Genomic DNA, 72,089 nt, shown 5'->3' on the forward strand with positions numbered 1-72,089 from the left:
TACCAAGGAAAGATTAACTCTTCTCCTGTACCAGAGAAAGTTATTATCATTAATGAAGAATTAAAAGAGAGTGATTAATAAAAGGGCCTTATCTGGTAACGAGGAGGAGTCTGGACAATGGGAGGAAGATGGAGAAAATGAAAAACAATAAATACGGAGTGTAAAAGGAGGCGAGTGCTGCTCCCGCTTGCTGCTCGTTAGATCCCAGCTGCATCTCCTGAGGGGGGAAGGCTCCAAATTGCTAATTACTGCCTCTGAAAAGACCTCGCTCTGATATGTTTGCTGCTGAAAGGCTCCTATTAATGAAGCAGCAATGATGCCGTTTCCCTTTGACTTGCCTTCAATTCCCTCTCGGAGCTTCCTCCCAAGCCGGGAACAATGAGGCCCGAGGAGCTGGTGGCTCCCACAGGCCTTGCAGAGAGCAGGCCGGGGGCAGCCGAGAGAGAGGAGCTGAGCTGGTTGTGAAATATGGAGGGGGGAGATAAGGCAAAGACAGAGGAAAGAGGCTCACTCCCAGGAGCCCAGGGAAAATTTGCAGTTATTATGAAGGAGATGAGACAGATTAAAAGCCCTTGTGTTCTGCACTGCCCTTTTATTTAGTAGCTTCATCTCTGAGATGAAAGAAGTTGGAAATGACTTTCTCTGCATTTTGCTGGGAGAAGCTTCACGGCACATTTTTTGACTTTATTCCTCTCTTTGTCTCTTGTCCCGTCTATCTTGTTCTTTAACCCCTGAAAGGGTTAGCGGAGAAGCAGTAGGCCTGTGATAGTTGAGGGAGAGCAAAACATCCCTAATAAAAGTTGGACCGTAGCTGAGAAAAACCAAGAAGATGGTATATTCTTGGAAATTATCCCCTTCATTTTATTTATATGGTAACTTGCATACACCAAATGAAAATAAAAATGGCTTCCAATTTAGCACAAGCACAAATTATTATTGCAGGGTCCAATCTGGGTCGGTCACTGGGACTGGAGAATTTGTTTTCTAAGCTTTTGGACTCATGCTGGATCCCATCCAAATTATTATTATTACTACAGTTCATCAGAGAGTTAGCCAGATGTTTAGACTGAATTTGGCATTTATATCCACTTATTGAATCCTTTCCAAAGACCTGGGATAGGCAGATATTGTTGTTTGAAGATGTTAAAAGGTATCCTTGGAGCATGTAAGCTGTTCAAAGTGAATGTTTGCAATTGATTGATGGTGATTTTGTCAATAGTGATGGTGTTCAAGTGGTGCTCCAGATATTTTGGGATTGCCCTCAAGATGCGCCTATTGCTATTAGTAGTACCCTTGCTTTCCTTTGCAACTGGCATTCTATTTCTATTTTTTGTGGGTCTTTGTATTTTATTACCTTATCCAGTTCTTTCTCTTATATTCTACTGTCTCCAAGGTCTGCCATGTCCACTCTCCAGACATTTTTTGGGTCTTTTTTATCAACAATTGTTAAGTGTGGGATGTTATGTGGCAGGTGTCTGTCAGGTTGAATTCTAAAGTCCCAGAATTATTTCTATTACTTTATCTGGTTTGTGGTCCTATCAGTTCACGTTTGCAGGCTAATGGTATTTTTGCAGTTGCTCCAATGCACTATTGTTACTACTTTGTCGTGCCATTATTTGTAGTCAGTCTGTGAGATCTTCTTGCAGCAGCTAACTAAGTGGCCACTGTTTCTTCAGCTTCTTTGCAGAGGTGGCATATGCAGTCTGTTACTGTCTTCTCAATTCTGGGTTTGTATGCTTTTATTCTTAAGGCTTGGTCTCCTGCAGCCATAATTAGTCAATCTGTCTCTTTTTTCAATTTTCTGGCTCTGAACCATTGCTAAGTCTCTATGCTATCTACTTTGCCTGATAGTTACGCATTGTAAGCTGCCCTGAGTCTCCGGAGAAGGGCGGCATATAAATCAAATTAAAAAAAAAAGTTTTATTAAAAAAGTTTTTTTTAATATGCTAGCCATGTAATATTTTGCTTTGCCATGTCTCTTTTCGTGGTGAAAAGGTTTACTGTCACTTTCCTTCTTCATTGTCCTTCAGATATTCTTCCAATGTCCTTTCTTCTTATTCTTCAACAATCTGGTGTACTTACAACATTCCAAGCCCACCTATGCTACTTGATAAATAAATATATTATTATTACTATAAGGGATGGCAGATCCCCATTTATGATGTCCAGAGCTGCTTTATGGGCCATAAAATACCCATTCTATGGTCCTCATAATTTTGGTCATAAAACAACTGGTTGTTAAGAAAGGACTACCTGTAGGCTGTTCCAAGTAAAACTGCCTTTTGTAATTGGCTGATGGTGCATCTTCAAGTGGTACTCCAGATATTTTGGAATTGCACCCAAGGCATATATTACTATTGTTACTTATCTTTGCTTTCTTTTGCTACAGTCATTCTATTTCTATTTGCTTCTACTTTATATTTTGTGATTTTCTCCAATTCTTGCTCTTTTATTCTGCTGTCTCCAGGTATTGCAATGTCCATTAGCCAGACTACTATTATTATTATTATTATTATTATTATTATTATTATTATTATTATTATTATTATTATTATTGAAATTTAACATTATCAGGTTTCACAATCATGTATAAAGATCAATCAATATAATAAGTATAGTTGAAAGAGAAGCTAAATATTTTTTCTACAGACAAAATCAGGGTCTAAGATTTGGTTTCTAGATATGAGTACAATTTATTTGTCCAGCTCACAAGAGGAAATCTTTCCAAATATGTGGATGTTCTTAAACAGGACACTTACACAATTTGGTAACTAAGGAAACATAGGATCTGCTCTTTTTTCTTTCTTTCTCCTATATATTTTCTCATCCCTCTCTCCTGCTCTTTTTTCTTCAACAGAAATGATTCATAATTGATACTTCTTCAAACTGTCATCCTGTAAGCTTCAATGATTATTGAGGAAAATCAGTTTAGATACAAAATATTCAAGATTCTAACAAGGGAAGCAAAAATATTGAAATAAATGATGGCCAGAGTGGAATAGTGGTTAGAGGTTGGACTAGGACTGAGGGTACCCAAATTGATGCCTGCCTTCAGTCACGAAACTTTCCTGGGTGATTTTGAGCCAATGACTCCCACAGCCCAGTCTAGCCTCACTTTGTTGCTGACAGGAGAAAAAACTGGAAGAAGGAGTTCTACGTACTCTACCTGAAGATTCTAGAGCAGTGGTCGGCAATCTTAAACACTAAAAGAGCCATTTGGACCCATTTCCCACAGAAAAGAAAACACAGGGAGCCACAAAACCCTTCCCGTGCCTGACTATTTCCTGAGCAGCCAGAAAACTAGCATATGTAGTTGAATTAAACATTCTGTTTTCTTCTGAAACTTTTCTTTTCTTGGATTTATCCATGATTGGTCTACTGGGGGTTGAAAAGCTCAATAAATTGCGTGTCAGCGGGTGTCACACGTTGGCAGTTGTGAAGCATATTTTGAGCGACAGGGAGCTGCAGCAGAGGAATGAAAGAGCCACATGCGACTCCAGAGCCGTGGGTTGCTGACCCCTGTCCTAGAGGAAAGCTGTGTCTAATAATAAGATAAAAGTGGTTGTGCAGCCTTAAAACATATCTACACTCTTCATTTATAGATACTTTCTTTAGAATTATGAAAAAGGTTATCAGAGATGAGGCTCAATTAACCTGTGAGAATCTTTATACCTTTTTAAATAAAAGGGGTTCAAGCTCTTTCCCACCCTTTTTACAGAACTAGTGCAAAGCAGAAATAGAGCAAGGAGGTCTCTGTGTAAAGTAGTAGTAGACAGTTATGAGGGTCTTCATCCCAAAGTGCATAGCTAAATGTTTATGGAGATTTTCAGTCATCCATTGTCCCAAAGATGCATTTTTTCCAAAAGGCAACTGCATTTTGTTTTTCCTTGAAGACATTCTGCTTCTCATCCAAGAAGCTTCTTCAGTTCTCAACTGAACTGAAACAGTCCAGTTGCCTTTTGAAAAAAGCACCTTTGGGATAGCACCTTTGTTATTTGTGACATAGTGATGGTGCATATCTAGTATGCCAGTGGGAAATGTAAAGCTAAATATCACTGAGGAGATATTTTGTCTAATTCACAACTGAGTTACAGGGAAAGAAAGAAATCTTACTCAACTGGCATTGTTGAAAATCATGCTGTTAAATATTTTAAAATGGCAAGGAATAATATTTAAGTATGAAAACTGAACATGAAAATTTTATTTAGAAAGCTTTGAGCGTATGGTAGAAAAATATAGAATTTCAAGCTGAATATCCACTTATGGGGAAAATTCAATAGATTAAAAAAATTAGAAGTTAGAGAGGATTGAATCATGGAATCATCAGGTTATAAGGACCTTAAAGGTCTTCTAGTCCAACATTCTGTCCAAGGCAGGAGTCCTCATACCATTCCAGGCAAATGACTGCCCAGCTTTTGTTTGAAAATATAGTGATGGAGCCTGCACAGGAGGCAGGCTATTCTACTGCTTAATGGCTATCATGATTAGGAAATTCCTCTTTTATTTTTGCTTTGGATATCCTTATTTAGAGTTTCTACCTGTAGGTTCTTGTCCTATATTGAGGAGCTATAGAGAATAAATCCCTAGTTCTACACTTCCCTGTGATAGCACTTCAGATATTACTGTCTTCCTGTAGCTTTCTGTTCTTTAGATTAATTCAAATCAATGGAGTAATAGTTATACTATTGTGTTTCTCTGAAAATAGGACATGTCCCGAAAATAAGGCCAAGCCTGATTTTTGGGGTGGGCCTAAATATATGCCCTCCCCCAAAATAAGCCCCCCTCTCTCTCACACACACAGGTCCCTCACCAGTGGTGGGTTGCCCCCAATTAGGACCACTTCGCAAGAACCGGTAGTAAAACCGGCAGGAGGCTCTGCCCACTGACCCTGATGTCATCAGGAAGCTTCTGTGCATGGCCCTGTTGCGAACCAGTAGTAAAAGTAGGTAGAGCCCACCCCTGTCCCTCACCCCCCCAACCTTCCTAAGGCAGCCACATCCCTGTAAACTCCTGCTCCCCCCGCCCTTTCCGCCACCCACAGCACCGCCCACAGTAGACCTCGAGTGCCTGCTCCTGCTCCTGCATGCAAGGAAAGCAGCAGAAGCTGCAGAAGTCTTTCTTTCTTTTCCCCAAACTCTGCCTCTGAGGCTTCCAAACCCCAGCCAGGGCAGCTGCTGCTCTGAGAGTGTGCTTCCCACTCTATGGTGATGGCTGGAGCTGGACCCTGCAGGGAGAACTGGCTCAGGCTGTGGCTTCCGTGGGGGTGCTGGTGGTGGATGCCGGTGGCATTGGCTACGAGCTCCTCAAGGACCTGGTGCTCACTGACTTTGCCCACATTGATGTGGTGAGGCCTGGGAGGTGCGTGAGTGGGGGATGGGGACAGGCACTTGCGCAGCTTGGTGCCTTCAGGCTGCTTGCGTTCTAAATACACACCCCGCGGGAGGAGAGGAGGTTGATGGCGGCATGCGAAGGGAGCCTCTCTTTGCCTGACTCCCAGCTGTGAGTGCGTAGGATGCTCGAGGCCTCCTGCGCCCCCAAAATAATAAGACCCCCAATAATAAGGCCAAGCCCTTATTTCGGGGTTCAAAAGAAGATAAGAACCTGTCTTATTTTTGGAGAAATATGTTATATTCTGCATTGGTCAGAGCATAACACAAGTTCTGTGGCACAGTAAATTTAAGTTAAATACATGAGGTACAGGAAATAAACAGGGTTCAGAAAGCACACATAAGAAAGATGTAAAAGAAAAAAGACAAGAACTAATGGAAAATTAGTAAAATAATTTATATCAAAAGATATTGGAGGAAATTACATATCTTATATCTACTTTTCTCATAGTATTTGAAGAACTATACTGTATTTAACAGCAGTGATAAATATGCAGTTCTAAAATTTAATCATTAATTGAAAACATGAGAAGTCAGCATATGTTGGGGTATTTTCTGATGTGACAAGTCTATGTAACATAATCTGTTTGTATTAAAACTAGAAATTCCCTGGCAATCTAAATGAATTGATTCGTTAATTTAAACATGTATCTTCCTAGATACTCAGTTTGGTATATTCTTCATGCTAAGTCATAATGTGGCTTATTTTCTAATTAGCAAGGTGAGTGAAACATGCCACTGTGGAATATTAAAAAAAAAGAATTATGAATTAATGTAAAATGTGAGTCCAGCCATGACTTCTAAATGTGTGTGACAGAGTATTATCTTTAGGTAACACTTACCTTTTATAATACTGAGGTAAACCAAGGTTGCTATTGGTACATTCCACCAGTTAATATAACAAATATTAAAAGTTGAGTAATGAACAACTAAATATATATTTAATGCTTTTTATTTCTTTAAGGAGTTTCTGTAATCCAGTCATTTTGATTTTGAATTAGTTAATGGTGATTTTAACGGTTCGATTTCTTTTTTTAAAAAAACTTGTAACTCATAAGTGCCCTTTTTGCAGAGAGATGGAAGCAACCATCACCACAATAATTGTGGGTGTGAGTACCGTAGCTATTTTGGATATATCCTTAATGAAAGTAAAACATTTTTTAAATGCAAAGAACAATGCTACTGTTTGGATTTATGCTGAATCAAGACTTCATTTTCAAATACATTACTTTGTGGAAAGTTTAATAATGCATCATTTCATTTTATCTGATGCACTGCTGAAGAATATAATGTGAAAGATTGAAACAACATCTCTGAAATGTTATGCAACCATTAATACAACCTCTAGGCATTTGCTGCTCTGCACTAAGCCAGTATTTATTCCTATGGATTTCTGTTCTTATGAACCTGTCTGAACCTGAACACTTTGTATATTAACAATTGTGAAGCCAAGCCAGAAGACCAATGGAATATATACAGTATATTAAGAAAGTAAGAAGCTAATACAAATACAGGCCTGAAACCCTAATGTGTATTTTTAAACAAAACTTGTTAAGCCAATCTGATTGTTTTCTTTGACTAATACTCCCAAATTAGTAGATGAATGAAAAGCTGTGTTTTAATATTTAACATATATATAAAAAAAGATTGATGCAATGCCTCATATATATTGTGAACCACTCTCCACTCTTAACATGAATTGATATTGCTTGCTACTCTTACATGGATTAAAAGTTAACAGAAGGGTCATAAAGAAGAATGCTAAAGCAGATATTTTAAAAATTTATTTCAATTTGTATGGCCACCCACCACACTGTCATGACTCTGACTAGAATGTTGAACTGTAGTGAATAAAGCAGAAGAGGCTGCATAAAATTCATTTTATTTGAGATTTCAGATAATCTGAATGGATTAGATCAAATAAGTTTATAGATAAAAGAGGAATTGAAAGAGGGAGTTGCAAGTATTGTTGCACAAGGAGAAAGCATAGCTAAACATAAGAGCAGAAAAAAATACAAGTATAATTATATTATGCAGGCATGGCGGCCAAACGGTTAAGATGCTGGGCTTGTTGAGCAGAAGGCTGGCAGTTCAAGATCTAAGTACTGCATGGCAGAGTGAGTTTCATTACTTGCTCCCGTTCCTGCCAACCTAGCAAACATGTAAATTCAAGTAGATAAATAGGTACCATTTTGGTAGGAAGTTAACAGCATTCCATGCACTTTCTGCTTATAGTCATGCCAACCACATGACCCCGAAAACATCTTCAGTCAACATTGGCTCTATGGCTGTGAATAAGTGCTCATCAAATGTGATAAGCACTGCCTTGTAGAGTCGGACATGACTGGCAGGGGAAACCTTTACTTTTATTTTTATAAGAGAAACAGAAGTTTGTGGAGAAGCTATCGTACTGAGTGAGATATTAATCATGAAATTGTAGCAGAGGGGTGGGAGTGCTATCACTGCATTCAATCAAATGTACTTAATATGCTGAAAAATGAGCTTTGAAAAAAACCCCTTCAAATTTCAATTATAAGTTAGTATTCCACAGCCCAAAGACATCACTAAGGATCTTTATTTAGGAGTAATTTTACACTTTTACAAATTCCCTATTTTACAATTAACTTGATTCATTAATGATATATGCATGATTTCATGTGACACTTCAAGCAATTAAAATTAGGCAAACAGCCTGAAGCAGGAGGAAAGACTGGTGGCTAAATGCTCATTTAGTTTCCTTGTATGCACATTGGATATAATTGGATTTTCTGAAAGCCACTGCCTTATTTATATTTACTTATTAGTGGAACTGTATGGCTGCTCAATGCACTACAAAAACTCTGAATGGCTAGCAGTATATAAAAATATTAAACAAATAAATAATAAAGAATAATATGTGCAATCCCAGATTCATAACACATACCTACCTGTAAATGGACATTTTCTGACCATGACTTTTTAAAAAATTTAACACTATTTCCTTCCTGGTAGACTCATACCCAATAGAGAAAATTAGCCTTATTTGATGTAAGAGAGATTTCTTTCTTGTGAGTGCAAGATAAACACAAACACATGCAGAGTAGCAACTCAAAACAAAAACACCACATATTGTGTAAGTCACATGAATCTTAGTCATGATAAAGAAGGCAACAACTTTCATGAGTAACCTGCCAAGAATGAAAGGTAAATTCCAATAGAAAGTATAAATTTTAAGTGAATCAATACACGCATGACATAATTTCAATATGGAGAAATGTTACTTAATTTATATAAAGGCTGGAGGTTAGTGAACTTCTCACTGGTAATTTTATAAATAAGAATTTCATATCCTGAAGCAAGTGAATGTACACAACAATAAATCAGGTAGGTGACATCAAGTTTAGGAACATAGTAATGTTTTGCCAAGAGTCAGGCAGTGGCCAGGTGCCAGACAATTGGTTCTTTGAGGATTCAGAGACAATGAAACCAGTGAATCAGGAGAATGTAAGCTTTATTAATAACTTTAGTAGGCAGATTCTAACAGGAATATAAAACATAACATACCAAGCAAGATGCTCTCCCTTCAGCTGTTGAGAGCCCCCTTTGACAACAGCAGAGATATTCCAAAGGCCCAGATGAGTGCTCAAGCTTAATTAGTGTAATGTAATTAGTACCAAAATGTGAATAGTCACTCTTCATGCCAATGATAGGGTTGCATTGTCCTTTACCATCACTACAAATCTACAAATGATTCTTGATGAACGTATCTCAATATCTACTCCAAAGAAGTGTAGCATCAGATTGATTTCCTATATGGAAATCTGATTGTTCTAGGAAATAATGGGCTGCTTTTATTTATTAAATTTATATACCGTCCATCTCATCAATAAGGTGAATCTAATTAAACCTTGTTAAAAAATTAAAAGTAGCTATCTTTACAGTGGCTGTATTTGTATGACAGAATGAATCATGATTATTAAACTGCACTTTATTTTAGAATGTTGTGTGGCCTTAGCCTGATTCATTGTTTTGTGCAAGCTCAGACCCAGACTGAGTAAATCATAGTAAAAATAATTGGATGAATATTTCATATGAACATGGCCAGTAGTTCAGGAAGTCTGAACACTTAATTATGAACACAAATGTTAATGCAACTTTGTAAGTAAGCCCATAGAAACTTAAATATGTGCTGACTAAAATGGCGAGGACAGAATATGGTAACTTTTTCAGATACCAGACAATAATAATTAATCATAATAGCTAAAACATTGTGAGACTACAACATTTTGTATTATTTTGGCAATCTTATCCTCAACATCTCAGGTTCTTACACAATATTAAGGTCATCCAAAAACCAAGATTCTGCAAGATGTCAGACATTTTCAACTGAAATCTGAGTGTTTATATGAATATTAAAAACTTGTGAGATCTTGTCTTTAACATTTGATAAAACAGGGTACTGGGAATATGTGTGAATAAATCCTTTTATTTTCCAAGACCATGTTTAGAGGGGTACTCCTAGTTGTATTCTGGATTAATTCAGAGACTCCTAGGATTTATGTGTGATAGAGACAGAGACAGAGTGGCAAAAAGACCGACAGCTAGTATGGTCACCCAGTGAATTTCATGAAGGGACTTGAATTGTCCCTAAAGTAGTCATTTCATTACAGTATCACACCAGCTTCATTTATGGTTTAAGAAGGCAGCAATTTATTTGAAAGGTCCTTTTTTCTGATTGGAGAAAATAATACAAATGAAATGTGTACATAATACATGAAATGTTACAGTTACTTAAAATAAACACCCCAGTATTGATAGGTAATACTTAGTTGTATACTCAAGTCCTACCTAAAAAAGAGCATCATGTATGGATATATTCCACTGGAGAATGCTCCATCTGTGATAGATAAAAAATACTTAAAGAATGATTGGATACCTGAAGGCTTCAAGGCCAAATACATCCAACAGGGTGCTTTTTTTGTTGTTTTTGGCAGTCGTAGGTAAGTGATTTACTATTGCCTACTCCTAGGATGTTTACAGTGGGACACAATAAAACAACTCAGGAGTAAATAGCCATCATCACTTAAAAGGGGGGGGGAGAGATATACAGCACCTACTGAAGCCAAGTTGGTCTGGTTATTTAGTGCCTAAACCAGATTGCTCTGTATCTAGAGAAGGACTGACAGAGATACAAACTCAAGGTAAACCGCTCCAAACTCGATTGCAGAAAATATGACTTCAGTAACAGAGCGGTCAATGCCTGGAATGCATTACCTGACTCTGTAGTTTCTTCCCCAAACCCCCAAAACTTTAACCTTAAACTGTCTACTGTTGACTTCACCCCATTCCTAAGAGGTCTGTAAGGGGCATGCATAAGTGCACCAGCGTGCCTACCGTCCCTGTCCTAATATTCCTTTTTACTCTTACTCTTTTCATGTTTTCAAATTATGTTTATACTTTTACCTGTTATCTTATATATGCTTGACAAATAAATAAATAAAATAAAATAAATGAGTCTGCAGCGGCAAAAACACGAGAAGGCGAGTGGCTTTTGTGCCTGCAACGCCCTTCAGGTTGAGGCACGGCCACTTCTCAGCACAAACACACGGGTCACTTCCATAACTGTGAAAGGGGCGCCCGTGTGTTTTAATACAACCGGACAGTATGGACTATTGTCAGGGGCAAAGGCGGGCTACGGGTGTCCTTCAGAAACGACTGTGGCGCGCCAATTCTTGGGAGATCACGAAGGCGTCTTTCCGGACGCGACTGCCAAGGCTTCCTCGGCTCGGCTTCCCCACGAAGCGCCCGAGTGTTGGTCTCACTTATTAAGAACCGCCGTTTTTCAAATGTAAATCCCGCTGGATTCAGCAGTTCCCCGAGGCGAGTTTAACCCAGAGAAGCGGAGTGGCTCAAGCGAGAGTCCTCCCCTAACAGGGAAAAAAGTCGCCGGGATTGCAGAGCAGCGTCGCTTCCCCGCCCGCACAGCCAAGCCTCGCCTCGCCTCGTTCCGAGCGCCGCCACGAGAGCCCGCGCGACCCTCCCGGCCGTTGGTACCGAGGCGAGGAGTGACGTCATTGTTTCAGGAAGTGGAGGACATGCCTCCCCCTCTCCCAGGACCGGAAGTGTGGTTTTTTTTTTTTTTTGGCGCTGCCTCCGCGCCGAGCCGGGAAGGCCTAGAGCGGCGGTTGTGGTGAAGGAGTTGGGGAGGTTGTTGCGGGAGCCGAGTGAGTTAGCCGATGCGCGAAGGGGGGAGCGTCCGATGCCGACCGTCGGTGGCCTAGCCGCGGAAACGAAAGGTGGGGGAACTGCCGGGGTGGCTTGAGGAGGCCTGTCGCCCTCCGGGGGAGCGGGAGTGGGGAGAGGGGGGGACACCCGTGTTTTGGGAGGATCGGTAGCTCAGGAAAACGGCGGTGGCGCCGGGAGGAGGGCGGAGATTTGTGTGAGAGTATCGGGGGCGGAGTAGAACAGGCTCCCCGCTGGATCGGACGAAAGATCCTTGTCGTCCGGTGGCAGAAGACCGCTCGATGCTTCCGGCTATTACCCTCCAGCAGCAGCAGCAGCAGCAGCAGGTGATGATCCGAGCCTCCCCCAGTGTGTTTGGGGAGGAGAGGGTGGCTGGGTGGCTGGATTAGATCGCCATTTGTTTACCCTCTCGGCGCTATCTAGAACCGGTTTCCCCCAGTTTCGGCCAAGGTTGCTTGTTTTCCAACAGCCTCTGGCGGCCTAAATAAATAGAATTGGGAGAATCGCTTTTATCACAGCGACGATCTGTTTAATAAGGTAGCTAATTCGGACACCAGTTGGCTAATCGTTTGATTACAGAAAGGAAATAACGTGCCATTTCCTTATAACCCTTCTCTCTCAATTTGGCAAGGCGAGGTGCCAGTTGACTAGAATGGCTATAGAACAGGAAGATGCTTGTTCTCAGAGAAAGTAGATGCTATTGTATTAAGTTATGCACTCCCCCTCCTCCCTTATAATATAACTCTTTTCCATTTATCTACATTGCCTGTTTTACACATGGTCCCTTCCATTATTGTTGTTTTCTTCCCATGATTACATCAAGGATTTTAGGCCAATGCCTAAATTTTAGGTCTCTTTCTTTTTTAATTCTGTAAAACAGTTTAGCCTGAGAGACACTTATAAACAGATAGGTATTACTGTTGTATATTACATCTATGTGACTTTCTGCAAAAATGGAACACACAGAGTTTGGGTTATTAGTCTGCAGGGGATTTTAGAGCCATTCTCACAGTTCTCCATCACCTCAAAAAGACTAAGCAGAAGACCACCTCCTATCTTCAGGATCAGCATTTGTTTTTCTTTAAGTTTCTTTTCTCTATAAAAGAAGTCATTGAAGTATATGATACAGAGGCCATGTTAACACCTGTATTAACTATTAAGATAATACTGTACATAGTAACACAATATAGATTAACTATATCTTCTTCATTTAGTAAAGCTAACCCAAAGTCATTTTTTGAAAAATGTAATATGTCACTTGGAAATAAATTCTATCATTGTGATGACATGCAAAATGGCTGATTTAATTGTGTCCTTTTTACTTTGGTAGACATTGCTGATGGATGAGCTAGTACATGATTTGGCCTCAGCTCTTGAGCAGACCTCTGAACAGAACAAGCTGGATGAATTATGGGAAGAAATGACTCTGAGCCCAAGGCAGCAGCGTCGGCAGCTTCGTAAGAGACGGGGACGCAAGCGGCGTTCAGACCTTACACACCAAGCGGAACATGCTTGCTGTTATAGTGGGGCCTCAGAATCCAGCCTAGAAGAAGTTGTGGAGGACTGCCGGGAAGTGCTAACTGCTTACTTTAGTGACTCTGATGACATGGCAATAGCCAAACATCCAACTCTCAGCACAGCTCTCAAGAATAAGCAACACTCATGGCATGAATCAGACTCCTTCACTGAGAATGCACCTTGTCGACCCTTAAGGCGCCGTCGAAAAGTTAAGCGTGTGACATCAGAAGTGGCAGCTAGCCTTCAGCAGAAACTCCGAGTATCGGAATGGACTTATGAGAAGGGCTGCAGATTCAAATCGGCTAAAAAGCAGCGCCTGTCCCGTTGGAAGGAGAATGCTCCCTGGACATCAACTGGCCGTGGACTCTGTGAGTCAGCAGAGACCAGGGCCTTCCTCAGCAAAGGGGGAAGGAATGAAAGGATGGAGTGTGAAGCAGATGAACAGAAACAAGGTTCTGATGAAAACATGTCAGAATGGTGAGATGTTTAGGACTTTCTTCTCTTAACTGTGGCTCTAATATTTTACTTTGTTTCTTCACAAGTAGTGTCTCTTTCTTTTAGGTAGTTCCCTTTTTAACTAGATTAACTCGATCCAGTCTTCTCATATAATTTATGGAAAGCTGTTTTGCAGGGTGTACTTGTATAGACCAGTATTTTGTATGAGACTAATTTCCAGTGTTTGTTAAGAAAAAAATAAAGTGTGATTGTTTAGTCTTTAGTCAGCATTATTTTAAATGTTATTTATTTTCTGAAAATAAATGGATGATATTGAAATGGAGATGTTCCAAAAGGAATGCTACTACTTTGATTTTTGTGAAACAAGTATCAGTTGAAGTGGTATAATTCATGCTATTGATTTGAATAGAACATTAAGCACCACGTTGTAATTAAAGGATGTTGAATGAGAATATATAATGCTCTCCATTGCTGGTCATTCTCTAGGCATATAACTTGCACCTTCATTTTAGATGAATTGCATCAGGTTCTGAATAATATGTTATAGATCAGGGGTGTCAAACTTGTGGCCCACAGGCCTGATGCATCACATGCTGGCTATGCCCACGCCCGGTTTAGTGAAGGGGGGAAAAAGTCGCGATACGTCATGTGATGACTCCGTGACAACGCATGTTTGGCTCCCATGTTCTAGATGGAGTTTAGCAACTTGTAATATTAAGTCAAGGTTCATGTAATTGTTGGCCTTGTAAATGAAATTTCTTCACTTGTAGGAAGATTGAGAGAAGAAATGGTCCTGCATGCGTTCCCTGAAACCACTTACCTCCAAAAACATGCTATTTTTAATTGATCAGTTTCTTGTCATCAGTTATAAAAGATGTAAGCAATTAATTGAGACTTAGAATGAAGCAAATTTGTTTAGAAGAAGAGGCCCAGTTGGTTCTTCCATTATGTCCTTAGTTCAGGGGTGAAATCCAGCAGGTTCTGACAGGTTCTGGAGAACCGGTAGTGGAAATTTTGAGTAGTTCGGAGAACCGGCAAATACCACCTCTGGCTGGTCCCAGAGTGGGTTGGGAATGGAGATTTTGCAATGTCCTTCCCCCGGGAATGGGGATTTTGCAGTATCCTTAACCTGCCACACCCACCAAGCCACACCACGCCCATCAAGCCACGCCCACAGAACTGGTAGTAAAAAAATTTTGAATTTCACCACTGCCTTAGTTCCTAAGGTCTTGGAAGATATTGTAGATTTTGGAGTAACCTTGGGAGTGTTGTCTGAGTGTAGTTAAGAAAATTTATTTGGCTATACTTTTATTCAGACTTCATTGAATACTGAACTATTTCAAAAATATTTTATTACATTTTGATTGAATATGTGAATGGTATGATATTGTAGTCAGATACGATGAGTAAAATACCTTTCTTAATCTATACATTTGATATTTAAATAATGGAAGAATTTTTGATAAAATTAAAAAGAGGATAGTCATTAGGATACTGAGGAGTAGAAGTGGTTTCCATGGCTTATAGAATGAATTTTGAATTATTTGATAAAACTCTATAAAAGGATTGTCACCTGGAGTTAATCTTTGAATTTATTTTAATGATTGGTTTTCAATATGTGTTAGAAATAGTAGTTCAGGAAAAACATACTAGTACCATATTTCAACAGCTTCTGGGTAAAGAGAATAATCTACTAGTCATTACATCCTGTCAAGGAACTTAAATTCACTGCTAATCCTTTATACAAATAAACAGTCCAAGAATTGCTTTCTATTTTCCTTCATCATCTTGAGTTTAATTAAAATCATATCATTTATCCATCTTCTCCTTTCTTATGTGCTTTTCTTTTTTCTTTTTCTTTTGCCATGTATGGATTATAGTGTGTTGTTTTTCTTTCCTGTTCAGGGAACTATTAGGAAAGCAGAAGCTTTCAATTCTTTTCTGACAGTAAGAGATCAAATAAGGTGGATAGCACTGGTTGGGCAGTATACGTAATGATTCAGTCCTGAATTACATGTTGGTCTTTTCTATATTCAGAAGAATGCTAGATTTAGTAACCCATAAGGAGTCAGGAAGAGATTAGTTGAAGTAAGACTTTTTTTGAATTCTCTTAAATGAGCAGAGATGTGCATCCTAATTCCTCTGCGCCCTTAATTAAAATCAGTTAAATCCACAGCATTCAAGAGGGGTCATCCTATAATACTTTAGTGAAGTAGGCATGGAGTCTAAAACCGTTCTACTTATTAAGTTTATAAAGTTGTCAGTTACACTTTGGAGGGACCAGTAGGAAAAGTATATCCAAGATTATGAATAGTATTTTGTTGAATAGAATAAAACGGGTGTCAAACTGGCGGTCCATGGGCCAGATGCATCATGCGAAGGCCACGCCCACCCGAGCTCCACATAGGGGAAAAATGTCACAAAACATCACAGGACAGTAATCTGACACCGCGAGTTTGACACCCATGGAATAGAATAATAACTTTATTGTCACTTTGAATGTATACTATACATTAAAATGAAATTTTGTTCCATATAGCTCTCAAAGGGTCACCACTTCCAATATACACTACATAACTATGACTACCTACCTACCTAACTAACTAAATACAAAATTATGCATATATCCTTATACATGACACAGAGAAACAACACAGTCTAGTTCGGATATATTCATGTACATTATTCCTGTGGGTTTATATGTTTTATAGCGTGTCAAATATGAGACTTAAACCATTAACTTGCATCTTGGGTTTTTTAGCTTATTTTCTTTTTCCTCAGATGTGAAGAGGCAGCTTTCGATACCATCCACCATGAGATTCTCCTAGGGTGGCTTCAGGGGATGGGAGCGGGAGGCCTTGTTCTATCCTGGTTCACTTCCTTCCTCTGTGGCCGCTTTCAGTCAGTGTTGATAGGCGGGGAGAGATCCAGCCCTCACCCATTGCTTTATGGGGTTCCGCAGGGCTCGGTACTCTCTCCGCTCCTGTTCAACATTTATATAAAGCAGCTGGATGAGATAATCCGTCACCAATACGGATTATTGGAGGTATCACCAATGTGCTGATGATAGTCAGCTGTATATCTCGGCCTGTGGTGTGTTAAGTGATGTTGTGTCCTTCCTCTCGCAGTGCCTAGAGGCTTTTAGGGACTGGATGGGGAGCAACGGGTTGAAACTAAACCCTTGCAAGACCGAATGGCTCTGGGTTTGGGGTTCATTGGCTCAGGGAGAATTGCCACCTTTGGTCTTGGATGGGGTGGCACTACCCCAAACAGATCCTCTGTGTAATCTAGGGATTTTCCTGGACTCATGACTTCTGCTTGAAGAGCAGGTGGCAGTCGTTGCCGGGGGGGGGGGGGGGGGCTTTGCGCAACTGCAGGTTGTGCCCCAGTTATGCCCTTTCCTGGACCAACAGTCCCTACTCACAGTCACTCATGCCCTAGTCACTTCCCGTCTTGACTATTGCAATGCGGTCTACATGGGGCTGCCCTTGAAGAGCATCTGGAAGCTCCAGTTGGTGCAAAATGCAGTGGCCCGCATGGTTTTGTGCAGACCCTGGGAGCTGCATTGTTGCTGATTTGCTTCAGGGTGCAATTCAAGGTGCTGGTTGTCACCTTTAAAGCCATTCATGGCTTGGGACCATCTGAGGGACTGTCTCTTGCCGGTCACATCTACCCGACCCATCAGAGCGGGGAGGCAGGGAATGTTGCAGGTCCCATCCCTGAGGGAGATACACCTGGTGGGACCCAGAAGAAGGCCCTTCTCTGTGGTGGCTCCCTTTCTCTGGAACATCATTCCCCCAGAGATTAAAATGGTCCCCACTCTAATACTCTTCTGGAAGATGCTGAAGACCTGGTTCTGCCAGCGGGCCTGGGGAACCCAGAGCGGGATGGAGCCTATTAAATGGCTCGTGTGATTTGCTGTTGCCGGGGCCGGGGGTGGGAGGTAGGGGGTGATTTTATTATATTGTACTATATTAATTTATTTGATTCTTTTTCTTAGTTTTTATTGTTTTAAATGTGTTTTTATATTCTGTAAGCCGCCTTGAGTTGCCATGGGCGAATAGGCAGCAATATAAATTCAATCGATCGATCAATCAATCAATCAATAAGCTGAAGTGGCTACTTTAGAACTTGGGTAAAGAGGTATGAATGCTTGCTTGTTTGGTGACAGAGCAAGTGACAGAGATGGAGTGTTTAGCCTCCCCCTCCTTCTTCAGCCCAGCCTGACCTTCTGCACCCCCTCTGTGCCTCTTGTTTTTTTATTTTTATAGAAAATCAATACTCTTCTTGACACAAACAATAGCTCAGAAGCATAACTGAATGGGGGAGAGCTGAGATCTGTCCATCACCTCTCACTTTAACTCTTCTGAACTATTTAATTACAGGCGTGCTTTGGTCCAGGTGTTGGCAATTGTGCAATTGCTAAATGAAGACCGTTTTAACCAAAGATTGGGTGATCAATAACTCTATATCAGTAGCTTGTTGGATCAATGGCATTCATTATTTTCTGGTTAAGGCAAGTAGCCTTCTTTGTAACTGGAGGTCATTAATCAGTGCTTACTGGACTGTATGGCCTGTACTAAGGGACTGTGAACTTTCCAGTAAGAATTCAATGTAAAAATAACCTAGTTTGTATGATCATTTGGGTGAGAAAAGTGAGAAATGAGGCTTAGTCACTTTGTTATTTTTGTTTCATTCCATTTGAGGATTTGGTAGTACTTCCAAAACAGATACATGTCAAAACCACAGACCCTCATACCCTAAATTTGGTTGCCAATTACCTAACACTGTCTTGTCCTGCTACCTCCTATCTACTTAAGACCTGTAAGTAGATGTATGATAGAATTTATTTATAAGAGAACAGGTTACCATTTTGTTTTGCTCATATCTTTTATTGAGAAATGAGAACAAGGATCACTCTGAGTTTACATTTAACAGTGAAATAATTGTATAAATTAAGATAAGATACATAAAATAAGATAACTTTACTGTCTTTTTTTTTTTTACTGTGAGCACACTGGCCCATGTTAAAAATGAAATTCTGTTGCCTGCTCTCAAGAGAAAGTGTATATTTACCCAAACACATACATAACACACATATACACATGCTATATACATACATAAATATGTACCTGCACATATACAGATTAACAGAGCTAGAAGGGACTTTGTAGGTCATCTAGTCCAACCCCACTGCCCAAGCAGAAGATCCTACACACCACACACACACACACACACACATCATCATCATCATCATCATCATCATCATCATCATCACTGTCCATTTTGAATACATAGTGGAAAGAGGAAACTTGAGAGTTCACAAGGTTGATGCTATATGGAACAAAACTGACTGAATCTAGATGTTCTGCTTCGGGTACTATAAAGCTTCCTCCCAGAATGTAACAAGGAAAACAAGTTGTGAAGAGGATGTGTAGTGTCCCAGACAATCCTGTGGACTCTGCTCAAGCAGTGCTTATATGCCATGTCCTGGATGGAAGGGAGTGAACTTCCAATGATCTTTTCTGCCATTCTCACCATTCTCTCCATCACCTTCCTGTCTGAAGCAGCAATGCTTCCAACCAGACAGTAATGCAATATGACAGGATGCTCTTCCTCTTTATAGTGCTCTTAGCCAATTTTAGAGAAGCTACTGGTGTCTACTGCCATATTCAAGTGGTCCTCGATTTACAACCACAATGGAGTCCAAAATTTCTGTTGTTAAATGAAACATTTGTTAAGTGAGTTTTGCCCCATTTTATGACCTTTCATGCCATAGTTGTTAAGTGAATCACTGCAGTTGATAAATTCTTAACCTGGTTGTTAAGTGAATCTAGTTTCCCCATTGACTTTGCTTGTCAGAAGGTTTAGGTTTAGGTTTAGGTTTAGGTTTTATTTGATTTATATACCGCCCTACTCCTGAAGGACTCAGGGCGGTGAACAGGCACAAGATAAAACACATAAATACAAAATTTAAAAGCAGAATAAAATCAAATTAAACAATTTGGCTGCAGACAGATTTAAAACACCCCAATAATTAAGAACAGATTAAAATTTGCATTTTAAAAAGGGAAAAAATTAGGTCAGGCCAGCCTGATGGAATAAAAAGGTCTTGAGAGCGCGGCAGAAGGTGCGTAAATCCGGGATCCTCCGTATCTCTGGGGGGAGCTCATTCCAGAAAGTAGGTGCCTCCACAGAGAAGGTTCTCCCCCTGGGGGTCGCCAGTCGACATTGTTTGGCCAATGGCACCCGGAGGAGCCCCTCTCTCGTACCGGCCGGTGGGAGGCTACTGGTGGCAGCAGGCTGTCCCGTAGATAACCAGGTCCTAAGCCATGGAGCGCTCTAAAGGTGGTAACCAAGACCTTGAAGCGTACACGGAAGACCACCAGGAGCCAGTGCAGCTCGCGCAGGAGAGGTGTTACATGGGAATGCCATGTCGCTCCCATAACCACCCGCGCGACCGCACTCTGCGCCAGTTGGAGCCTCCGGGTGCTCCTCAAGGGGAGCCCCATGTAGAGAGCGTTGCAGTAGTCCAGGCGGGAAGTGACGAGGGCATGAGTGACCGTGCGTAAGGAGTCCCGATCCAGAAAGGGACACAACTGTCGAATCGGGCGAACCTGATGAAAAATCTTCCCGGTCACGGCCGTCAAGTGCTCTTCTAAAGACAGCCATGAATCCAGGAGGACGCCTAAGTTGCAAGCCCTCTCCGTGGGGGCCAGTGATTCGCCCCCAATAGTCAGTGATGGCACCAACTGACTATATCAGGACGTTGGAAACCACAGCCACTCGGTCTTGGATGGGTTGAGCCTGAGCCTGTTTCTCCCGATCCAGATCTGCATGGCCTCCATCACTTCAAGGGCATCGTTGGGGTGGTCCGCGGTGGAGATGTACAGCTGAGTATCGTCAGCGTACTGATGGTACTTCACCCCGAAACCACGAATGATCTCGCCCAGCGGCTTTACATAAATGTTAAATAGAAGGGGCCAGAGGACCGACCCTTGTGGCACCCCACATAGGCGCCTCGGGGTCGGCCTCTGCCCCCCTGCCAACACAGACTGCAACTGGTCGGAGAGAAAGGAGGAGAACCACCGCAACACAGTGACCCCCACCCCTAACTCTTCCAACCGGTGCAGCATGATACCATGGTCGATGGTATCAAAGCCGCTGAGAGATCTAATAGGACCAGGACAGAGAAGCAACCTCTGTCCCGAGCCCTCCAGAGATCATCAACCAACGCGACCAATGCCGTTTCCGTGCTGTACCAGGCCTGAAGCCCGACTGGAACAGATCCATATACACCGTTTCATCCAGGTGCTGGGGGAGCTGTCGCGCAACCACACTCTCAACAACCTTTGCCACAAAGCGAAGGTTGGAGACTGGACGATAATTAGACAACACTGCCAGGCCCAGGGAAGGCTTCTTGAGGAGAGGCCTCACCACCGCCTCTTTCAAGGCGGCGGGGAAGTCACCCTCACTCAGTGAAGCATTTATAATCCCCTGGAGCCAGCCTTGCGTCACCTCCCGAGAAGCCAGCACTAACTAGGAGGGGCACGGGTCCAACAAACATGTGGTCGCGTTCAGTCTACCCAGAATCCTGTCCACGTCATCAGGAGTCACAGGATCAAACTCATCCCAGATACCGTTTTCAAGACCTGCCTCAGTCATCCCCCCTGAAACTACCCAGTCGGAGTCCAGACCTTCCCGAATCTGAGTGATTTTGTCATGCAGATACTGTACAAAGTCCTCGGCTCTACCCTCCAAGGTCATAAAAGGTGATTACCGAATCTTGGGACAGAGCAAAGGTCATAAATATAAACCAACTGCCAAACATCTGAATTTTAATCACATGATTATGGGGATGCTGCAATGGTTGTAACTGTGAAAAACAGTCCATGAGTCACTTTTTTTCACTGCCGTATAACTTTGAACAGTCACTAAATGAACTGTTGTAAGTCGAGGATTACCTGTAATGCACTCTGTGGCTTTGCTCTCTAAAGCTGCAATGAATGTTTCTTTAACAAGAAAATACTGAGCAAATGATAAGTGTTAAGTCTCCAATCCTTATTAATATTTGTATTTTTCAGTAATTATGAAAGGGAGACCCTATGCTTTTATTTTTGAACATAACCATTTAACTCTGAGATACAGATGGTTGCAGGAGTTGATTATTATGGGATCTCTTAGTGTCTTTCTAATGGCACTGACAAAGATACCCCACATAAGTAAATATAAATCACATGCTATCATACATACCTGATCCTCAAATAATTGTCAGATACACTTGGCATTTGTAACTACAGTATATAAACAGAAGGAATGCTGGAGTGTGTTCTTTTGTTTAAAGAAATTCAAGGCCACCTAATTTTCTTGCTTTGTTTTTATTTACAAAATATGAAGCTGACCACAAATCATAATAATTAATAGAGAAATGATTATCCAAGTATTTGGAATGTTGATCTGGCTATTGATTCGAGATGCATGTGTTACCCAGGGAGATCTATCCTTCCTTTCTAGTGAAATAAATGAAGAAGATATTCACATGTAATATAAGCACAATGTTATACTGCAAATCGTTTTGCTTTCTACCCCTCCTCCCAAATATTATTTTTAAAAATGCCTATTTATTAGTGTATGCTTTTTGTGTCCCTTTATTCTAGTTAAAAAACTGATGTCTGGCTGTTAAAGCAATGTGGGCTTCAATTGGCTGGAGAATTATGGGAGTTGAAGTCCATACATCTTAAACATTGCCAAAGTTAAGAAACACCTAATTGAAGCAGTTTAATTAATAAAAGTAACAAAATAATTGTGAGGTTGAGAAAATCTGTAATGTTGCCTTTGCTTGTACAGTGTGCCTCATGTCATCATTCAACAATCAGTTGTGCTCATTTTCTCTAACTCCACTAATAGATATCTGTTATTTTCTACTAATAATACTGATATATGATTATTCCTTACAATTATTTTTTACGTATGTTCTTTATATGTTCATTGTACAATGCTGAATAACTTAAAGAATCATTGCTTACTTTTTGCCCTGGGAAGAAAGCAGTGGCAAATTGCTTCAAAAATCTTGCCAAGAAAACTGTGGGGATTTGTCCAGACAGTGGTCAGGGGTCAATATGAGTCTAATGCAGTGATGGCAAACATTTTCCGGAACGAGTGCCCAAAGCGCGCTGTGCCCGAACCCCCAAAATGCAATGCGTATGTGGCCCCCGCGCATGAGGACCCCGTATACGCCCTGCCCCCTGCATTGTCCCCGCCCCCCCCCACATACACGGCAGAGACCCAAAGACCAGGTGGCTGGCGGGAGGCACGCACACATGTGCGGCGGAGCTGAACTGGGGCTACAGCTTACGTTCCCACAGAAAGGACACTGTGTGTCACCTCTGGAATGCGTGCCATAGATTCGCCATCACGGCTGTAAGGCGCAGGCACCCCTCCAAAATCACTAAAGACTGCCTGTTTCAGATGCTCTGGAAGGCAACACCAAAGTTTTAAATAGCTTAGAAACAGCCCTCTCTTTCTATATCCACCCATATGATTGGCTAAACCTTATATTCTCCATTACGCCTCTGTCTCCTCATAAAAATTTTAATGTCAGGTGAGCTGCAGTCAGCGAGATGATGTTCAGCAGCTTTGCTGTATCGCTAGAATGCTCACTTGAAGGCTATTTTTATATCTGCTTTATTCTGTTATGTTATTCTGTTATTTTCTCACCCAGGCTTCCTGCTTGGCATCATTCTCTGCAATATTGATTCTCCTTTAAATATGCTGTTCCTTATATTTTTAATGAAGGCAGTCTCTGGGTTTAAAATGTTTGATTTAAGGACAACCCTTAGATAAGAACTCACTGCCTCTTACTAAAAGTGGAGACTGCATTCTTCTTGTTTGAACTGACAAACTGTTGAAGCTGTGCATTTCTTTAATGTGCGGTCTGTTTTCAGCAGTCCCTGAAAGCCTTTAAGTTCTGACTTATGTACAAATTTGGGTTAAACAAAGAGTTAGAAATAGAACTTGTCCTTAAGTTGGGGATTTCTATGTTGAACTAAACCTTCATTTTGTGTGACCTAGCCTTTGAGGGCCCTATCCACCTACCAGTTTGAAAGCATACAAATGTGAGTAGATAAATAGGTACTACTTTGGTGGGAAGGTAACAGCATTCCATGCTGGCCATATGACCATGGAAAATGTCTTCAGAGAACGCTGGCTCCCTCAGCCAAGAAACAGAGATGAGCACTGTGCCTTAAAGTCGGATATGACTGGACAGGGGAAATCTTTACCTTTACATTTAGCCTTTGAGAGCAGGAGGCGAGTATACAAATATTACATCAGATGTCATATATGAGCACATAGCACCCTGAAGAGTAGCTCTTGATGTTTTCATTTGATGTCTTTACATGCTGGTTTTCCTATCTCTTCTCTATTTCCTCTGTGTTTTTCTCTGCTAATATATATGTAGGGCGTCCCTTTTCTCTGCAAAATTACTTTACCGGCAACTTAATCTATTTTGGAGATTTCTTTTAATATGGGAGAGATAGCAGACTGCAGTGCTTTTAACATTTTATTTTCCAGACGATTGTACTGTTGTGCTAGGAGAGGGGACAAGTCTGGAAACCAGTGCATTTCTGCTTTCTAACCATGTACAATGTATACAGGTAGTCCTCAGTTTATGACTATCCATTCAGTGACTATTCAAAGCTATGCTGATGCCGAACAAAGGAATTTATGAGCAGTCCTTGAAGTTATGGTCATTGCAGTGCCCATGTGGTCTCTGGCCTCCCAGAAATTGGTGCTGTGTTGCAGCTGGGATTCCCTCCCCTTTCCGCTTACTTGCATGTCCTGAGTTATAACCCCAACTGGGATTGCTGGAATTGCAGTTGCTAAGCAACGCAACAGCATGACATTGAATTTTATGGCCGTATTCCTTAGTGATAGAAATTCGTTTCCTAGTTCTAGTCATAAGTCAAGGACTATGTGTAAAAATCAATGATATTACTGGTAATTCATGTATTTTTCCCTTAGTCTCTTTTTTTTAGATTATTGCATATTTTCCTAATTTATTTTTCATTCCATATATTTTATATTCACCCATCCAGTTTTTTGGGGCATCCATGTCAGGATTAATCAAGTTGTTGAGATGAATAAAGCAATACCACTATTATTTGTTGTGCTGAAAGTTTGTGAGAAGTTTCCTTGCAGTGAAGGATTTATTCTTAGAAAAAAGTATATATGTAATGCATATATACTTAATTCTTTGTTTTCCCTTTCCAGTGAAACCAGCAGTGTTTGCAGCAGCAGTGACACTGGCCTTTTCACCAATGATGAAGGTCGCCAAGGTAAGAATAGGTCATGTCTCTATTTCTTCTATAATTTAGTGCTTTGAATGATAAATCAGATTTAGGCTTAAAATAACTTTATTGTCGCTTTATATGTACACTAATCGGCTTACGTTAAAATGAAATTGATATCAGGCACAGGTACTTGTGGTCAATCTGTATAGGAGAAGAAGAAAAGAAGGAAAATTTAAAGTATTATTTTGAGGCTGAATTCTGATTCTTCCTTGAACTGTAACAAGTCATTCATCCCTGATTGCTCTGTAGGCTTTGGATTTTTTTTTTTTTTTTGCTTGTTGCAATTCTTCTGCTGTTCTAGCAGTTGCATACCTGCCAGATGGTATAAAACTGTATTTTTTGGTCTGTGTTGTGGCACTATAACAAAATGCCTTAAAAAATAATGCGGATTTCAGTGATCACTTGTGGCAAGGCTAACTCCGTTTTACATCCCATGCCATTTATTAAAGCAAAGATAAACATGTTGTGGCCATTATATTTTGCTGAACTATAAGGCTCAACAGGCCCAACTAAAATGGCGAGGGTTGCTGTGAGTTGCACTTCAGTAATATCTGAGGGTGGCGGGGGGGGAGGGTATTTATTTATTTATTTATTTATTTATTTATTTATTTATTTATTTATTAAATTTTTATACCGCCCCCTCTCCCGAAGGACTCGGGGCGGTGAACAGCCAAAATTAAAAAACATACAATATAAACATTAAAATACTATAAAACAAAATTAAATTTATCTTTGGCTTCCCCCAATTTAAAACCCCTAAAATTCACCAATTAAAATTTTTTAACCCAGCCCGGCTTGCTGAAATAAAAAAGTCTTCAGGGCCCGGCGGAAGGTCCGGAGGTCCGGGATCAGTCGTATCCCTGGGGGTAGCTCATTCCAGAGGGCGGGTGCTCCCACAGAGAAGGCTCTTCCCCGGTGGGTCGCCAGCCGACATTGCCTGACCGACGGCACCCTGAGGAGGCCCTCTCTGTGGGAGCGTATTGGCCGGTGGGAGGTTATCGGTGGCAGAAGGTGGTCTCGTAAATAACCGGGCCCTAAGCCATGGAGCGCTTTGAAGATGAGAACCAATACCTTGAAGCGCACCCGGAAGACCACTGGAAGCCAATGCAGCTCGCGCAGGAGAGGTGTCACGTGAGAGCGCCATGTCGCCCCCATAAGTACCCACGCGGCTGCATTCTGCACCAGTTGGAGCCTCCGAGCTTTACCGTTCCTGTAATAATGTAAAAACATTTAAAATGGCCTAAAAAGGCACTGACTTATTATTAAATATGTTGTATCTTCTAAGAATGGCAAGGAGTTATGTAAGGATACTTACAGGTTCATTTGAGTCGGAGATGGAGATGTCTACAGATAACTATAGAGACATCAAGATGCAGTACTATTATAATTTAAGACTTTGTTGTCATCAATGAATTTAGGGATATATTTATCTTAGAAGAGTGATTCTCAAACTTTGTGATAAACCAGTCCTCTAAAACGATTAATGAATTTGGGTGAATTTTCTATGAATAAATATGATGATTTCATGATGTCAAGTCTGGGTAAGAAATAAATTTACTGTTTTTAACAATTACATTTTAATTGATATATCACAAAAGATGTCAACATTTGTGGAATGCAACTGTAGGCAAAATAGCAAAGGCCGGGATAAGATTTGACAGCCTTCCAGCTTTGTCTCTTTACATTAAAAGAAGTCAAAGGTGCTCCCAGATTGTCTGGGCATACTGCAGCTGGTAGACCCCTGAGTGAGTTTTGACATGACTTTGCCTGTCCAAACCTGTAAGATTTAAAAAAAAAAAAGGTTGTGACTACCTTTAAATTGTCCTCTACTCACAGCTTCATAACTTTTGCCTGTTTAGTGGTTCTGACGTTTTAGTGTATAAGGAGATTCACAGTAAGAATATATTTGAATAGCTTTTTATTTCCTTCCTAGGTGATGATGAACAAAGTGATTGGTTCTATGAGGGCGAATGTGTCTCAGGATTCACAGTTCCCAATCTTTTGCCCAAGTGGGGACCTGACCGCCCGTCTGATATGGAACGAATGGACTCGAGCCTTGAAAAAATCTCAGAGCCAACATTCCTTCTGCCCTCTCGGCCTGTTACAAGAGGTGAGATTCTTTATGTTAATACTTTCGTATTGTGGATATAAAGGTAAAGGTTCCCCTGTTCTGTCCCCAACCCCACACACACACACCAACAGACGTTCAGGAGTTAAAGACCAAACCAGCCGGCAAAATCCTTTTCCTTATGATAATGGAACTTGGCAACAACCTAGTGGCTGCCTGCCAAGAGTTTATTATTTACAAAGAGGAGAGATAACTTCTCCCCACTTCTGATACATCAAAGGAAAGCAGCTCAATAACTACAATCAAGTCCAGAGTTAATCCAGTCTTAAAGCAAAAGTCCGGCAATGCAGAATGGTGTGGAAGCTTTCAGCTTTGTTCGCCACAAGGTTTGACTGGCCACCACGCTCCCTTTTCTATCCTGTGGGGTGTGGTCCAGTGACTCAGCCTAATCTCGGGCACGCCTTTTCTTCTGTTGCGCGCGCTTATCTCTGCGACGCTGGCGTGGGTCCAGCCAAGACTCATTACCCTCATCACTGTCCATCTGTGGCTGTGTGGACGTGCTTGGCCCTGGCCCTATCTCTTGCCCTTCGGCGGACACCGAAGGCATTGCCAGAGAGGAGGGTCCTGGAGAGGGAGGCCTTGCCAACTCCTCCCCTTCACTCTCGGAGTCCTTTCCTGACGATGACACAGGCTCTGGTAACGGAGCCATAACATCCCCTTGCAGATATGTACTAGTTGTTCCCGACTTTAGGGGGCGGTGCTCATCTCCGTTTCAAAGCCGAAGAGCCAGCACTGTCCAAAGACTTCTCCATGGTCACGTGGCCGGCATGATTAAACGCCAAAGGCGCACGGAACACTGTTACCTTCCCACCAAAGGTGGTCCCTATTTTTCTACTTGCATTTTTTACATGCTTTCAAACTGCTAGGTTGGCAGAAGCTGGGACAAATAACGGGAGCTCATTCTGTTACGCGGCACTAGGGATTCGAAGCGCTGAACTGCTGACCTTTCGATCGACAAGCTCAGCGTCTTAGCCACTGAGCCACCGCATCCTTCATTGTGGATATACTGTAGCTCAAATCAGATGTGATAAGCATGTGCAACTTTCAGAATATAGGTGATAATAACATAGTAGCTTGGATTATAGTGTAATGTAGAAACTAGGGATCATAGTACATACCTGAGAAACCAATATGAATTTGCATACATATGAATTGATGTTGTCCTCATGTGACGTGCTGGGCGTGCGTGTGACACATCCAGCTCGCGGACTGGCAGTGTGACACCCCTGCCCTATACTCTATAACACACTCTTGTGAAAAGAAGGCACAGCAATATACAGTGCATTCTTATCTTAGTTTGTAATATGCACAAGCTCCATAGAATAGAACCTGGAAATCAGAAGCTGATCTAGATTCTTGTTCTTTATTCCAGCTGATTCTGTTTGTATTTTTTTCATGTTTCTTCATTATACTCTTCTTTCTTTTCAGGATTTCACCCTCGCTTGAACCGTCTTCCCAGTGTTGCTACCCGCTGTCTTAGGAAGGGCCGTAGAAGGCTGGTTAGCAAGGTATTACTTTATAGGGGATGATGATTTGTTTAGCACATAATGTCAAGAAATATACCAATTGGTGAAATGTGCCATGTGGTTCATTCTAACAGTTTCAACTGTGTATTCATATACAAACTCTAGTTATGCATAAATGTTTTCATAATTTTTTTAAAAATGGCAATAAGGTTCTGTTGGAAAATAATATGTTGTTATGAAAAGGAGGCTGACTAAATATGAATGTGTGCAGTATAAAAAAATATCTGTAAATAGAAGAAAGAATGTTGATACCAAGCAGAGGTACAGTACGTGGGATGAGGAAAGCTATTTTGATAGCTAGGATGGAGAAAATAAATATTGATTGACTTATTTATTTATTTATTTATTGATTGATTGATTGATTGATTGATTGGTTCGATTTATATGCCGCCCTTCTCTGGAGACTCAGGGCGGCTTACAATGCGTTAAACAATAGCCTTCATACTTTTGTATATACCTGCTTAGTAGGGCTTTCGGCCCCCCAAGCGGTGTTCTTTTTTATACAAAGTCAGCTTATTGCCCCCACAAACCGGGTCCTCATTTTTCCTACCTCGGAAGGATGGAAGGCTGAGTCAACCACATATTAGTGTGGTTCTTGTATTACAGTAGATTTAAATGCTGAGAATTGTGCCTGTCATCTGCAAGTCATTTCATTTTTTATGAAATATATATATCCAAGCATTTCTTACCATCCTTGGAATCCTTTTGTGTGTGAAGGTGGAATTCTGCAATCTCAATCTCCCACATATTAAGCAGAAAGTTTTTTTGGGAGCTTAATTTGCATGTGTAAAGTGCAAGCATGTGTAAAGGTAGTTAGACTTTATGTGCAGTTTATTTAAGAGCCATGGTGGCGCAATGGTTAGAGTGCAGTATTGCAGGCTAATTCTGCTGACCGTCAGCTGCCAGCAGTTCGGCAGTTTGAGTCTCATCGGCTCAAGGTTGACTCAGCCTTCCATCCTTCCGAGATCGGTAAAATGAAGACCCAGATTGTTGGGGGCAACATGCTGTAAACCGCTTAGAGTGGGCTGTATATAAATCTAAGTGCTATTGCTATTTTAGGAATTTCATTTGAGCCTAGAAAGAAAAATCTTATGTATTAAAAAAGTTTGACTCATCAGTTAATTAGCTTAATGTGTGAATGGCTGCTTCTTTATTTTAATATGTTTCTTCCATCTTCAACAAATTCTTCAAGCCCTTTCTCTCTACTTACCTTATCAAATTAAAGAGTCCAAATATGTTTTCAGTTATAGTGAATATTATGTCTCGGGCAAGGGCTATTAGGCCACTGGTAAAGGCCTAGGGTCCTAGGCTTTTTAAAGGTTCCTCTAATGAGAAAAATAATATTTACTTGTTTAATTCATCTTCATCACCTTAAAGGGATCTATGTCATTCGCAGTGGAGGTCACTGCTTCCCCTCCTCTCTTCTCTTCTAAATTGTAATAATAAATAATGAGTTTCATTCAAAGCTCCCTGCCAGCAAGCTGCTAATTACCCAAAGTATCGCTTGTAATTTACACAGTAATAAACTGTAAATTTAAACATTACGGCAGTTTAAGTTAATAATTTCTCTACTGTAACAAATAGCTCATCTTTCATCCCCGCTGTTGCCTTCACACAAGCCTTTCATTTGATGGTGTTTTGTGTTTCTGGACACCAACACACATTTTTATTGATAATGAAATCCTAGTTTTCAGGCAGTTTATTTATAGAGAACACATATGAATATATACAATGATATACATGACAGTATATGAATATAAATGTTACTTTATTTTCTTGCACAATGATTCCGAAATAGTTTGACCCAATATCCCCTTTTCCTGGTCTTGAATAATGTCATTGCCCCCATAAAAATGCGAACTATTGTTTTACATAAGGGTTTTGGCAGTGGCAGTCCCAAAGTGGATCCTAGACTCAAAGAAGCAATTACAAATTGCTCCATTATTTCCGGGATATGCACAAACTACCACTTTGGGAATAATTAACCCCCAGTTTTAAGAACTATTGCTGTAAGTATGGTATTACAAATCTTTAAGGCCGATTCAGTTGAAAGAAAAACTTTTATGGAACTGTTGGTTGTAAGAAATTGTTGAAAGTAGAATAGCCTTGCAACAGAAATGGCTGATAATTGTCAAGGAATCATGTTCCAATTAAAGGAGATATTTGTTTAAATAATTTTGTTTCTTAGACTTGGACCTAAACTTTGATACACTACTGTATGCTATGTAATTTATATAGCTAAGAATAAGCTAATGAGCTTTCATATGAGAATTCTGCAGTTAACTCAAAATACTTAATTGTAATTAACAAAGTTAGGATTAAAAAAATGCAAACAAAGCTCTTGAACTTTCATCATTTCCTTGGGGGAATAATATGATGCTAAATACGTCATTAGAATCTATATCAGTTTTTTATTTGATAATATGTTCAAATGGATCCTTTCTCTAAGGCTGATACAGAGGGGTAATTTTCATTGGAACATGACTAAAGAAGGAAGGGTTTAATTTGTCTCTAACACTAGGTCTAAAATTAGAAGGAAGATTATACCATTTAAAATGATGTGTTCAATTTTTGTGTACTTTAATAATACGATGAATAAAAATTATAGGTATATAGTTGATGGTAATCTTCTCCCCCTAACTTTCATATAATCCATAGCCTAATAATTGTCATAAATGTTCCCATTTTGATTCCTTGAATGGAATAGAAAATATAGGTAGTCCTTTCTTATTGTCTCTGTCATTCAATGATAACTCAGAATTAGGATTGGGATAAATTAGGTGCTGAAAAAAATAACTTTATGCGATCAATATCTGCATGTATGACCTTCACAACATTACTCAGTCATTTGATTGCAATCAGTTACACATCAGTTACACATCCTCCGTTTTTCTGTTCCTTTTACAAGAAAGAAATGCTGTGGCATCAGCATCCCTAAACGTTCTCAGGGCTGGGAGTTGTGAACATGCTAACAAATAACTTGGTGTATTCCTCATTGTGTGTCTCTCCAATCTGCATCAGGCTGTAAACCAGGAGGCTGCAAGTCCTACTTTAGACATGAAAGCAAGCTGGGTGACTTCGAGCCAGTCACTCTCTTTCAGCCCTACTCACCTTACAGGGATGTTATTGTGGGGAAAAGAGAAAAAGGAAGGGGTATGAAGTATGTTCACTGCTTTGAGTTATTTATAAAAATAACACAAGCAGAATAAAAATAAATAAATCTTTTCTTGTGAGAGGGAGAAAGAAAAAAAAAGATCATGCACAGGAAAGATTGCTTATAGAAATTGCTCATTTATCTTGACCCCTCCCCACAGTAAAATGGAGAGCTTTGAGAGGAAGGAATTACAAGACAATACAATGTGCAGTTGTATGAGGGAGGGTCACAGAAGGTGCATGAGGGTACAGTGTGGCTCAGGGATGGGATGAGGGTGTGAGTGAGAGTCATGGGTCAGGGAGAGTGTGAGGGAGTGCACAGGTACAGTGCAGAAAGTGTGTGTGAGGGGGTATAGCATGAGTTAGGAAGAATATGTGGAGGTGTGGTGCACATTGGGAAGAGGTCATGAGGATTGCAATTGGCCAGTGCAGCTCAACCTCAGAGGGGCTGGAGGAAGGTTCATGGGTGGCAGAGGCTTATCCTAATAACCCACGACCTTCCCTTGATTTTCTGAGGAAGCTGGCAGGGTGGGCTACAAATAGCAATGGCAGGGGTGTGGGACTGCCAGCGCTATGAGAGCTGGTTGTAATCACCATTCATTCAGCATCATAGATGGACTAGAAGACCTCCAAGACCACTTTCAGCTATGGTGTTCTGTTATCCTCATAAATTTGAACAGTTGCTGAATGAATGGTCTAGCACAGTGATGGCTAACCTTTTTTCCATTGCGTGCCAAAAGCGGGGGGAGCATGGGAGGGTCGCGCATGCGTGTGCCCACACCCATAATTCTATGCGCCTTGACCCCCCGCATATGCACGCGTGACCCCCCTGCTCTCCCCCTGCTTTTGGCACGCGATGGCACAGTTGGCCCGGTAGGCCTGTTTTTTGCCCTCCCCAGGCTCCAGAGGCTTTCTAGGAGCCTGGGGAGGGCAAAAATGGCCTCTTCCCCCCCAAAGGCCCTCCGGAGGCCGGAAACAGCCCATTTGCCGATTTCCTGTGGGACCAGAAGGCCCGAAAATCAGCTGGCCAGCGCACGCATGCATGCCAGAGCTGAGCTTGCATGCCCACCGATATGGCTCCGTGTGTCACCTGTAGCATGCGTGCCATAGGTTCGCCATCATGGGTCTAGCAGCTCAAGGACTACTTCCTCTCCATTGAATGTAAATACAAAAAATAATTCTCATCTTGCTAATTATGGGAGGGAGAATTAGGAGGCAAACAAAGGCAGAAGGTGTGAAATAGTACAGGAGTGAACATTTCAAAGGGAAATGGATCGAGAAGAGGAAATTCTAAAATGCTTGTTGTTTCATTCTGTTTTTTTTAGCAAAGTTGAAAACTAAGTCCTTGTAGGGAATATTATCCTTGCAATCTAGATAATTATACAGCATTGTAATACAATTTTTCAAGTAAGTTCCATTGAACTCAATGGTACAAACTTCCAGGAGAAAGTTCATAGACTGCATTTTTCAATTAGGTTGCGGTTGAGCTTTTTGTGCGGTCTTGAGATTGCCTATTCTTAGACCACTCAAAGTCAATCAGATTCAAGATGAGGCATTATTATTATCTTGGGACTATTATCTATAAGCAGAATAATATTAGCTAAGACATCATTGAGCTGGGCTGGAATCTTGATGGCTATATAGATATGTTTGCATAATTTTCTTGGCAGAATATAGAAGTGTTTTTTCCTGCCTTCTGCTTTTTCCCATCTTCCCAGTTAACCTTCAGTCCGGGGATTTGCTGTGATCTCTCATCTAAATACTAACCAGGATTCAATCTCTTAATTTTTTGATATCACTAAGGTGTTGCTCCTTGATCAAACTTAAACAAAGCAGTGAGTGTATTGTTGGTGATGTTTTTAGTTGTTTTTGTTGTTTGTCTACAACTTTCTTGGCAAAATTTTTTAGTTTACCATTGCCACCTTCTTCCCAAGAAAGAGTAATTAGCCCAAAGTCACCTATCTGGCTTCAGGCTAAAGCAGGGCTAGAACTTGTGATCACCTGGTTTCTTTCCTAGTAACTTAATCACTACATCAAACTGGCTCTCTCTGTATGCTTTAGGTAAAATGATTCCATTGAGCATGAAAGTTAACTTGTATGATTGTTTCACTATATTCTTTAATTTATCAGAGGTTGATTTCATACCATGTAAGAATGAACATAGAATTGGTTTGTAAAGGAAGACTGTGATTTGGGGAGTAAGACTGTCTGAAATTCAAACTATATAGAATCATAGAGTAGGAAGGGATCATTTTGAGATCGAGTCTGATTCCATTCTCAAAGCAGAAATCAAATAAAAGCAACCAAGAGAGGATAAAATTGAGCCAACCACAATCACAATTTAATGTGAGGATTGAAGGCCATGTTATATGGAAGCGGACACATGGATGAATGCGATTTGCATTTTGAACCTCGCTTCTTGTTACATCCAATTTTGTATTAGATCTTGCTTGAAATATGTTACGTAATATACTCAGTAATATGGGTGCTAGCAGTTTTCTTCTGAAGTACCTCATGATTGTCCCTCTTCCTAAAACGCTAAAAAATTACTATAGCTAAATACTATTTTAAATTACATTTTCCTTCCCTAAATTACCATTACTTTCTTTGGCTCAGGAAGTAAACAGTATCTTAAAACTATCCGTTATGACTGCAGCCTCAATTTGCTGGCCAACATAGCACATATGTTTAGAGGAGAATGTGATGGAATGTCCAATAAACCCTGGGAAGTGAAGGAGGAATTGCAAAAAAAGACACCTCAAGAGTGGAGAAGCTTAAGAAAGAGACACAAAGCAACTGTGCTTTACTTATGCTAGGTATAATTTGAGCAGGATAATTTTTCTGGTAGGCTTTCATGATTCTGTTATATCACCCTGTTAGCAACATTGATCTTTCCAGAAACCAAGTGGTTCTTGTTTCTTGAGTTTGCCAGCTTTGTGGGGCCTGACAGAGGAAGGTACAGCATTTGTAGCTCTTCTACTCTCGGACCTTCATTCTTGCTACTGCTGTTGCCTCATTTTAATATGTGGCAGTTTTGCTATTCCTCCCTGGAGGTGGGTGGTGCTGAAGCAAGCCTTATGGCCTTTGTTTTCTTCCCAGAAAGGAATCATAGAACTTTATTTTTGCTATGTATGTTGGGTTTTTTTGTGGAATTGAATTGGAGGGAAACAACGATGTTATTGTGTTAATTGAATTCAGTTTTAAAAATGTCCACATAATTATGGCAATTGTTTTATATCATTAATGCCATTTTTGTGGCAGCCATTTTGAAACTGTGATATTGAAAAAGCTGAAAATGGTTTTCTATCCCACAAAAGACTATACCATTTAATACACACTTTTCCTTCCTCTCTCCTTTTCTTCTTCCGCTGCCCAAGAAGTCTTGCATGCTCTTTTTGGATCAAAACAGCACTTCTACCCCACTCTACTTGTAGTTAGTTGAGGCTGACTTAGGTTTCAGTAAATGAGTCAGTGTAGTTTTAGCCTTAGTCTTTCCCCCTCTTACTTTGTGTTTCAGGAGACCATCATGAATGCAATGGGTACTGAGAGGATTAGCCACATCATTGGTGATTCCTGCCAAAAAGAGTAAGCATCTGGGCACAGTAGATAAAGATCTAGAACTTTGGGGTTGGGCAGGAAACAAATATTCGTTAGTTTAAGTTTACTATAATGTGTGTCATAGATCAAATATGAAAGTCTGTCCATGGAGGCATCCATAGGGAGTGTTGGGGAAGGAGGGCAAATGATGAACGCAGTAGCACACTGCAAGCTCCAACCCTTCATATGTATATCATAGCACTGCCTGAATATGTGAAAGCATCAGATCCTATGGGTGCTTCTTCTCATAATAAAGAATTAGATTTATTTTTCACTTTATAGGATTGCTGAAGGATATTGTTTCAGCATATTTCTAGCAAATAATGGCTGTGTTTGTTTGACTACCCACCCACCCTAATTCGTTTGGACTCATTCCTGTTCAAAAAGAAGGTGGCAACCGTAGCCAAGAAGGCCTTTACATAAGTTCTTCCAGGAAGCCCTTCAGACAGCCACTTGTATCTTGTTTACTCTTGATTGGGCCACTGTAATGTGTGGTACATGAGACTGTCCTTGAAAACCTCTCAGAAGCTAAAATGACCCAGATAGCAGTGCAGTGGAATGTAGTAATGTGTGTTAACGGTGCACACACGTGTCCCTGTTGCTTTTAAGCTGCACTGGCTGTCAGTGGGCAATTCAAGATGCTGGTTATTGCCTCTTCATGTCATATGATCTGGCTCCTTGAGGGACCACTTGTCTCCAGCCTGTTCAGTGAGATCAGCTAGTGAGGCTACATTTTGGGTTCTATTGATTAAGCAGTGTCATGTTGCAGGACCTAGGAGGTGTACCTTCTTGGCGATAGCTCCTGTTATCCTATGACATCCCCCCAGATATCCAAACAATTCTAAACCTTTAGCTTTTCTGCAGGTTCTTAAAGACCTGATTGTCCTCCCAGGCCTAGGATTAAGATGTGGTTGAGTCCCTTTGGTTTTTGATTCTGTCTTCTAATCAGTTAGATTCTTTTTCTTAGATATATGCTGTTTTCTTTTCATTAGTAAGCTACCCAGAGTTGTTGCGAAATCAGGCAGTCTCAAAATTTAAACAAATAATAGGGAGCTGCCACTTGAAGAAGTGATCATGTATTTCCCCTTCTATATTGACATGGTATTCCTGTTTCCCCCCCCTCCTTTTAATAATGGCTATTGGACTACTCCCCATTAGTTGAATCATATACTTTAGCCTTTTTAAATGCGCATATATAAAAAACACAAAATCCGAACACAAACAAACAAAAGGGATGTCAATGCTAAATAGTATAGCCACAGTTGTAATAGAAAGGATACCTTTGTAGTAAAAATTTCACCATTTTTGAAATTATATTTTCCTGGCTTTAGACCATCCTAATCATATATTTTTGATGGGTGATATACTGAAATTTCTCTTTCTAAAAGGAAATCAGGGTATTTGTAATACCCTAATGCCCCCATCTTGGGTGAGTGTTAAAGATAATGTGGCTTCCTGTGGATGTGCTCCATTGGATTGAATTTTCTGTCTTCCATTAATATTTAGATTAATTCCTATTGACTTATAACTAGCTTTAGCAAATCTGCCTAACATGGATGTTTAATCTTTTTCTCTTCTTCTTTATGCATCCATTTTTTTTTTGTTTCCTCATTTCTTCCAACTCTATTCTCCTGCTCCGTTCAACTTCATCTCTCCTACCATCTCTCTCTAGTTTCTGGTTGCCATCAATGGGAATGAGAGATCGCAACCAGGTAAGCTGGCTCTACTTTGTATATTCTCTCATTTGATTTCTATCTCTCTAGAAAGAACAAAGTGCTGGCTTCCAATTTCTTCCACATTGCAGCCTGGGTCCACGAGGTAAGGCAGCCCCATTCTTTGGTCCAGCAGACCACTATGGCTCCTTGTACCAAATAGAACCCCAGAATGTTAGCTTTCTACAAATGCTTTGTAGCTGCATATGTTATTTGCATGTTTCTGTCAATTCTTCTGTATTTATGACTTTTCAGTCTCTATGCAGTCTCCTAATATTTCACTCTCTTCCCATATTTTATAGCTACATTTTCAATCACGCTAATACTTACTTACATACAATTGTGAAGCAGAGAAACGGGAATTTTAGTTATGATATTGTTTTATAAATATATAGTGTTTACATTGATGCCCACTGATGTTGAAATCTCAATGAAATTATGCCTGTGTAAGTGTTTAATTTCTAAGTGTGTACCACTTATGCTAATAAAATGAAATCATATTTCATCTTTTAATGGAAAAGCAGGTCTCAGTTTCAGTTTTGAATCAACCGTGCTTGTCCCTGTTCAGTACCAACCTGTTTTGTTTCACTCTAAATAATATTAAAATTTCACCAACCACTCTTTTTCTGAACTCACTTTTGTTTTACATACCTAGGACTGTTGAAAGTCAGCTACTACTATCAGACCTTTTTTGGGTTAATTTGTACTTTCTAGACAGAGAGACAGACAGATAGATGCAAAGGAAAGGAGAGTTCCTTTATGAATCTGAGGGATTGTCTTCTTTACCATATGTTTGGATATTAGAATCTGTGATCAAATTAATTTAATGGGATTATTTAATTATAGTAGGCTTGAGCATTTAGTTTTGTAGTTGTTTTTGTTACAATTTATGCTTCCTTGGTAGAAAGATCTTGTAATAACTGAAGAATGTTGTCTTCAAAGTTAAAACGTTGTGTTTTTTTTTGTGGAGAGAAGTTAAATGTTGACAGAATTAAATAGGAAAGAGATAGAAAAAGGCATTAACATTAACATTTGCAGGACTAATGAAGATGGAGTTTGGAATATGATCTTGTTCTATTGCAGTTTATGTTTTTCATCACTGTCTTTTGTCAGAAAGCATTTCTGAAGATTGAGTTGATCTAAAAATTAAGTAAGGCAGTTGGGAATTGCATATTTGAATCATTTCCCATTTTGAAATCTCCAAATGAATATGCAAATTTGACTTATCAAATAGAAATATCTAAGGTAACCTGCTTCTAATATACACACAGAGAAAAGTTTTTAACATACAAGAATATGCTATTCTATTGACTCTTCTCTAAGGAGGGCTGTGCCACTTACTTTGCTTAATGTTTGAACAGCTCACAGCTTTTAAAAGAACTTCAGTCACTGCCTTGTGTTCAAGAAGAAAATCTTATCTGTGAATAAGTGTTGGTATTCCAATAGCTCATATGCAATAAATGAATAATAAATAGAGTATGTCTTTTTAATTGTTTCTGATAAATAATTTATTCTGCTGGTAAAGCTAATACATTCTGTTCCTTATGTCATTCTTAATAACAGCTTCTGCTGTTACATTATGTCACTATGTCAGTTGTCTGTTTGTAATATTAAAGAGGCATTTATGACAGTTTCCAAGCTGTCAGGGTTCATAATAAAGGTAAAGGTTCCCCTCGCACATATGTGCTAGTCATTCTCAACTCTAAGGGGCGGTGCTCATCTTCGTTTCAAAGCCGAAGAGCCAGTGCTGTCCGAAGACGTCTCCGTGATCATGTGGCCGCCATGACTAAATGCCAAAGGTGCACAGAATGCTATTACCTTCCCACCAAAGGTGGTCCCTATTTTTCTACTTGCATTTTTTTATGTGCTTTTAAACTGCTAGATTGGCAGAAGCTGGGACAAGTAACGGGAACTCACCCCGTTACATTTGGTTCTCAACTGGTTCTCAATTTGGGCTGGTATATTAGACATACAATTGGTAGATGTGGGATTGACTCAGAGTTCCCTATACTGGATGATACCATAAATGGTCATACGCTGTGTAGGATTGAATTCAAGCATCTTTTTTCAGATAATATAACTTGGAATGTTATTAACTGCCTGTGTTTTAAATTTATAGTTCAGCCCATTATCTCCACTGTATTCCTTGGATGTTCTTGCTGATGCTTCACATCGAAGATGCTCACCAGCACGCTGCTCAGCCAGGTAATCACATGCTTTACATAGAATGATACTTTTTTTTTTTAGTTTTGGAACATATAAATCTGAAAACATACAGTATATTTGTCCAAAATTTCATTTCTACCATTTCTAAAGAGAATCTTGGATGGCTATCCAAGATGAATAATAATCATGAAAGTAAATACAGGATTAACAAGAATAAAAATAAAAGAGCTTTGTATAAGAAAGCATTAAAAGTACTCACTTTAATTTTTATTTTTATTTTATTTTATTAAATTTCTATACTGCCCTTCTCCCGAAGGACTCAGGGCGGTGAACAGCCAAAAGATAAAACACAGAAATACAAAATTTAAAATGGATTAAAACAGATTAAACAATTTGGCTAAATTTTAAAAATATACCATAATTAAACAAATTAAAATTAGTGTTTAAAATTTAAATTTTAAAATTTTAAAAAGGAGAAGATTTAGGCCAGGCCAGCTTGATGAAATAAAAACATTTTAAGCGTATCTCCGGGGGGAGCTCGTTCCAGATCGTAGGTGCCCCCACAGAGAAGGCTCTCCCCCTAGGGGCCGCCAGTCGACATTGTGTGGCTGACGGCACCCGGAGGAGCCCCTCTCTATGGGAGCGTATTGGCCGGTGGGAGGCTATTGGTGGTAGCAGGCGGTCCCGTAGATAATGAAACACAATCATATTCATAGCCATTACTTTTATGGCAGGAGTGTCAAACTCTATCCCATCACGGGCCGTATCAGGATTTAGTTTGCTCTTGGGGGGCCGGGGTGGTCATGATCTAGTTATCGTGGCCGACTGGATGGGCAGAGGTGGGCTGGGGCTGGGATGGCATGGGACGGTCCCTCGCCATCTCTGGGACAGTCCTGTGGGACAACCTGGGCCTATTGCAGGCCAATCTGGCCCGTGGGCCACGTGTTTGACACCCCTGCTCTATGGGGAGAAAACACCATGGGATGTACCTTTATTAGGACCAACCAAATATTTATAATCATTATTTGATCAAAATGCGTACAGTTTTAAAGAACTGTTCAGTTGACAAGATGTTACAAAAACCAAGGGACAGGGAACAAGCAATAAGATTCAAGAATTAGTTTAGCTGTTTTAATTTATAAGGCCTACAGTATGACTTTTTGGGAAGAAATGGCAGAAAAAAAATGGCTCCATGAAAAGTGGAGCTGATGATCATATGGCATGAAAAGCCAGCAAGTAGACGGCTCTTCATAATTCCTTTTCAGACAAGGAGAGGACTTGACATCACCCAGAAGTACTCCAGACAGTTGCTGCTCATGACGAGACTGCAAGACAGCAGTGCCTGGCCAGTTTAGAAATCTGCGAGATGAGGAAATAGCCATCTAAGTTCAAAACACAGTTGGCACCGTTAAAAAGACACTAGTTTCATATTTCTCCTTTTCTAATCACTTTTAGAAATTACTTGTTAACTGCTTTTCACTTATTAGGAACTTATTTCACTTATTTGGATTGACAAGCTTTTCACTGCTGGGTGAGTTTTCTCCTTAGGAAAATAAGTTTTAAATATATGGACTTAGGTTTTTTTTTATTTAATAAACAGCAAAAGGGTGATTAAAACTTTGTTTTTAGAAAGTTACAAATGGAATAAGGCTCCAAATAAATTTGAAGAAAAAAAAAAGATTTGGGAATTGATTATAGGAATCTTTCCTGTGGGAAAATGCCTTTGTTTTGAATTAAAAAAAAAAACATATGAGATTAGACTTTTAAAATTGGACACTAGAGGGAACTAGAAGCAACTAAAAATTACAATCAAATGAGAATATCACTTAAATTTGACTTACAAATACAGTATGAAGCAAAATATTTTAACTTTGGACATATTGTAGGATATTTTTGAACATTGGACCCAGAGATTAATTTTAAGATATAGATAGATTATACTTAAAGTTATGAAAGAGGAACAACTTTTATCTGACAAGTTTAAGATTGATTTGAAAGTGGATTTAAAAATGGCAGACTACAAGAATGACATGGAAAAAGATACTACACAGAATATACAAAAGAAACCTGTCTTAATGATTAAAAGGGATATACAAATAAGAAATCCAGAGAGTGACCTGGACAATTTTCCTATATTGGATTTTTAAAAAAGGAATTTTGTGAGAAGAAACAAAGAAAAAGTGAAAAGAATTCAAGTTCTAAGGCATTAGTTGAAGGGACTAAAGATCAAGATACTAGAAAAAGAAAGAATATCAAGTTAGTTTACTTAATTAAAATAGATAAACCAAATTTCAGTCTCCAAATTTGTTGCATCTTACTCATCACTTCATGTACTATATTCTATTTCTATTTACCTCTCTTGTAAGAATCTGAATTTTCAATCAAAAGTACATATTCAGTTTTTCCTCCAAATAACACTATATTTAGCATAGTCTTTCTCAGTTAAATAAGTAAATGATTTTCCACTTTCACCAAATGAAAGAAACGTGAATAAATAATTTTCAGAAATCGCAGTTAGTTTTGGTTGCAATTCTCTATCCCACTCTATTTTACCAATTTGTTTCCCTATTTTTTTAGACTGCCATTTTTATTTTATTTTTTGCTAGTTCTGTCTGCCTTTGCAGATGTATTATATTACTGGAAGTACTGTTGTCAAGCAGATCCTGGAGGGAGGGAACCGTATATCATAGCCCATATTTTCTTTGCCTCTCAAATGGTTTATGATTCAGTTTATTTTGGTAGCGTAGTGATTACCTGGTAACCCACTGCTTCATTTAAACAGAGCCGCCAGCTAGAGTGTTGCATATGAGGCCACAAGTGTGCAAGGAGGAGCTCTTTAGTGTCAAGGAGATGGCTTTGTTGAGGTTTCCTTGGAAGATGCAGTTAAAAGACTGTATAAATTGTACTATAGCAAGATTTCTTTTCTAGATTTCTGTCTGTGATGTGTTGAGACTTCTCTCAAAGCATTAGAAGCAGCACTGGGAATTCCACACCCATCATTAGAAGTACTCTGTGTCTGTGTGTTTGGTGGCTGTTATCATTAGTAGTATAATTTTATTTTCCAACGTGAAGAGAGTTTTCTGCATTTTTTGTCTCTTTCCCTGGAGATGGTTGGTATATTAATTTGCTGTATTGCCTCCTGGCTGTTCCCAGGCTGTTTTTGATTCTACATCATGGAATTTTAATGGCCTGCTGCCTCTCGGGAGGCATGTGACGAAGAGCAACTCAGGGGCTTCTTTTCCTTCTCTTCACATGCCTGTAATTGCTGCTCTTTAAGGGCACAAAGCATTTACTAATCATGCTTGCCTATCATAACTTCTGTTTTGACTGTGCTCTGGAGTAGAAAACATGAAGAAGTTGGCACTGAGCACTTTTGCTCAGTGCATTATTTTTTGGTTTTGAAATATATGAACCTCATTGTGATAGCAGATTTGATTTTTTTTTCCTCCCCATGATACTGAGCATTGTCTAATAATGGAATGCCCCCTTTTGAGAGTGATTACAGCTTTCCTTTACACAAATAGTGTGCTAAAGCAGTGGCCCCCAACCTTTGGGCACCAGGGACCTGTTCCATGGAGAGAGGTTTTTCTGTGGACTGGAGGGAGCGTGGTTTTACATGCTGCCTGCATCCCACAGATAGGGATTTGCTTGTTTGCGCCGCCCAGTTTCTGGCATGCTGCGGACCGGTGACGGTCCTCAGACCAGGGGGTTGGGGACCTCTTTGCTAAAGCTCTAATGAGCCAACACTCACGAGAAGTGAGGTTAGCACCATCCTTGTTAATGTTCAGGATGTCCCTTAAGACCTGGCTATGGGAATCCCAAAGGACCAGTGAAATGTTTAGATGGCTCCCTCACTGTGGCTGATGTTCACTCCCTCCTGGGCCATGTGGTTTTTATATTTAAATAATGACTGTTTTGTAATTTTAATAATGATTGTTTTTATAAATTCATTGTTTTCATAAATTTTTATATGTCATCCAGCGTAATTTTTTGTGAGATAGATGGCCTTAATAAATGTAATAAATTAAAAAAAAAATTACCATGCTTAATGGTAAATTCCCAAACAGTGTCAGTGCCTGTTGAGATCCTTTACCTAAAAAACAGAGAAAAGTAAAATTTTGGACTCATTGGATGGTCAGTTGAATGCCCAGTAGGTGAAGATAATAGGAACATTTGGCTCTGTCAGTGTAGGCAATGAAATGAATCCCTGGGACAATTACTTTTGTACTGAGTCAGACATTAAGTATTTTTCAGTACTCTGGAAAATGTCTCTGGTCTAAAGGAAGATATTAATTGTTTAGCCACTCAGAAAAATTCTTCACTTGTCCCTGCAGGTAGGTCTTTTAGATGGTAGTAGTATGATACATGCTGCAAAGGTGGAAGGAATTAATCACATGGGTAATTGTTAATTAATTACCCATACATTTTGATTATTAGTTTTATATGGCTGAGTTAAGGGGCAAGAGGAAAAAGGTGGAATTTTTGTTTCACTAAGGCACTTTATTTGCCATTCTGGAGTAGACAAGCTTTTGAATTAGATGTAATTTTATACCTGGGCACTTGTCCATCCTGTATAATGAGCTATTTCCTTGATACAGATATGTGATTATTGAATTGATTGGATGAACACTGGTTTCAATGTGCAGTGTGCAGATCAGAGATGGTTTTTCAGCTATTTGGTGTCATTTCAAAGAGGCAGAAGAGCTCTGTTCTCACTATTAACTTTGACCTTTGAAGGCATCAGAAATAGCCCCAGGTAGTACCCCAAGGCTTTAAAAAGGTATCTTTTATGCTGCCTGCTGTGGATGCAATGTGTACAACAGCAATAGCTGAGCTGAATACTGTCAATCCAATACCCTTGATAGGAAATATTTCTTCTTAATGGTTCCTTTCCACGAAGATAGCTGAATAAGTTGTTTAAAAGACAACTGGTTATCCTGTATTACACCTTTTTTTAACGCAATTCCATTACTACAGTTGATATAATTCAAATTTAAAATATTTCAATTCTGCTTTGGGTGCTTTCTGGTAGAAAATTAAGGAAGAATTATTTTTGTAATGTCTAACATTCTGCTTTTTGCTTATGAGTTAATTATAGACCCTTCATTTCTATGCATTTGTATGTATGTAGATTTAAAAGGTGCATATCTTGAATCTTTTGAAAACTTTTATTGTTGCTCAGGTTCAATATTTCATTATGAAAGGACTTATTTCTTGCTTCCAATGGAATACTTTGTGTGATTATCATTCTGAGTACTGTATTTGCAACTAAACATAACTTCTAAATGATTCTTATTGTTTAGAGATGTTGATATTCTGGCCCAATGCTAGGGCTTTATTTGTTTTTCCTGCAATTGGCAGTGTGCTAATTCTCTTGAGTAGCATAAGAATGTCGTTAATTATCAGAACAGTGAATATGTTCAGTGGTGGATATCTCCATTTCTCTTCAGCCCCTCTATTAATAGACCAAATATGCTTAAATCTAATAGAAATGATTTTGTCAAGGTTCTGACTGATGAGCCCAAGCAAATCAGAACTCTGAAACTCAGATCTCTCTCAAATAACTTCTTTATTGGGCACATCATATTGGCACGATTAAATGTAAAACCAACTCTGAATATTTCCCGCGGTTTCAATATAGTTAAAATAGTAAATGATCCCCTCCCCAAGTGTCACAGGTCACATTGTCCAATTAGGTTCATTGGCAGGCTCCCTAGGCACTCCTCTTCAATCTCATCCGACACCTGTGGAGAAGACTTTGGGTCCCACGAGATAGAGCAGTGTTGTGTCTGGCAGTGCATTCCTGCCCCCCCCCCCCCCAATACCATGTAGCAACTGAGAACCAACAAAATGGCTTCTCCCAGGTTTGGTTTGAAGTTGACAGCTTAATTGTATTCTTCCTCTGCTAAACATCAAGACTCCTTCCTTACAGTTGAAAGCAGGACATCTGAATTGAGACTATACTTGTTGTCAATAGCCATTGCTGCTGTTATTACTTTGAGGATAGCAAAAGTAGGCAAGAGAGTGTAGGCTGGAGACTGTGCATTAATTTTCCACGCTGTAAACTTGAGATACAATCTGTCATACCGAGGACACTTGGGATGCAGGCCAGAAGTGGAATAAGCCTTGTGTTTCTCTGTGTAGTGCAATGTAGGCTTGAAATAAACATTGAACACATTGTTAGTCCAAGCCGGAGATCAATAGACTCTTGATTTATTAGCCATAAATAAAACAATAAATAAATAAATAGCTACAAAATTTATAACCCGCTGTATCTATGTTTACTTAACTAGTTACTTTTTTTTGTTTCAGCAAAATATTTTTAGCATTATCTCATCTTACCACATTTATACTTCACTTTCCTTTGTTGATAATTGTTGTAACTGTATGTTAATATTCCCAGGACTTTCTTAGTATCATTTTGCCACCTAAAAAGGAGGCAAAACACCGTGCATTGAATGACCATATTTAAAGTAGATTAGCTGAATTTATGATTATTTTTCCCCCACTGCTTTTAATAGGACTACTATAAATCTATAAGTTGCATCAAAATCAATGTCTTGTTTAAGAGGGATATACATGTCTATCACTCATAGTACTGTCTTATTTTTTGATGCCAGGACTAAGCCAGGCATGAATAATAATTATCTGGTTTAACAGTGAAAGTATATAGGGCAGATGCTTCTATATTACCACAAAGGAGCATAATTAAAAACTTCAGCACATTGCCTTTTGCATCACAGAACTTAATACGTGGAGTAAGCGAGCCACTTGTGAAACAAATTGATTTCTATCTAGCTGTTTCATTTGCACTCTAAATATGCATTGAGTACAATGTGCTTAAAACGGAGAGCACAGCTGTAACACAAGGCAATGGGTACTTCAGTCTCTTGAAGTAAAAGGGCTTGAATGTGCTGCTTTGTTATTGTGCGGTAAACATTATCAAAAATTTTGAATCTGCATTTGTTGTGGATTAGCCTATGATGTTGCCCTATAGCAGTTCCTTTCGGTCAGACCATTGCATCAGGAAAGGGTCTGGTCTTTTCTAATACTTTGTAATTCTGTCAATCATATACTTATTGTTTGATTCTAATAGATAGATTAGTGAAGGCTATTTCTTCTTCTTTCCTTTCTGAAGCCCTTTATCTCTAGTTAAACACATGTAACTCTTCTGCATTCTTTGAGCTTATGCATTTTCCCCCTTAAGTTACCTTTAGCATAAATGTGGAAGAACATTTTCCAAGCCAGATAATTTAACTATAAATATTCAATCTGGTTTTCTTTTCTAACAAAAACCATTAATTGTTTTTTCATAGGATAGGAAATGTACAGTATCTCTGCTCTTTGGAAGAGTGTTATGGAAAACATTCCCTGTAAGGTTGCTTTTGGTTCCTGCTCCCTCAGGAATGTAGAATATCTGTCAAGTTCCCTTTCTTTTGCGGGGTTTTACTATACTGTATACGGTTAGCATTATTAGATTGTTATCCCAAAGGTGCTTTTTCTTGTTTTTATTTGATGATGTTTCACTTCTCATCCAAGAAGTTTCTTCAGCTTCGAGAGCTGAATTACCTGGATGACTGAGAATCTCCATACACATAATTAGATTGTTAGCTTTCATCTATGTATTTGATTTTTTAAAAGCTTTTAAAATTTTGTTCGCTGCATTCACTGCTCAGCAGAGAACCAGGGTATAAATTAGATCAATCAATAAAAAGAATTGTTCTTATATTATAAAAATAGTGCAGGGTAAATGCTAATTAAAAATTATCTGGCTGACGCATTTCCTGTTAAAAGACCATCAGTGTGATACTTGTTGGCTTCTTTTTCTAATTGGTACAGTTTATTCATTCTTTAGGCAGACTAATATACACCTGGGACCACCGTGCTCAAGGGACATCAAGAGGAAACGCAAACCAGTCATGGCAACAGCCTCACTTTCCAGCCCCAACTCAGGTAAAACTTTCTTCAGTAGTAAGTGATATGGACTGTGGCAGTTTTGGAGGAGAAATTATTTGAAATTCATGAGAAGATCCACAGTTTAAGAGATCTGCCTTTTCAACTGTTTTTGACCATATTAAAAAGCAGGCATCTTATGGCAATATTATATAAAGTTTCAATTTGTTGTACACAAATGCCAAATTTAATATTGGAAACTGCCCTTTTGGTAGTAACTGTTGGTTTGCAAATGTTTGAGAAGTGCCTGATGAAAACGCAGATGTCAGCAATAATTGGAGCCTTCCTAGCATGTTGGAGCTCACAGAGGCAAATTATTTTGTATAGTAAAAGATGGGTAAGTTGTATGTACTATGCAAACCTGACTCATTTTATAGAATTCTGTACAATGTGGTGTTGCTTCCCACAAAATTTGTTTTCCTTTAAGATTGCATTATTAACCTGTCCAGCCACCAGTTGTGGTTCCTTAGAAAGATTTTGATTTAGAAAGATACGATATTTATGGCTTTTTTATGTCAGTATCTGAGCACTTTGATTGAAGAGCATCATTCTGAGTAGGCAAAATTATATTGTGTTTGAAAGTACAGTGCTAGTTCTTATGTGCTTGGTACAGGAAGCATGATGATATCCCAAGGGATTCTAGGCAAGTCTTTCCCAATCTGGTGTCCTCTACATATTTTAGACTTCTGTAATTTATTTTGCATGGTGCCTATCTTTTTTTTTAAAAAGACCCAATTTAATAAAATCATTTTATATTATGAAATACATTACCATCAATGAGAAAATATTTTGAAAGAACTGAGATAAAAAATAACATGAAAAATGCTGTCGAAGTTCCTTTGTGTGACACTACCAAGGAGTCTGCAGTATCAAGAAGTCTACATTTTCAGCCACAGAATTTGTTAATATCCTTACTGTGTTTAGGAGAAGCTTAGATTTAAAATATTCAGGATTAGGGATAGCCTAAATATATTGTGCAGTGCCATCTCTATGACTTGGATAGGTCGGAAAAAATTAATAAATAACGATTTATATAATGCAGAGATCTGTTCCCAGTGAAGATATACTTTTCCGGTACTTGTTTATTATAGAGGTACTTAAATTTTGGTTGGATTTTCTGCTCACAAAACATACCATTCATGCCAAGAAATCTGTGCCAGGTTTACACATTGTACGCAGTTACTGTATGTGACCTATTTCACTTTGGTTAACTATGTTGTGCAATGCCAGCCATTGTGATTTATCAATCATCAATTCTGTTAATAACATGATGTGATTTCAGATGATATCAGAACACAAGCAGAGCAGCCTAGAGAAAATTCCAAAAAAGTCTCAAAATGTAGTCATGTGATTGCAGGATGCTGCAATAAGTCATAAACGCAAGGTGATTGCCAAGTACCTGAAGTCTAATCACATGACTATGGGTAGTATGACAGTTGTAACTTTGAGATGGGTCATAAGTATTTTTTTCCGAGGCTGTCATAATTTGAATGTCATTAAGTGATTGATCATAAATTGAGGATTATCAGTATAATAGTGTTGAATTGGACAAGGGGCTGAAAAAGAGCAACTGATCCAAAGTTGCTGAGTGAGTTTACATGGCTGAGGAAAGACTTAAACTTCATATGTATTCATGTTGTATCCAATTTTATAATTCTGCTGGTGAAATTCAAACCACCATCAAAACCAGCTGAGGAATGGAGAAGGAGAGAGAGTCGGAAGGAATCCAAGAGAAGTACAGATGCCTAACATTTAATGTAAATTGAAGATTTCTGCTTTTAGGGCAAAAAATGATGATATAGAGGCTATTATATTTTGATCATGCCAAACTACCTCTAAAGAGTATAGCTTACGTGAAAAGAAGACATGGGGAGAAGAACTAAAACCTTTCCTGCTGCAGTTTGTTTGATTCATCTATTACTTAGATTTATATCACTCAATCACAATGACTCAGATGGCTTACAGTATCATGCGTAACATAAAATCCAAATATCCTGTCATTCCCCATAAAACCAGAACCTCATAAATCAGATCTACCCCAACCACAATGAAAACCCTCCCCAATAAAAAAGCAATCTCTCACCATCACTAGTGCCCAAATTCCTGTCAAGACAGGCATCTTTGTATAACTTTCTAAAGCTACAGCAAGGAGCAGGCCAAATAAGCCAAAAGTGGTAGCTTAGCAAAAGCACTTAGACTTGTACTTCTATAGTGCTTTACAGCACTCTCAGAGCCATTTACAAATGCCAGCATATTGCCTCCAATAATCTGGCTCCGCATTTTACCGAACTCAGATGGATGGAAGGCTGAGTCAACCTTGAGCCAGTCAGGGTTGAACTCCTGGTTGTGTGCAGAGTTAACCTGCAAGATTGCATTCTAATCAATGCGCCATCGTGGCTATTGTATAGTGTTGTACAATTACAGTGTTGTACAGTGTTGTACAAAGTCCATCTTCTAGTTCCTCATTAGACACTTTTGGCTGATGTAATCTGCAGCATGCCCAATGTGTTGGATCAGATCGGATGGGTAGAAACTCTTGGAAAAGACAGTCCTTCAGATAACCCAGTCCCAAGCCATGTAAGGCTTTAAAGGTGGCAACCAGCACCTTGAATTGCACCTGGAAACACACCAGCAGCCAGTGCAGCTCACAGAGCAGTGGTGTTACATGTGCCGTGTAGCCAGCATCTTTTATTACCCTTGTCGACATCAGTTTTACATCAGTTAAACTTCCCGAATGCTCTTCAAGAGCAGCCCCATGTAGAATGTGTCACAGTAACATATCAAGAAAGATCGTTACCCACTGTCATCAGTTCCAGTGTAGGTCTATTTACAGTGTATCTCACAGTTTGGCTGAAGACAGTCAGGTGCATCAAAGGTAGAATAGAGGTTAAGTTTCAGAGATAAACAATAAAATATCAGTAATGCTAATTGAAAAATAGCAAAAATCCATGGACATTTTAATCTTAGTCTAGTAGCACAAATTAAGGTTCTAGACAAAAATCAAAAAGGAAAGTGGACATCCTTACAGAGTGCCTTTATAGAGTGAAAAGTAGATTAAAAAACATTTTCAGTATGCGCGTGTATATATATATATATATATATATATATATATATATATATATATATATATATATATATATATATATATATATATATGAATGAGAGAGAGAGAGAGATCACAACTTTTATTATCCCCCCGCCCCCGCCCCCCCCATATTGTAAATCGCTTTGATGTGTAAACTCTGTTTTTGTTTTTTGTTTTTACTGATTGGTAAAATCAGTACTAACAGTATTGTTAGTACTGTTAGTACTATTGATAACACTATCAATACTAACATTATTGGTTAGTAGTGTGTATCAACAAGAGAGAGGGATGGATGGTAAATTTAACTATAATCCTCACATTTAGTTTAGTCTTCCAAAAGCATGTAATGACAAGATTCAAACAGCATTAAATCCCTGCAAAGAGACACGGTTACAGATCACTGGAGCAGAGTGCAAGGCAAGAAAGACAGACAAGACAGAATGTATAAACCCTACCTGAAAAACTAATTTGGGGATCTCTTTTGTTTCTGATTTTTTTTGGAGGGCATTTTCTATGGTCATAAGTGAACCTCTTTTTTAAAAAAGTGTAACTGAATGCTTTGTTATTCCAAGAAAGCAAAATACATTTCTGTATTTTGTGTGATGAGCATCCCTAGTTATTGGACAATCCTTCCTTCTTTCTCTCCAGCTTGGTTTCAGTCAGCATTCATTGGATAGTTGCTCCGATTAGCTTATGAACGGCAACTTTCTTTCACCGAAGGTGCAATTTTCTTTTGATGAATTCTTGTGTCTTCAGTAAAAGATTGTCATGAATCAGAATTCAGACCCAGGTTTCAGTTCAGGGAGTCTATACAGGCAAGGATGTTTCTTCAGCACAGATCTCCGTCTGAGCTCGATTGTTCTCAACTCACTTGTTGACCAGGTCCTGCTTCAGTGAACTCCTTTATGCAACCTGAGTGCCCCACAGAGGTGAAGGACACAGCCTGAGCTGGCTCCATCAGTCAGCAGAACAAATGGGCTTGCTCTGCCTAACATCAGGCCATCTCGGATTCCACCTCTTTTATAGAGATGAGTGATGAAGAGAAGCTTGTTCCGCTTTGCTGCTGTATTAATACACATCAGGGGCCAGCTCCCGGCACTAAATCATGCTACTGCATACATCTGTTATCAGACTCCTCACCAACGTGATGAACAAGACTGCAGATAGAGGCTTCCTCATGTCATTCTTTATAGGATTTTCCTAAAAGAATAAATAGCTCAAATCTCTGCCAACACTCTGCCCTGTCATTGTGATGAATTTAGCTTCTTTCTTAAACATGCAGCAACAAATCTTCCTCTGTCATAGGCCCTTTCCCTCCCCCATCTATGGAAAGTTTTGCTGAATTTTGACTGAATTTAGATAGTAATAGTCAGTCTACTGAAGATGCTGCCCTCATTCTATGGTGGAAGGGAAAGTGTCAATTTACAATTCTCTCTCTTTTAAAACCTTAATTAAATGTAATGGTATACTATTTATATGGACCTGTCTATTTTTTCCCTTTTTTTAATGTCTTGGATACAGGTAATCCTTTCTTAAAGATGGGTCATTTTACAATCACTTGAAGTTATGATGACCATGGAATGGGTGCTTTATGGCCCATAACGCGTACCTGGCTATCATAAATGATCACACTGCTCCCTGCAGTCACATGACTGTACATTGGGTGGGTCAGCTTTTTGACTGGTTGCAACATTCTGTGGTCACATGACCATGATTCACTATTTTTTTTTTTTTTGCCATTTTTGGGTGGTTTCCTGCAACATCCCCCCCGCCCCCTCCATTCAAATAAATGGCTATAGCTCTGGGGAAGTAGAAAATTACTCCATCACCAGATCTGCTGATGAGGTCTAATATATGACTACCCATCTTTATTAACTCTTGAGATTACCTGAGAGAAACACATGACTGTCCTGGAGGCCATGAACTCCCAGACCTTACTGGAGCCAGTTTCCAAAGTAGGAGGTTGAAGTCCCTCATCAGAAGATAAGTGCTTCTCCACACCAGTCCAGAGACCAATTCCAGCAGTCCGGTGAGGAAGCCTGCTGGGCAGCAAGATGGCTGATATATCAGTAAGATTCCAAACTTCTCTGCATTCCAGCATAACAGATAGGCACTCCCACCTCAGAATCTCGAGAGCAGAATCTTTGGCCACCCCCATCCCTGGCTTTCTTCAAATCCGATAAAGGGTTTGTTACGTAGCTGATCAGATTTTAGACAAAGTGACACCGTTCATTGCCTTCTTCTGACCAGGTTTCAGAAATGTGTGCCCCCAAAGTCTGCTATCGCATTCACCATCAATTTGTGGTTGGCTTTATTGCAAACAAACCTGACCTTCAACATGTTGAAACCAAGGTTCCCAGCAATCCAGCTTTCTGGCCTTTAAGATGGAGCCATCAGCCTATAAAGATCTGGCCAGAAGAGATAGGCTAAGCCCTTCATAGTTTAGGACTGGTTTACTTATGAAACTGTCTCTCCCCAGTTTATGCTTGCCCTACCTGAACAGCAAGAAGGACATGCTCTGGATACTATTGTACCCAGGAAGTGTCAGCTGGTGGGGCCCAGAATGATAGTTTATCTAAGTACTTCACAATATTGGACCTAGGAGTTGAGCTTGCATTTGTTCATTGTTCAGTGATGTAATTATGAAGATACTGAATTCATATATGGTCTTTTATCTCTGTCTGTATGATCTTGACCTATCTTTTGACTTTTCTTCTCAATGGATTAAAAAAAATACATTGCTAGTTCTCTCTTTGATCCCTTTCCTGTGATAAGGATAGGCACCGAGGATAGGTTAGGCTGCCTCACCAACAGCCTGAAGAGTTTCTTCCATCTTGTCTCACTCTCTTGGCAGACAAATTGTTTCACACTGCCTAGAAGATACTTATGGTCTTTAGTCTGAATCCTATTACTATTCGTAAAGTAGATTCAACAAGGGACTTATCCTGCTTTTTACATGCACAGTAGATGTTTTTGAATGATCTTTGGAGCAGGGAAGACTGCAGATAGTTCCTCACCCTTTTCATCATAGAATTTTGATTATTTTGGCTACAAAATCCAGTTTTTTCAACTGGGCACAAAACAAGCACAACCCTGGATATATTAATACATAAAACAGGAAGTCTGTAGAGATTCTCAGTCATCCAGGACATGGTTGTCCCAAAGGTGCTTTTTCAGGAGGCAACTGGACTTTCTTGTTTTTTCTTTGAACACATTTTACTTCTCATCCAAGAGCTTCTTCAGCTCTGACAGGATAGTGGGGAATGGAAGGATTTATATTCCTTGCAGACAGCTGGTCATTTGCATCCTTTTAGAGAGTTGTTGAAGCACTTGGAGGTTTATCTGTGTCCTCAGGGTCACCTGAGTTGTGCTAATGGTTCCTGTATTCTGCTATTTTTCTCTGGAAATACATTCTTACTTCCACACCATTCAAAGGGTCTTCATCCCAAATTGTATAGCTAAAAGTCTGACTGGTGTGTTTCACTATCACAATGTATAATAACAGGGAGACTTGTTGTAACTATCAGAGCTCTCTAGTGTGAGTTTAGAAGTGATTTTCAAAAGCTCTAGCGCAGTGTTTTCCATCTCTGCAAGTTTAAGATGTGTGGCTCTTAAAATTCTCCTGGCAGCATGCAGAGGTTGAGAAACACTATTCTAGAGTGAGTTAATTCATAGGAGCTGTGAATGGTTTGATTTTTTCTTCTTGCATTTTGCAGTCTGGCAAAATGATGTTTTACTGATGTTTGTGTAGTGACTGGCTGGACAGAATATATTGATCAGAAAGCAAAACATATATCAGTGAAGTGTGGCTTGCAAGTGCATTTTTTTTTAAAAAAATCAAGCAGGCAGTGAAATATTGTTGCAGAAACTTAAAACTATTTTAGTAGTTTGCCTCAACCCTCATCCCAAACTGGTTGAAAAGAAATTAATGGTTGAAAGGAAATTAATTAGTAACAACAGGAATGGATAAATGGTGGGGTTTGGCACATAAATCTTGATATTAAAAATGGTAGATTTTTTTATCTGTTTGGCATGACTTTTCACTGTATTTTCTTCACTCTTTATTGTTGTGTTCTAGCAGCTTTATCTATCCACATAGATGCATCAAACCCTGATCTGCCTGTGACCCACCAGAACTGACTCTGGAGCCAGAATCGATCCACCATCCGAAAGAATCATCATGGTCACTCCCAACAGCTTTTTAAAAAATGTCATATGAGACGGTACTAAAAGCAGGCCATTCTTCTATTGGCAACTAGTTCTGTTTTTTAATCTGTTGGACTCCAGAGTATATCACAATTTTTATCAGTTGCCTTGACTGGCAATAAATGTCTCTCAGTATTATTATGTGACATGTCAATATTATTTGATTATTCAATATATCCTGCAAATCATGTTTATATACAAATGCAAATGTAATCAGTGTTGAGATTTCTATATTAGTAATGTTTCTATTGGTGTGCAAATTAGGTATTGCACACCCTTACTTCTTTGTTCTCAAAGCAAACAAATATTGTGGATATGTGCAAAATGTTATTGTTTATTGAAAATGCTTACTTTTGTTACTGACCTCTTCATATTTGGAAGTATCCATTGTACTAGAATTTCTGTATTAAACAGGGAAATGTTCTAATTGCAGTATTTTGAAGAAGCAGACTCTGTCATTCCAGCATGGATGATTTGATTAGAGTGAATACAATAGATGTTTGGTATGGATTGGGTAACCTGAGTGCTACAAAGGGTTCATTTTCCCAACAGTTACTTGTTAGAAAAAAAATCAAGCACAATATAGGAAATCCTCCATTTATATCCCTTCATTCAGTGATTGTTCAGAGTTTGGGCGGTACTGAAAAAATGAAAATATGACTGGTCTTCAAGACTTTTTGGCCATTGTACAACCCTTGTAACACACAATTGCAATCTGAGCTTCTGGGTGTCTGGTTTGTGATACAACATCACCAGGAACCATGTTATGGAATTGCTATTTGCAACTTTCCTGTTGACTTCATAGGGAAGCCAACAGGAAAAGTTGCCAGTTGCTCCAGTAAGTCGCTCCCGCTCTTTCACTATCCTGCAGCACCCCCTACCCAGTCCCAATTTTCATCATAACCCAAAGATTACCTGTATGCTGGTTAAATCTTTTTTAAGTGGTTCTTTATGTAGAATGATCCTTTCTGATTTTTTTCCTTCCAGAACCACTGGAATGTCCTAAACTTGATTTAAATGAGATGCATTTCCCCTTTGAGCTCACTTTTCTATTTTCCCTGTGAACAACCAACAGAATGATAATTTCTGGAATGAATTGTTATGTCAAGAAACCTTGAAATATATAGTATTTTGAAGTGATTGATAATGAAAACGGGCGACCAGCAGGATATACTCTGAATATTATTTTAATAGATATCTGCTGTATTACCCTGATGTATGTTGCTGTATTACAGCCTTTTAGGTAAAGTAATTTGGAGCCCCTGAAAGCCCATGCACACAACTGTTTTTAATAAAAAGTAGCTAGGATGCATTTGGGTCATTGTGGAACATAGTAGCTATGTTTGCCCTAAATCCCACTGCCAGCTAACCAACTTCCATCTCTATTTTAGGCTTCTAGAGCCTTTTCACAGGGGCTGAGCCATTGCTACACCGGTCTCCCTTTCCTGCTTGATTTCTACCCCTCGGCTACTTCATGGTCCTGCATAAATATTGCTTGGTTTCCTAGACACAAATAAAAAACTAACATCAGCAACAGCAAAACCATCCTGAATTGAGATTTCCACCTTTTAAAAATATTCCATATTTTGGCCTCAACTTTTGTTGTAGTTCTCAGAAGGATGTTCATTTAAACTGAATATCTGTTGGTACAAGTGATAGCACAGATATAAAAGTTTAAAAGGAATGGCTTCCCATTATTCTGAAGTAGCACGCAATACAGTTGCAATATTTTCCAGATGAGCTTAATATGGGAGAAGTTTTTAAATTTTATCTTTTGTGAATCACTTGTATATGTGTGTGTATATACAATTATATATGTGAATGGCTATTTTTTTTGAAGCACTGTTTACTGGTTTGTATTTTTTATTTTGTATGTTTTTACCTGTTACTCCTATCGTGGTAAAGAGTCATCATATGTGAACAGGACTGCAAAATAGTCCACATTTCAGGTATCAGCATTCATATTTAGGGACCTGACAACTAGATGTCCATATAATCAGTCCAGCACGCTTTGCTACACTATATTATATGCCTTTTGGTGCTTTCTTAAATCATCTGCCTTTCTCTGTTAGAAATCTGCTGCATTTAATGTTGACAAGTTGAAAATGATTGAGTGTTGAATAGGACACCACAGTAATACATTTGATTTGTACCCAATATATTAGGGTACAAAAATCAGAGTGAATGGGGCTGCAGGCTTGGGTGGATCTTGAAATTTAAGTAGGCAGCAATTTTCCCTTGTGGCATTTGGTGTATTCAGCTAGCAGCTGAAATGATGCTTAGGAACAGAGAAAGGATTGGTATGTTTCATATGCTTTTGTAATGTGTTATGTCAATTGATAATATTAAAGAATTACATACAGAATTAACAAATGTACTAATTCTATATAAATATTTGAATGCAAACAGGCACTGGTTTTGTTGATAGATTTTGCAAGATGTGGTGATATGGGTTTATCCGGTAACATACTGCAGTTCATGCATGCCTTACTAAAATAGTTAGCGATGCTGTCCCTGTGTCCAAGCCATTAATGCTAACCATGTTTCCCAGGCACAGACTCAGATCTTCATTAGTAGACTCCTTATATTCTCTTAATATACTCTGAAATTGATTGTCAAGAAAAGCCCCTTTTAATCATATATAAAGGATGCACAAGTCAATTTATTTGAATGCTTTGTGAAGATTTGAGCGGCCTTGGGGAAATCACTATGATAACTGTTGTTTCCAGATTAGTCATTTTATTGTCTCTTCTATAAATTCTCATAGAACTGAATGGAAGCTCCACTATGCCTCAGATCCTATGCTGCATAATATACACTACACATTTAGACATGCTGAAAATCTTGTAAAACTCTCCATGTTCTCAGATTTATAGCTGAAATTTCTCAAATAAGGTTAGATTGGGATTTATAATATATATACTTCAATACAGTTTGATACAAGGGCACTGTTTGCTGTTTCATTAGTTTCTTATCACGATTGCCCTGTTCTTTCAAAATATCAACTTTGTTCTGCATGTTAGTTGTAAAAAAAATGACAAAACATTTGGAGCTGACAGAGTCAAAGGATATAGAAATAAGCCTAGATCTATTGATTTGTTTCTTTATTATGCTTTAACTACCTTTACTTACGAATTTAATAAAAGTATTATTTCCACTCATCTTTGGAAAAATGGTTTTCCATAAGAACATTTGTTATTTACACTCATAACTGCTACTATATTTGTAGTCAGATATTTATATAGTTTAGCACTATATAAATAGGGCCCTATGAATTCCATGCAGAATATATTTGAAATCTTGGATAAGAAATATACGTACATTTTTTTAACAAGAAAAAGCTACTGGAATAAAAACCAACTGTCAGATCTTACTTCTGATTAAAGTATTATGGAGTTCTTTATAATACATAAAGTGATATATGGTATAACAAAGATAAAGCAGCAGACCCTTGAATACCTATTATCATATGAGTGCAGAACTCCTTGGACCCTGAAAACTTGCAACTTTTAAATGTTCTGTATTAAGCTGTGGCTGCATTCTGATGTCATATTTACTGATCTTTCAGGTTAGAGTTTCTGTATCTATTTCAGTGATTTTATTTTAATTTTATAAAACTATTGTGATCCAAAAATCTTATCATCTGTAGAGCACTGCTGTTTATGAGGTTGTTGGGAGTTGGGTGGCTTACAAATTTAATTTAATAATAATAACAATAAATAATACACTTCAGTGATGGAATAAATGAGTTTTAAACTAGACCTTGTGCCAAATCTAATTATTAGTAATTACAGTATCAGAGAACTCCCATTAAAAGAAGTGTGCAACAACTTAATTAAGGCCTGGTTACGGATAATGAATGGGGGAATCTCTCCTGCACCTTCTTGTGCAAAGCTTGATACTGTACACAGATGTTTCTTTCTAGATTAAGGTACTGGAATTTTAACACAAATGATATATTTCATGATGGAGGTTTACAAAATTATGCCTGGTGTGGAAGACATAACACAAGGTCATCCCAAGACACAGTGAAATATATAAAAGGAACTAACTTCTTAACATAATACACGATTTATGGGATTTGCTGCCAGATGATATGGTGATACAGTGCTGACCATTAACTTAGATGGCTTCAATCTGTTACTGGTACTATTTGTACCCAAATTTATTCTACGGAGCCTTCAGCTACAGCTGAAAAGTGCAAGATGCACTGAATATTTCTGACTGCAGAGCAAATGTAAGAGAAAGCCATTTTGCTTATAAAACACCCAACTGGCTATTGTGCGGAGTGAACAAATCATTAGATCCAGCAGAGCTTTTCTTTGTTGCTCCCTGTACACAGAAAAAAATGTGAGAAAAATTCTGAAAATCAGATTGGTTCTCAATAGAACAATATAACACATAAACACTGCTCAAAACTACATGTAGTGACTGATCTGTGAGTACTGTGTATACTTGCTAAGGCTTTGGCTTTCACTGTATGGCCTATTTTAGTTGCCCTAATTATATCCTGATGGCACATAAACAAGCCCACATGGAAAATCAACACCTATGAAATAGCCCATTCCCTGGGCAGAACCATGTGGACGTGATTTAAAGTGACTCACCTTGAAAAGAAATAGCTCAGAAGCTGTTTCTAGTGTTTTCTACCCCTGGAGGATGCAGCTTGGTATTCAGATGCACACAGATTATTTCCAATTGGAACGACAGACCCTATTTTTTTCTGGAGAAATGTTCAGAAATTTGCAATGCAGGCTGTTGATGCCGAAACCCTTGTTGCCTCTGTATATGAGTTGCCTCTACAGAATATCTCTGGGGTGTTCAGAGCATTAGGATTAGATGCATTGAACGTTTCTGCCGATTGTCCTAATAATCTCCATACAAATCTCGGTTGAGGCTTCTGGCTTCTTGCTTTTGTTCCATCCTCTGCATGAATAATACTGTCAAATATTTTGTAAATAGCAACCTATCCAGGAGAGACACTGAATGAGTAACATTATTGGATAGAGAAGTATATAGAAGATAGAGGGAGCCCTTTCTTGGTACATTGTTTTTTTTAAAAAAAGTTGACCAGTTTAATTTTTATTTTATTTTTTAATTTGATGTATATGCCACCCTTCTCCGGAGGCTCAGGGCGGCTTACAGTGCGTTAAGCAATAGCCTTCATACTTTTGTATATTTATACAAAGTCAGTTTATTGCCCCTACAAACTGGGTCCTCTGCCCATCTGATTTTTCTCATCTGCCTCTTACGGCAGAATACCATGTTTCCTGGAAAATATGACCTACCCGAAAATAAGCCCTAGCCTGTTTTTACGTGTGCGCCTAATATAACCCCTATCCCCAAAATAAGCCCTGGTGAAGGGATGGGCGTGGCCAGCATAGGCAATGAGTGTGTGTGGGCTGATGGTGTCTGGCGGCGGCAGCAGCCCGCACAACACAGGTGAGTTGAGTACCTGTGCAAGCAGCAGGCACAAGCAGAGGCGGGGGTGGGGAGGCAGGTGATCCGGACATGCCGTGCGAGCCACAGGAAAGCTGAATGGTGGCCGGCCATGGGATGCTCATCTTTGTGTCTCTCAGCTTGCCTGCAGGCTGTGCTGTGCGTCAGGATCGCCTGCCTTCTGCTCCATGTCTTCTGTGCAGCCCTAGACTGCGCCAACCAAGGGACATGTGGGCTGCAGCTTCTGCCGGATACTGTCAGTCCCCACGTGCTTGCAGGCTCTTGTATGTGCACCGGGGGGGGGAAGGGCTCCCAGCCGGGCTGATCACCCTGAAATTGTGTTTCCCCAAAAATAAGCCCTAGTGCTTATTTTGGGGGCCAAAAGAAAATAAGACCAGGTCTTATTTTTGGGAAAACATGGTATTAATAATACTCCCATCTATTTTATAAATGGATTCATGGTGCCAAAATACCTTTTCTCATGGGAACAGTGGTCTGCAGGTACTATGGTCAAGCTTTGTGATTTTTACATGATTTATTTGAATATTTTATCCATTAATGTTTACAGATAGTCCTCTATTTACGATCACAATTGAGCCCAAAATTTGTCTTGCTAAGTGAGACATTTGTTAAGTGAATTTTGCCTCATTTTACGACCTTTCTTGCCACAGTTGTTAAGTGAATTACTGCAGCTCTTAAATTAGTAATACAGTTGTTAAGTGAGTCTGGCTACCCCATTGACTTTGTCAGGTCACAAAAGGTGATCACATGATTCTGGGACATTCAACTGTCATAAATATGAGTCAGTTGCCAAGCATCTGAATTTTGATTACATGACCATGGTTGCAAGTATGAAAGACGGTCATAACTCACTTTTTTCAGTCCTGTTGTAACTTTGAAAGGTCACTAAGTGAACTGTTGTAAATCGAGGATTACCTGTACTTTGTAATTATCCAATTATTTTTGAAATCCTGCTGGAGTTGGTGATACATAATGCTATGCATCAGGTTAGTTGTTACATGAGGTTGAGAGACGATGGGATTAAACCAGAGGTGAAATCCAGCAGGTTCTGACAGGTTCTGGAGAACCGGTAGAGGAAATTTTGAGTAATTCAGAGAACCGGCAAATACCACCTCTGGCTGGCCCCAGAGTGGGAAGGGAATGGGGATTTTGCAGTATCCTTCCCCTGGAGTGGGGTGAGAATGGAGATTTTGCAGTATCCTTCCTCTGCCACGCCCACCAAGCCACACCATGCCCACCAAGCCACACCCACAGAACCAGTAGTTTAAAAATTTTTTATTTCACCACTGGATTAAACCCTTAAATGAAGGTCTATGCACAAAAGGAGGTGTCTTTCCTTCAAACTACAAAATGGAGAGCCTACTTCAAATCAAATCTCTTTATCTCATATTTCTATATTTTCATATAGAAAACTAGCATCTTGGTGGTAGGAGACTAAACTCACTAGTATGTTAACTGTCAGCATAAAGGATTTTTTTTCCTTTGAGCAAAGTTAATTATTTAAATTCCTTTTTAAGTCTGTCTGAACTCTACAGATAGCTTATACCACCATGATGAGAACTAAGAATCCATGGAACTACTCATGAGTAATCTCTATGGAAGTTTGGTAACCCAGAGTAGGAACTTTGTGGATTTAAATGAGTTGAGATTCTTGCCCAAATCGTTAATAAAATAGGTACTTCAATAGAAGTTTGATCATTCACTGTAATCTCTGCAAAACGTCTACTTACATTCTACATAGAAACTGTTTGCATGTGTATTTTGTTTTCATCAGGTTCTGGATTCTTGAGGCCTTTACAAGCTTTGTTTAGGACAAGTACTATAAAAATATGCTATGTTGTGGTTTGGGAATTTTATCTTAGAAAATACTTTTCAAGATAGTAATGTGCTTATGTTGAATAAAAGTTTACTGCTAACCGTGATATGGATTTATTTCATTTATTCCTCCTCTTAACATTTCCTCTTAACAGCTTCCCCTACCAACTGCAATATTAAATTTGAACAGGGTGAAATATAGGGGTGAAATACTCCCGGTTCGGACCGGATCGCCCGATCCGATAGTGATGGCGGCGGGTGGTTCGGAGAACTGGTAGCAAAAATCCCTGCCCCCCTCCCATGCCCAGCTGAGCCGCGTGATCATCAGAGGCTTTTTTTTTTTACTTTTAAAAGCATTTTTTCTACAACCTCTTCAGCTGAAAAAATGCTTTTAAAAGTAAAAAAAAAAAAAAAAGCCTCTGATGATTGCGTGGCTCAGCTGGGATCATCAGAGGCTTTTAAAAGCATTTTTTCTACAACCTCTTTGGCCGAAAAGGTTGTAGGGGAAAAAATGCCTTCAAAAGCTTCTGGCGATCCCAGCTGAGTTGCCTGATTGTCAGAGGCTTCTAAAAGCATTTTTATTCTGCAACCTCTTCGGCTGAAGAGGTTGTAGAAAAAATGCTCTTAAAAGAAAAAAAAAAAAGTTGGCCACGCCCACCCAGTCACATTACCCCCTACCAAGCCACGCCCACAGAACCGGTAGTAACAAATTTTAGATTTCACCCCTGGTGAAATACATTATATTAAAAGAAGCATTTCAGACATAGATCTCTTAGAAGCAGAATTGGTTCAAAAAGTTTGATGTGGAGTTATCATTTGTATAATGTTATAATTTAGTACTGTGTATCAGGCAACTTGAAGCTAGTTCAACAGACTAGTTAAAATTATTGTCTTAAGGTTATATATGAAGCAGTTCGTATGTGTGGTGGTCTTCAAGCTTTCAGAGTTTGATGCTGAATACAGCTGAGCGGGGATCAAGAGAGTGAGTGGACATTGAATAGTTTGGAGCTGGCCTCGCTTACGGGGGTGTGAATATTCCTAATCTCTATTTAGCTATCTTGAATGCTTTTTTCAACATTCCTGGTCCTAGACATAACTTTTTAATGTGAAGCAATTGTTTATGTTTTGGTATAAGGGTACATGATTGGTCTGTCAAGAAGTGAAATTAGTAGGTTTCTGGGAGGGGGAATAGAAAAAAAAATGAATTATGCTTATATTAGTCCTTAAGTGTTCAAATAACCACCAAGAGTCTCTTTGGATTGCAGTAGCATATATATGCAATAAACCAGAAGTGTCAAACTCAAGGCCCACAGGCCGCATCCGCCCTGCGGGGTGGTTAGATCTGGCCTACAGGGCCAGCTGAAAATAGCAAAGGACCGGCCCACCGGGGGGGGAGGGTTCGCACAGCCCCTGCACCCCGTTTTGGCCGGCAGAGTGCTGCAGGAGGCCTCTGTACCATCTTTCCCCTCAGCTGGCCCTTGGAGGACAACTACAATGCTGATCTGGCCCTCGAAGAAATCCAGTTTGACACCCCTGCAATAAATCAATGTTTATCAACTTTAGATTTAAGTAACACAAGGCTCAAAACATTTTTGATTCCTCAACGATCAACCAAAATAGAACAATCCTTCCCACGTAAATTTACAGTTCAGACATTGGAATTCTAACTATATTAGAACTAGCAAGATCTGTTCATGTTCCCTCTTGTTGATGTTTCCTGGATTGCTGCATAGCAATTTCCTACAATGTAGTAATTAGGAAGACAACCCATTAAAATATTACCTTGCAATGCGGTTACATAATCGGGATATTAATTTGGCTAGCAAATTGCAAAACTTTGGCTTGAAGTGTAGACTGGGGAAAGGAAGAAATTGTAGGAAGTGGCTCATGTGTGAACTGAGTTTCTGATTGCACTTTAAAAATTCAGTGCACACTTCTGTTTCCTAGACCGGTGTATGTTAATCATTTGAGAGCCTTCTCATATATGATAGGCATAAAAAGACAGGAAGGTTCATATAGGTTCTGCTCCATAGTAATACTCTATTACAGATAATTAATTATTGTTAATTTATTCCTCTTGAGATTATTTTGATTCATGTGTGGTAATATAACAATAAAAATATGCAAATGAGATATATATCCTTATAGTTTGATAAAACTTCATGTCATGTTTACTCATTAAATGGATGCCTGGAGATGATAATGAAAACAATAAAAATATACAAATTAAATACATAGCAATGGAGCCCCAGATATGCAAATAAAAGGAAATAGAGGCCATCTAGTTAATATCTACCTCATTAGCTGTCATCCCTTCAAGGTAGGCCAAGTTAGGAAATAGATCACATCATGAAATATTAGAAGCCTATTAGTTTATAGTAAGCATCTTGAAAGCCTGACAGTGTTTCCTCTTGTCTCCCTCATTCCAAAGAGAGTCAAGGTGGGATGATGTTTAGTTTCCTTCTTGCACTTTCTTGTTTTTGTGGACTAAGTTCAGGTTTTTGTGGACTAAGTTCAGGTTTTACATATTTTCTTCAAAGTACAGTTATTCTGTAATAAACAAGTGTACGTTCTTAAAAACGTATAGAATACTGTATTAATAGGCTTACATAGATTCAAGAAGGAGACATGGCAATGTGTTTGGATCCAGGTGTAGAACTGCCTCTTTTAAGGTTTTGTATGCCTTACCTTCATTAATGAAACATCTGCAAGAAAACAAGCAAGCTCGGAGAACACCAAGGACCCCTCATTTCAACCCTGAGCTACAAATATTCTCCTTTTTAGTATCATTTACTGGAAAACGGAAGTGTTTGCTTGTGACTTAGCAGCTCTGGCTAACAACAATCTGTTGTTCTGCGGGCTCTGTCCAGAGTGCTGAAACATTTCACTTGTCTTCAAGGATCCTAGCTTTGATATCCATCTGCTTTTCTCCATGTTTTTCCTTCTGCATTTGAAGCTCTTTCTAACGCAGTCCACGAGATGAGCTGTGCTTTATATTCTAGTAGCTAATGAGGCAGATTATCAGCACAATTAATGAAAACAATGCAGCAAAATACTTCCATGGCTTGGAGCATTGCTGTTTTTCAGCAGCCTTCCTTTCAAGTTAGCATGAATATCACTTCTTTGTTTCGGTAAAGATTTTTCAGCCAACCCATTTACAAATGGGTATTGAAATATACAGTACATAGTGATTGAAAGGGCTTGCAACTTTTAGAGTTATAATCAAAGTAAACAACTGTCACCTTAGGCCTGTATTAGAAAAAAATAGCAAAAGGTTTTTTTCTTGAAGTTAGAGGGAGGGCTTATCCTGAGAAGAGATGATTTTGACAAAAGAAGAACCAAAAGCAAATGGATTTTCCTTCTTGGGTGCCATATACTGCTCTTGTTATTCCCTTTCCCCATTTTCCTGTTATGGATTGGGGAAGCATTAACTTGGAATAATCAATGTAACTTCCTGGAGCGCCCTTTGAGTTAAAAGCTTGTCATGTTTCTTCATTTAGTGGAACAGATGGGGGCTTGGTATCAGGAGGCTAGGTTTGGTCCCCTTACAGATGGATGTTCCAACTTAACAAAGTGCTTTCTGCAGGCTGATTGGTCACATTCTATCAGCACACCAATTTTTCTCTTTCAAGTTCTGGGATTCAGGGATAAAACTGCTGAGAGGAATTAGTACTGCTGTGAATGCTAAGATCCTAAAGCAGTTTCCTGAACATGTGTCCTAGAAACATTTGAGTCAACAGTAACACCATTTCAGTCTTTGTTCCAAGTGAAACAGATGTGTTTTATTCACATATAATTTATTCACACTTCTTCTAAACAACAGTAATATTATTACTGGCCACCCTGGCAATCTCCCCAGGATTCTTGGAGATTTGTGGTAGAAACACATTCTGACCTCAGAGTCTGCAGATCCACACAATAATAAAACATGATGGGGTGGTAATAGTTCTGCACAACATGAAGTAAGAACAGGTTTCTTGAAACTTGAGAGTCACTAGGCAGCATTATGATTAGTGTTCTCCATGAACAGAATATTTATGGAGAACTGCTTCATACCCAAGTTCTCAGTTTAAAAATCAACATCAAGACAACAGCAGAAAGAGAAGGAGAATGGGATAGAAATAAAATCATATAATTATTTCAGTGGCATGATGTTTGTTTTGGGAAGTGTACTAGGATTCAAAGCTGTACTGTTTCCAAAGCTCTTCCAAAAAAGTGAGATTTAAGGAGGTATTTGAACAACATCACAGAAACAGTAGCAGGAAACTGAGAAGATGCCAGTTAAAAGAAGCAACAAGGACAAAAGGCCAAGTTTTAACAGGAAGTAGAAGAGATTTGGATGAGTGCAGCAGGTGTATATAGCTAAGCAAAACTAATGGCTGGGTTATAACAGAGCTGGCAGGCAGTGGGAGGGATGAACCATTCCAATAGCAAGTTTAAGTCAAAGCTTTTCAGGGTTCACAAGAGGAAGCCAAGGCAGTAGAGATTGAAGAAACTGGGAGAGGAGAAAAAGTCAGTGTAATACAACAATTAAGATACTAGACAGGAACACGTGAAGTTTTCATTCAACCATCTCATTATGTAATTTTGGAGCAATCACTATTTACTTTACTTTACTTTACTTTACTTTACTTTACTTTACTTTACTTTACTTTACTTTACTTTACTTTACTTTACTTTACTTTACTTTACTTTACTTTACTTTACTTTACTTTACTACTTTTATTTGATTTATATACCGCCATACTCCTGAAGGACTCAGGGCGGTGAGCAGCCAATAATAAAATACATACATACAAAATTTAAAAAGCAGAAATAAAATCGAATTAAATAGTTTGGCCCAGACAGATTAAAACCCCAATCAATTTAAAACAAATTTAACAAATTTCTCACTATTTCACAGGATTGTTATTGTGAGAGGAAGAAGGGTGTGCTATAAACATTTCTCTATCTGATTTCTCCGAGTTCTTTGTTCAGAAGCTCAAAGAAGAATACATAGCATTTTCATTCTATTTTCCACTATCAGGAGACAGATAGAGAGGAGAAAGAGAGAAGGGAGAGAGAGCCAGTGAATTGCTGTAGCTGAGGTTGGACTCCTCAATACCCGTACCTGTTTCAACCCCTTAACTTAGCACTCTGACTCTCATATCAGTTAAAACACATAAAGCCAAGCAAGGTGATCAATGACTATCAAAAGGAAACAGGAGGCAACAATTCTAGTTGTAAGAAGAGAGAATATAGAGAGGAATTGCAAAGACACCAGTCAAGTGATTTGTGTGTGAGAACAATCCTCACCCTGAAGCCAAGCTGTATTGGTCAGCTTCAAATATAGTTATGGTCTTTCTTCCATTCCTTGCATGTTTGTTTCCACCTGTGGCTTTCTAGATATTGTTGGGTCACATCCAGTGGTGGGATTCAAATTTTTCTACTACTGGTTCTGTAGGCGTGACTTGGCGGCGGGGTGTGTGTGTGTGTGTTATGTGCATCTTGCTGTGAGTGGCATTGAGTTGGCCATGCCCACTCAGTCACATGACCCCACCAAACCACACCCACCAACCCACACCCACAGAACCAGCAGAAAAGGTAGCTCTGGCCTGTCCCTTTATGGTCCCCCCTCCCCCCGTGTTGAAGAACCTTAAAGGGACACCGCAGTCTGGCTGTTTTCTGAGCAGCTCCGCTGCGACGCAGTCCCTCTGGTGCAGCAGGCCATTCTCCTGGCCAGGTCTGGCAATGGAGTGCCGCCATGCTTGCACACCGGCAAGCAATGGGATGTGCATGCACGGCCAGCACAAAGAACAGGTCAGTGACAGGACTTCAGGCCTCTTTCGGCGCAAGAAGCCTGCATCTGCCGCCTCTTTTTTGGCATGAGAAGCCTCCAGGAGGTGGGTGGGGCAAGGGGAGCAGGCGGGTGGGGGAGGGGCCAGCCAGAGGTGGTATTTGCCAGTTCGGCAAACCAGTTAAAATTTCCGCTACCGATTCACCCGAACCGGTCTGAACTAGCTGAATACCACCTCTGGTCACATTGTCATCTCTGCCTGAAAGACATGGGGGAGAATGGTGTTCATAGGATAAGGAATAACTAGCTTCTGCAAGGTCTGATCTCAATCATTCCCAACCCTCATTCCATGAAAGCATTTTGTGTTATAAGAAATGGGCAGACATCTGCACTTTGTAACTGCCCAAATGTAATGTTTGGTTGATGATCAGAGATGGATTGTGTAGTCAATTCAACATGTATGTCTTTTCTCCCAGGTATTAAGATTCACTCTGTTTTCATCACTGATCAGTCTTTGGAACACTTTTATCCTATTGTGTGAATTACTGGATGGAGAATTATCACATCCCACTTGTGTTTAAATACCAGGATGGAGCAGGCAAACTTGTTCAAGTGCATCTTCAGTTCCCATCCCCTTCCATGATCTCCTTATGTTCTGATCAGATTCTTTAAAGGCACCCATTGTCAGCATTTATCATTGCCCTTTTTTCCTTTTTATTTAGACTGTATAAAAAAGAGAGAATGGCAGAGAAAGCAGGAAGCAATGGCAACAGCAGAGCAATTGCAGATGAATACCCCGCCGCTGGGAGGCGGAACCAGTGAGATGGTTCCGCCCCAGGCACCTGATGGACCCTGAAAGGTTCCAGGTGGAGCTTGGGCCATTTCCTGCCTCCTTAACCCACGATTTGTCCGAGGCCCTGGTGGCGGCCTGGGAACAGGCTGCGGTGGGGGCCTTGGATCGAATTGTGCCTTTGCGGCCTCTGACCCGACGCAGATCCCAGATGGCTCCATGGTTTACCGCAGAGCTTAGGGAAATGAAGCGTCGGAAAAGACGCCTGGAGGGCGGTTGGAGATCCTCTCGGACTGAATCTGACTGAACACAGTTAAGAACCCATATTAGGTCTTATCTTATGGCGATGGAAGTGGTGAAACGTCATTATTTCGCCGCTCTCATTGCATCTGCAGAAAACTGTCCAGCAGCCCTGTTTAGAGTGACCCGCTCTCTTCTCAATCATGGAGCGAGGGAGGACCCCTTGCAGGGCAGAGCTGAGGATTTTGTACAGTTTCTGCAAGATAAAATCGCTCAGATACGGACTGGGTTGGACTCTGACTGGGCAGAGTCTATCGAGGAGACAAGGGCTTGTCTTGAAGGTAACATCTGGGTTGAGTTTGAGCCTGTTTCGGTGGATGAAGTGGACAGGATTATGGGTCGGCTGGGTGCCTCCACGTGTTTATTGGACCCTTGTCCCTCCTGGCTTGTCTCTGCAGCCAGAGAGGTGACTGGAGGCTGGATTCAAGCGGTTGTCAACGCTTCCTTAAAGGAAGGGGTCTTTCCTGCCACACTTAAAGAGGCAGTGGTTCGACCCCTCCTTAAGAAGCCCACCCTGGATCCAGACTCCCTTAACAACTATTGTCCAGTCTCCAACCTTCGCTTTATAGCGAAGGTTGTTGAGTCCATGGTGGCACAGCAGCTCCCTCAGTTCCTGGAGGAAACTGACTACCTGGACCCGTACCAATCAGGTTTCAGGCACGGTTACAGCATGGAAACGGCATTGGTTGCCCTGGTGAATGATCCCTGGTGGGCCCGGGATGGGGGTTGTTCCTCCATCCTGGTCCTACTTGACCTCTCAGCGGCTTTCGATACCATTGACCATGGTATCCTACTGCAGCGACTCGGGGGATTGGGGGCAGGGGCACTGTTTTGCGGTGGTTCTCCTCCTACTTCTCGGGTCGCTTGCAATTTGTATGGACGGGGGGGGGGTCAGAGGTCCTACCCAAGGCCCCTCACTTGTGGGGTGCCTCAGGCGTCAGTTCTCTCCCCCCTGCTCTTTAACATCTTGATGAAGCCTCTGGGTGAGATCATTCATGGTTTTGGGGTGAGGTATCATCAATATTGAGGTATCATCAATACAATTGAGCCTTGGTAGTACAGTGGTCTAAAGCACCCTGTTATTAAGACCAGCTGCCTGCAATTACTGCAGGTTCGAATCTCGCCAGGCTCAAGGTTGACTCAGCCTTCCATCCTTTCTAAGGTAGGTAAATTGAGGACCCAGTTTGTGGGCGCAATAAGCTGACTTTGTATAAATATACAAAAAGGATGAAGGCTATTGCTTAGCGCATTGTAAGCCGCCCTGAGTCTCCGGAGAAGGGCGGCATATAAATCAATTTAAAAATAAATAAATATGCTGATGATACTCAGTTTTATATCTCTACCCCAGACCACCCTGGGGATGCCCTTTCCGTGATGTCCCGTTGCCTGGAAGTGGTGTGGGCCTGGATGGGAAGAAACAGACTCAGACTCAACCCATCCAAGACTGAGTGGCTATGGATGCCGGCATCCCATGATCTAGTGGCCCCGTCACTTGTGATAGGAGAGGAGGTACTTACTCCCTCAGAAAGGGTTCGCAATCTGGGTGTCCTCCTGGATTCATGGCTGTCTCTAGAAGATCATTTGACAGCCGTAACCAGGGGGGCCTTTGCACAAGTACGCCTGGTGCGCCAGTTGCACCCTTTCCTAGACCAGGATGCCCTCACCATGATCACTCATGCTCTTGTTACTTCTCGGTTGGACTACTGTAACGCCCTCTAAATTGGGCTGCCCTTGGGATGCACCCGGAGGCTTCAGCTAGTCCAGAATGTGGCCGCGCAGGTTGTTACGGGAGCTTCTCGTTACTCCTGTGTGACACCTCTCCTGCACGAGCTGCACTGGCTGCCGGTGGTCCTCCGGGTCCATTTCAAGGTGCTGGTATTAACCTATAAAGCCCTACATGGCTTAGGCCCGGGATATTTGCAGGAGCATCTTCTGCCATCCTCCCATCATCCCGTACACTCTCACAGAACGGGCCTCCTCAAGCTGCTGGCGGCTAGACAATGTTGGCTGGCGGCCCCCAGGAGGAGAGCGTTCTCTGTGGGAGCGCCGACCCTCTGGAATGGTTTGCCCACCGGGCTTAGGACATACCCCGACCTCCTCTCCTTCCGCCGCGAACTGAAGACGTGGCTCTTTCATCAAATGGACTGACCCGTCTAGGGGCTTTTATATTGTAATAATTTTAATTAATTTTAACTGGATTTTAATTTACATTTAAATTTAAATTGTTGAATTTTATTCTTTGTAAGTCGCCCTGAGTCCTTCGGGAGAAGGGCGGCATATAAATTGCATGCATGCATGCATGCATGCATGCATGCATAAATAAATAAATAAATAAATAAATAAATAATGTTTATTTGCTATTTGTTTTTTAATTATTTTACATTTTATCATAAATCACCCAAAGGACCTTAATTACTGACTGGCAGGTAAGTAAATAGGTATGTAAATATTTGCAATTAACATGTATATTAAAAATGTAAGTAGTAACTTAAGGAGAATAGAATAGAATTCTTTATTGCCCAAGTGCGATTAGACACACAAGGAATTTATCTTGGTGCATACACTCTCAGTGTACATAAAAAGAAAAGGTACATTCATCAAGAATCATAAAGTACAACACTTAATGATAGTCATAGGGAACAAATAAGCAATCAAATCATATTAGGAAACAGTCAATATAAATTGTAAGGATACAAGCAACAAAGTTACAGTCATACAGTCATAAGTGGAAGGATGGTGATGGGAACAATGAGAAGATTAATAGTAGTGCAGACTTAGTAACTAGTTTGACAGTGTTGAGGGAATTATTTGTTTAGCAGAGTAATGGTGTTCGGGGAAAAACTGTTCTTGTGTCTAGTTCTGGTGTGCAGTGCTCTATAGCGTCGTTTTGAGGGTAGGAGTTGAAACAGTTTATGTCTGGATGTGAGGGGTCTGTAAATATTTTCACAGCCCTCTTTTTGACTCGTGCAGTATACAGTCCTCATGGAGGATGGAGTACCTGAACAAACAGATTTTCTTCAGTGCAAATAGCAGTTTTGGGGGAGGAGGCCTTTGGAAGTGGGAGAAAATAAAGAATTGAAGGTCTTCTCCTTGCTTTCTGTATCCCAATTCTATGTCTCATTAATGCCATGTCTGCTTAAACTAACCTACCTGTCTTACCCATTTGTGTGGATATCATAAATGACATACAGTATAAGTTGTTCTCAGCTTCTGGAAGAAAAGTGAGGCAAAGGTGTCATTAAAAATAATAAATGTAAATAATGATGACCACATAAGAACTCTTTCAAACAATAGAAGTCAGAGCATATGGCAATATCACGTTGACCTTAGCTGGTCCTGGTGAAAAAAATTATGCAGAGTCATATCTGATTAATACTTGAGACTGCCAGGAAATCCCAGGGGCTGTAATCAACACAGAAAATCTGAAAAAACATTCTAGAAGAAGGTAATAACAAAATATTTCCATACCATTGCCAATAAATGGAGTC

At 39.8% G+C, this 72,089-nt stretch overlaps 1 protein-coding gene across 5 annotated transcripts; it reads left to right on the forward strand.

The window, feature by feature from the left end:
• The first annotated feature begins 11,559 nt into the window (after positions 1-11,559).
• GPATCH2L (G-patch domain containing 2 like) lies at positions 11,560-57,511 on the forward strand. Of its 5 annotated transcripts, none has more exons than XM_070941029.1 (10): positions 11,560-11,662; positions 12,940-13,604; positions 24,855-24,919; positions 26,868-27,044; positions 28,491-28,570; positions 35,259-35,326; positions 37,102-37,156; positions 39,170-39,255; positions 47,072-47,169; positions 54,333-57,511. In XM_070941029.1, exons 2-10 carry the CDS (start codon positions 12,949-12,951, stop codon positions 54,392-54,394), a joined length of 1,347 nt encoding a protein of 448 aa, XP_070797130.1. In that variant the 5' UTR covers positions 11,560-11,662; positions 12,940-12,948; the 3' UTR covers positions 54,395-57,511. The 5 variants fall into 5 exon arrangements, with proteins under 5 accessions (XP_070797130.1, XP_070797123.1, XP_070797109.1 ...); XM_070941022.1 differs by lacking the exons at positions 11,560-11,662; positions 37,102-37,156 and adding exons at positions 11,757-11,935; positions 37,011-37,050; XM_070941008.1 differs by lacking the exon at positions 11,560-11,662 and adding an exon at positions 11,757-11,935.
• Positions 57,512-72,089: the final 14,578 nt, after the last annotated feature.

This window comes from Pituophis catenifer, unplaced genomic scaffold (genome assembly GCF_029215685.1).
Source record: "Pituophis catenifer annectens isolate HBS135680 unplaced genomic scaffold, rPitCat1.0.hap2 SCAF_1, whole genome shotgun sequence".
Lineage (NCBI taxonomy): Eukaryota > Metazoa > Chordata > Lepidosauria > Squamata > Colubridae > Pituophis > Pituophis catenifer.

What these genes read in the sequence shown, in the direction of transcription:
- GPATCH2L (XM_070941008.1), top strand. Translation starts at nt 11,891, where the DNA reads ATGCTTCCGGCTATTACCCTCCAGCAGCAGCAGCAGCAGCAGCAG. An exon ending in CCAGCACGCTGCTCAGCCAG is followed by an intron (nt 39,256 to 47,071) that starts GTAATCACATGC and finishes TTCATTCTTTAG; the next exon opens with GCAGACTAATATACACCTGG. An exon ending in ACTTTCCAGCCCCAACTCAG is followed by an intron (nt 47,170 to 54,332) that starts GTAAAACTTTCT and finishes GTTGTGTTCTAG; the next exon opens with CAGCTTTATCTATCCACATA.